The sequence below is a fragment of the Doryrhamphus excisus genome, linkage group LG18, assembly GCF_037039965.1.
Source record: "Doryrhamphus excisus strain RoL-2023G ecotype Guam linkage group LG18, RoL_Dexc_Guam_v1.1, whole genome shotgun sequence".
Lineage (NCBI taxonomy): Eukaryota > Metazoa > Chordata > Actinopteri > Syngnathiformes > Syngnathidae > Doryrhamphus > Doryrhamphus excisus.
This window is the reverse complement of record NC_136374.1, coordinates 8,277,768-8,349,856: the sequence shown is the minus strand read 5'-3', so window position 1 is coordinate 8,349,856 and position 72,089 is coordinate 8,277,768. Positions and strand designations below refer to the sequence as shown.

General features: G+C 41.1%; 3 protein-coding genes and 1 long non-coding RNA gene across 22 annotated transcripts in view; 3 read left to right on the top strand and 1 right to left on the bottom strand.

Annotated features, from left to right (window-relative positions):
* The window catches only part of LOC131106141 (inhibin beta B chain), a 2,712-nt gene extending 751 nt beyond the window's left edge, over positions 1–1,961 (bottom strand). Inside the window, exons 1-2 of the mRNA XM_058054944.2 lie at positions 1,540–1,961; positions 1–105 (exon numbers count right to left, since the gene is read on the bottom strand). The exon at positions 1–105 is cut by the window's left edge and continues 751 nt beyond it. Coding sequence (XP_057910927.2) covers positions 1–105; positions 1,540–1,873 — 439 coding nt within the window. The 5' untranslated portion in view covers positions 1,874–1,961. The remainder of the gene's footprint in view (positions 106–1,539) is intronic.
* Positions 1–2,861, top strand: part of LOC131106142 (uncharacterized) — a 17,045-nt gene extending 14,184 nt beyond the window's left edge. Inside the window, exons 5-6 of one of the 2 annotated variants that reach the window (XR_013630293.1) lie at positions 1–65; positions 1,607–2,861. The exon at positions 1–65 is cut by the window's left edge and continues 637 nt beyond it. This is a non-coding gene — a long non-coding RNA (uncharacterized LOC131106142). Of the gene's footprint in view, positions 66–314; positions 361–1,606 lie in introns of those variants that run through there. The other variant, XR_013630294.1, reaches the window with a different exon arrangement.
* An 11,370-nt stretch (positions 2,862–14,231) lies between these two features.
* r3hdm2 (R3H domain containing 2) lies at positions 14,232–54,194 on the top strand. 17 transcript variants are annotated; one of them, XM_078798365.1, is made up of 27 exons: positions 14,232–14,744; positions 29,572–29,734; positions 29,829–29,985; positions 30,080–30,306; positions 31,121–31,162; positions 31,662–31,748; positions 31,854–31,977; positions 35,425–35,503; positions 35,763–35,822; positions 36,099–36,239; positions 37,496–37,604; positions 38,126–38,221; positions 38,415–38,464; positions 38,841–38,894; positions 41,866–42,107; positions 42,872–43,041; positions 43,340–43,438; positions 44,330–44,623; positions 46,560–46,695; positions 46,945–47,102; positions 47,187–47,326; positions 48,377–48,477; positions 49,262–49,431; positions 49,518–49,647; positions 50,777–50,871; positions 51,006–51,090; positions 52,779–54,194. In XM_078798365.1, the coding sequence occupies exons 4-27, from the start codon at positions 30,148–30,150 to the stop codon at positions 53,150–53,152; spliced, it is 3,195 nt and encodes a 1,064-aa protein (XP_078654491.1). In that variant the 5' UTR covers positions 14,232–14,744; positions 29,572–29,734; positions 29,829–29,985; positions 30,080–30,147; the 3' UTR covers positions 53,153–54,194. The 17 variants fall into 17 exon arrangements, with proteins under 17 accessions (XP_078654491.1, XP_078654490.1, XP_078654494.1 ...); XM_078798364.1 differs by having other exon boundaries at positions 14,241–14,744; positions 49,518–49,662; XM_078798368.1 differs by having other exon boundaries at positions 14,244–14,744; positions 42,914–43,041; positions 49,518–49,662.
* A 2,138-nt stretch (positions 54,195–56,332) lies between these two features.
* On the top strand, positions 56,333–63,263 carry LOC131106192 (SH3 and cysteine-rich domain-containing protein 3-like). Of its 2 annotated transcripts, none has more exons than XM_058055032.2 (13): positions 56,333–56,415; positions 56,697–56,750; positions 56,871–56,949; positions 60,252–60,408; positions 60,487–60,584; positions 60,676–60,757; positions 60,829–60,926; positions 61,006–61,069; positions 62,473–62,531; positions 62,608–62,711; positions 62,789–62,840; positions 62,911–63,048; positions 63,128–63,263. In XM_058055032.2, exons 2-13 carry the CDS (start codon positions 56,734–56,736, stop codon positions 63,224–63,226), a joined length of 1,047 nt encoding a protein of 348 aa, XP_057911015.2. In that variant the 5' UTR covers positions 56,333–56,415; positions 56,697–56,733; the 3' UTR covers positions 63,227–63,263. The 2 variants fall into 2 exon arrangements, with proteins under 2 accessions (XP_057911015.2, XP_057911014.2); XM_058055031.2 differs by having other exon boundaries at positions 56,335–56,444.
* Positions 63,264–72,089: the final 8,826 nt, after the last annotated feature.

Below are 72,089 nucleotides of genomic sequence, written 5' to 3'. Positions count from 1 at the left end.
CATAGATCCAAAGAGATGACTGCAGCACTTGGACACTCTGGCCGGGTTCTTGCAGGAACTGGAAGGTAAGACGGAGGTGGGCCTTGTCCGTATGCTCTTTGTCATCTGCAAGTCAAACACAGTTTTAATACAACCATGTTCCATTTGTCTATGATGCTTTCTCATGATCTGAACATCTGTTGGTCTGGTACCATATAGTCGTCTTTCCATCTGTTGGTTACCCTGAATTTGATGCTAGCTACCTGTCCGTGTGTCTGTGATGCCTGTTGGCTACCGATCCATCCATCAAACCGTCCATCTGTCTGACCTTACAGTGCTCTGCCTGTCCATCTGTGTATGATACCATCTCGCCGTCTAACTACGATACCTTCAATCTGATTGTCTATCCATCCATCTACGACTCCTTCTCCCCGTCTGTCCGTTCGCCCAACATGCCCTCAGGTTCATCTGTCCATCTGTCTATGATGTCTTGTCTATTTACGATACCTTCAACCTGCCAACCTTGAACAAATGTTATACCAAAGATGCTCGTGCTATGACGCTATACCTTAATGAAGCCCTGAGCCCTTATAGTCTGGGTTGCCGCAGCTCAAGATTATCATTTTTTTTTTGGTGTGTGTTTCACGCCAGGCAACTTTGCATAGGTCAGTGAAGCTTACACTGGTGCTTTGACACAGGTTTCAGAAACTTAACTCTAACTCAAATTTGAGGAAATTCACCAAAATGCATATTTAAGGGTAAAAACACATGCCAAGTAAGAAAAATGCATACGTCCGCAAGAGAACATTCATCAGATCAAAAAAGTTGCGTTCACACTGTACTGAAATAATAACGGATACTTACAAATTATGTAAAATGATGTAATACATACGGCACACCTACGGTACATGTGGCAGACAGAACCATGTGACACGCCATACTATAGAAGAATGAACATGTGCATAAGTCCGTTATCTTCCACTTTCCTATTTCTACATGACAACAATGCTGACTGAGTAAATAAACACTACAACTCGAGCATTTGTTTATAGACATCAGAAAACGGCAAACAAACGCCAATAATTGAGACACACATTAAAAAGTATATTTTTAACACATTGCTGGCTTCTCTGACCTTAAGTCCAATACTGTATATGCCTCACACACTAATTTAACACATTTCAAGTATAAAGACATGCATGAACAGATAGATTTATTACAAAATATTGTCTAGTATAAGTTTTACTTTTGCTTTGAGTAACTCTACTATGGTGCGTTCGAGGACAGATGAAAAAGTGTGACATCTCAATACTTGGCGAAAAAACATAAAGACATACAATTGAGTGCAGAAATCTGCAACTATATGAGGTTGCAGATATCTATTGTATTCTTCTGTATTCCTATATGTTATAGTCTGTTATAGTGGGTGAGATATACTATTATGATCCTACACTTGAACCTAATTTTTTCCTCCACCCCAAACTTCAAGGCAATCAAAGCAGACGGAAAAGAAGGCTATATGATTCATCATCTTGTATCATGATCATTTACCACACTTACTTATATCGGCAAAGCTGACTATTTCATAGCCTTGCTGTCTGGATGGCACATTGTTGTTCATTTCCAGGGTACCATCTTGCCTGACGCGCCCTGAGTGCAGTTTGCGCAGCGCAGTGAGCAGCGCCACCCGCGGCACCGTCGGAGACATCCTGGGTCTCTCCTTCAGGTGCAGCTTGTCCAAAATTTGCTGCTTGGCCATCTCAACCATCAGCTTCTCCTCTGCGTCCTTCCCCAGGGAAGGACGAGGGCCGCAGGACGCGCAGCCTGGTGGGCTCCCTCTCACCCAGAGAACCTCCAGGAGCAACAAAAACAGAAATGAAGAGGACTGCGCCATCTCAGTTGAATAAAACAAGTCTTTGCGTCTCTGAGGAGTTTGGCTCACTTCGGGAAAGTTCTGCAGTGATGTTGCCAGCGTCCTGCTGGTGAAGATATCTGGTGGGGTAATCCACCAAAAGTGGTGACACGTTGGAGGGACGCACCAATGAGCGCACCGTGTGTGTGGAATGAACTTTACTGGCAACGCATCTGCAGACACGCACACTCGCATGGCGGGTGACTTGACTCACTCACACAATGACCCAAAAAACATGGGTAAGGGCGGACAAATACATGGGACACACGAAGGTCCGGTATGGGGATTGGAACCATCACTTCATGTCCATCAGAGTTGGATTTGGGTGTCCTTTCACCCAGTTTCAACATGCTGGACAAGTTCAAGTGTTCAAGTGTGCGTCCGTGCACCAAACACGTCACGTAAGGGAACTACAACCACCTTTCTACACATTCACTCATTAATAAATGAATGCACTCACCACATTAAAGTATATTATTGTAATATACCTCATGAAAACATTGATGCATGAGACAAATGTGATTGGCATACGTTATTTTTGCATGAATAATATGGTATAATAAGGCGAGGACAATTAAGACTGCGGTAGGCGACTGCCGACGTGTGGACATTTCATGCAACTGCAGCAACAATTTATTTGATCAGTGGGCCCATTTAATAATGAATTTGCATGTTTGCATTAATATGACTGTACAATAATATAGAGAAAATACACAATAAGACCAAATACAAATGATAGGTCATCACTATAATAAACGGCTATCCGACCTTTTTCCACTGACTCCCATAAACTGAAAAATGAAATGATATTTTGTAAAGCAACGTTCATTCATTCATTCATTTTCTACCGCTTTTTCCTCACAAGGGTCGCGGGGGTGCTGGAGCCTATGCCAGCTGTCTTGGGGCGAGAGACGGGGTACACCCTGGACTGGTCGCCAGCCAATCACAGGGCACATGTAGACAAACAACCATTCACACTAACATTCACCCTAATTTGGAGTCACCAATTAACCTAGCATGTTTTTGGAATGTGGGAGGAAACTGGAGTACCCGGAGAAAACCCTCGCTGTGAGGTCTGCGCGCTAACCACTTGACCGCCGTGCTGCCGCTGAGAAGTTATATTGGATTCAATTCTATTTATTTATATGGTGCCACTCCCATAAATGGAAACAGAATCAATTAAAACCACACATGCACTTGACGACAAAGGCAAGGAAAACTCTCTCTGGAGAAGAAACCTTGAACAGAAACTAGATTCTGTTTCGGGAAGCTGTGTGTCTGGACCAGTTGGGTAGAGTAGAGGGATAGATGGTATAGCTCAAGCCATAAAAGCTTTATCTCAGTCCAAGGAACATAGACAAGTGTCTATGATACATATCAGCGTATCAGGGGTCAGTTCTAACTATATGCTTTAGAAAAAAGGTGAGTTTTTAGTTCACTTTTAAATCAAGAAACGGTATCTTCTCTCGGGATTGAGTCGGAGAGATGGTTCCATAACAGAGCAGCCTGATAGCTAAATACTTTACCTCCCATTTGAGATCCTAGGAGTAGCAAGTAAGTCTAAATTCTTGGTTGATAGGGTACTTTGGTGTCTGACTGTGTAGCGTTTTATATGTAAGAAGGAGCAAGGATGAGGATTTTTTTTTTAGTTTTGATAAAAGTAAAAAGTTTGATGTCATTAAGACACATCTAGAGTTTGGACAGCTGTTTCATTGTAATTAAAGCAAGCTGATTAGTTTTGTTAGGTTGCATTGTCAATAAAGCTGTGTCATCTGCATAGCAACGGAAATTAATGGAGTGTTTTCTAATGATGTTGCCTAAGGAGGACATATAAAGGCTGAACAATACAGGTCGTGGCATAGATCTCTGTGGGATGCCATGGCTGACATTCACGTGTCTCGATTCTTTATTACCGATGGATACAAACGGCAGGTGATCTGACAAATTGGACTGAGACCATTTCATTGCAGTTCCTTTAATGCCAAAGCCATGTTCTAATCTCCGTATTGGAATTTGGTGGTCAAAAGCTGCTGTAAATGGTTAACGCGCAGACCTCACAGCTAGGACGACAAGGGTTCGATTCCACCCTCGGCCATCTAGTCATTTAGAATAATTTTCCAAATATTTCAACTTTCTTATTGTAATAAAAATATACACGATTTCCCCAAAATCTCAACTTTATTATTTGTTTGTTTCCTGTAAAATTACATTTTCTTAATATTTTGACGTTATTGTTGTAAAATTACTGCTGATTTTGGAAATTTTTTAACTTTTACGAGTGTGCTTCTTTTATTTTGAAGGCCTGATTTTATGGACTACACTGCAGGATGAGTTCCATCGATGTTACCCGGACCGGAAGTTGTACTTCTTCGGCATAACTGGAGAGCCATGAGGGCTGTAAAGAAAACTTGACTTGAGAGGATTTTAAAACTAAATATACATCTATATATCTATATATATCTTAAAAAAACAGAAAACTATTAAACGGCGGGTGCCGGCAAATTTATGAAGTTTCTTGTTGAAAACGGGAAGGTTTTACAGAGATTTGTTTTTATTGCTAGATGATTATTGTGATGGTGGTTAGTGTTGTGGTCCAGTGGGTGTTATTGTAGAAAATGAGCCCCCGCCTTTTGTCATCATAAAATTACTAAAATGAAGAATACCATTGAATAGTTAAATTATTAATTAATGAGTAATACCTGTTGATCCCAGTATAAGCAACTGTAGTGTATAATTGTCGTCCATTGTTTGTGTAAGAGCACCCCCTACAGGCCCGGAGTACGCCACTGCCTTCGGGGGGGAAAAAAGTGACGCCGATACAGTGTACACACTCTCTAGCCGGAGCTGAGGCGGTGGGGAGAATCGCCTTTCCTTTCCTTTACTTTCTATTCGTTTTTATAATTTACTCATTGGGCGTCAGACTTGTGTTTTACTATCAAGGAGCCAGTAAACCGTCATTAATGCTTACGCCGCTCTCTGCTCACCCGGCTCTATTTTGACAGTCGAGGGTGCAGTGAAGCACCAGCACCACCACCACCACCACCAGCACCACCAGCAGTAGCAGCAGCAGCAGCGCCAAGCAGCTAGCATTAGCTAGCATTAGCCCTGGTAAGTCTTACGAGGAGCTAGCTAACGACACCGCTAGCTAGCGCCTCAGCTGACAAGTGGTTATTCCGCGTTGTAGCAAAGACTCGCCTATGTACCTGGCGTGTTGTAGCTTCGGTTGTCAGCGTGTATGATTAAGTGTGAGTATCTGTTAGCTTGGTGTTATGCGTAAAGAAAAGGCTAGCTTGTATGCTAACGTTAACTCCATGATATGCGTGTGTGCGATGTTTGTGCGTGTGCATGTGGCTAATTATATGCGCTGGACGAGCTAGCTATTGTTAGCGTGTGGGCAAGCTAATATTTTTTTGCCATGTTCTGAAGCACACCACCATCTGTTCTCCACAGACTCCACAACCTGAAGGACTCCTCACACGGACCCTCCAGGGAAAAAAAGGTGAGGTTAAAGAGCACTGATCGATGCTACTGCTCCTTGGGTAGAGATTGAACGTGAAGCTCCATCTTTAAAGCCCCAAGGTTTTTTTTTTTATATCTGTCATGGGATGTTCAAATTGCATTGAACGACAATAATTCACATGGATTGGTGCTTGGTGTTATTTAGCAACCGCACAAAATAATACATATGACTTGATGGTATCACTTTTGATATTCTTTTAATGCACAATTTCTGCACCCCAATGTGCATCATTTGAGTCCCACCTTTTGTAAATGCCTGCTTGGCTAACAAGGATATGCAAACAGTACATCCAGGAATAGTTAGTCAGACCAACACAGACTCTTCAAGTTAGTTTTGTTTTTAGTGGTAATAATGGCTCTGCATGGTTTATGCAATGTCTTGTTGTCTGTAGCATCATAAGTGGAATACCTCCATATGTCTACTCCTCTCTTTTTTCCAAGTACAGGCATATTGCAACTTGTAACTTGTTACGCTATTGTAGCATACAATATTGTTTTTGTGGTGGTAACTCCCAACAGCCCTACCTCATGAAAACAGTACTTGTGAATGGATTGCCTCCTTTAAGTCACCCTCAAATTCCCTCCTGCCAGATTGACAATGACGTTTTCCTCTGATTTTGATCAACATTTACATTAGGCGACTGTTGTACTTACTAGATTAGATTCAGCTCCAGAACGCATCTCTCTTCAATTGCCGTTGTTCACCTGTGATGCAATCCAAGCTTAAGTATTAAATATGCTTCACACACTTATCAAACACATTAAAGTTAGAAATGTGAAAATATTCTTTACCAATGGTCACACTTTTCCAGAGACGTAACGTGGTTTTTGCATGATTATACCCAGGGCTCGACAATAACGATGTACCGATGGCCCGGGGCAAGTTAAAACAAAATTCGGGCAAGTAAATCTAATCAGTGATATTCCCGTCGGGCAAGTGCACTTTGGCATGCCATTCTGCCAAGAGTTTTTTTTAAAGCGGTTCTTGTTGGGTGTTGGTAAAACATGGACTGCGATTCCGGTGGTAATTTGCAAAGCAATCCTTGCAATGGACCAATCAGAATCGTTTATTTAGACCGCGGTCCGTAATCCACAGTCCGCGTTTTACCCACACCCGTTGTTCGCGATCAACCAATCAGCGATCGTTTGACTACGAAAACATCCATCATGGCGTCGCTGCCAACATCGTCTAAATCTGAAGGAAACAGCAAAAAGTGATGAACCTCTATTGTTGCATGGTTTTTATTTCCAAGGCAGCATGAAAAACAACTTACTGGCCTGTTGCAGACTTAACTAACTAGCTGGGCGCATGGCAACCGAACTTCTCCTTTTTTCCCTATCGTTCCTCTTCTTTGGTCCCAAAACGCCCGCTCCAAGACTGCGAGCTGAACATGACTGCCCCCCAGCGTCCATGCATGAAACTACAGCCCGGAATACAACACACACGCAACGCTACAGTATTATTTATTTTATTATTTTATTTATTTGAGATTCTCATGTGATGCCACAAAAGATTACATGATATCATTATGGCAGTCTTTTCATTTTACATGGGGCAAGTTCGGGCAAGTAGTTCTCACCTTAAGGATTCCCTATGGGCAAGTCATTTTGGTTTTTAATGTAGAGTCCTGATACCACTTATCTTCAACTCCTGTTTGGCGACATGAGTCACCATAGTGGACATACTATGTGTTTTATGTTAATTTAGATACACAACTTGTGTTTTGAGGACAGGCCCCAAGTATTATAATAATAACGAGAGACACTTCAGAGGTTGGCAGGTACCTCATGAACGTGATAGCCACTTGTAGCTTTCCCGTGGGACATAAAAGAGCAAAGCTAGCTGCTGCTAGAAAGGCAGTGACAGCCAGGCAAAATGTGTAAACAAAAATGCCAGCAAATTGAATGATTGAAATGTGAGATCACACACGCTGGCAAAAATAAGTTTATCCTGTGACAAGCTGGCGTCAATTGACTCCACATTTTACGGGCTAGTTTTCATTCTTACAATAATAAAGTGAACATCATTCTGGTCACACATGCGCGAGTGCCGACAGGGAAGACGGGGGAATTCCGGTTTATGCGTTTTAGAATGAAGTGCAGTGAAATATTATGATATTTTAAATTGTTTCCAAACTAATTGTGGTCAATATGTGTATAAATAAGAAGCTATGAAATGGTTTGAAAGTGTTGGGTCCTGATTTATTTATTTTTTTGCATGTTTGTCGCACTTGAATGTTTCAGATTATAAAACAAATGTAAGTATTACTCGATGACTGAACTGAACACAAAATATAGTTTGAAATTAAACTTTTTATTATTGAGGGAGAAAAAAAATCCAATCCTCAATGGCCCTGTGTGGAAAAAGTCATTGGCCCCTAAACATAACTGGTTGGCCAGTACAATTCATGGTTTGATTTATCACAACAAGCCTTCCAGGTCCTGCATCAGCAAAACAGCCTCAGACATCACACCACCACCACCGTATTTTACCTTTTGTATGATCTTTTATCTGAAATGTGGCATTACTTTTACGACAGATGTAATGGGACACACGCTGTCTTGGTTATCATGGCGAAATGGAGAATAGCCTAAATGTTGTTTTTGTCCAGCAGTGGTTTTTGTCTAGGAAGTCTGCCATGCAGGTCGTTTTTGCCCAGTGTCTTTCTTATGGTGAAGTCAAGAACACTGACCTTAACTGAGGCAAGTGAGGCCTGCAGTTCTTTGGATGTTGTTGTGGGGTCTTTTGTGACCTCTTGGATGGGTTTACAGATTGAGAGCTTAATTCTGTTCTTTCTTGGGGGGGGGGGGGTATGGGGTGGGGGTCAGGGAGCAGGATCACACAGGGCCATCTTGGTTTGGATTTTTATTCTCCCTTCTAATAAGAAAAAGTTTCATTTCTAAAATGCATTTTGTGTTCACTTTTGTTGCCATTGACTAATATTTACATTTGTTTAATCTGAAACATTTACATGATTGACAAACATAAAAAAATAAAATCGGGAAGGAGGCAAACACTTTTTCACACCACCATATGTAACTATATAGCACATATATCTAATCATACAATATATCACCAAACATTTTCAAGTTTACAATGCCACCGCCCCATTTTTAAGGTATGGCGACTTTTATTTTGTTAGTTCCATGTAGCGGAAACCCTGCACTTATGCGGCTGCGACTTCACATTTTGACACGAGCTGGAAATAGATGAAGAGGCGCTTGTGTCACACTAGGTGCGATCGCTGCACAGGCTGCTCGAGCTGTGATTCAAACATCTGCTGTGGGGAAAAACAGCATGTCTCTCTGATAGGAAAAAAACACACGAAATATTCATGAAATATCGTTGTGTTCTGGACAAGTTGTGTGACGCCCAGAGCAAAAAATAGTCTGGTTTGACGTGGCGGTTGTCTTGAAACTATTGTGTATAGTATCTGTAGTGTAAAGATATTGCTGGGTGTGATGTCTGTGACTGATGAATATGGTGTGACTGTGGATCTGAAACTGGTATGGTTGAGTGCAGTGTTCTCCATAGACACGTTTAATGGAGGTGACTCATTGAATCAACAGTGTGCTGCTGCTGCTGCTGTTGAAGGCCGTCTTAGAAATCCTTCTATCCTTCCCACCCGTCCACATATACTTACAGTGTTACTTATCCACATTCTTGTTGTATTGCAACCGGATTACTAAATAGTTGCATCCAGACGGGAATGGATCACTGAGTGAAAACGATGTAATACATAAGTCACACCTATGCATGGTGCTGTGAACAGACCCACTGAATGAACCACGTAACACCCCAACCATAGAAGAACGTATACGCATAAATCTGTCATCTTCTTTCAAAGGCTAATCTAGACTTGCGTACGAAAGGTGGAATTACTACTGCGAGTAATTATGCCGTGTAAGACGACAAAATATCAGGAGAACGTCGACTGTGATGAGTCATGCCAGTCGAAATATTCAGATATTATGTTGGCTTGTTGTGAAAGCTCACTTCTGGTCATGTGACCGACATCATCAAACCGGCCTTTTCAGAGTTTCCACTTCAAACGGCGCTTCAGGGCACCCAGAACACAGTTTGCTACCTGATGAGAAACTGAAACAGTGAAATACTTTGCTGTTTTAACACAGGTCATATAATATAATCACTTTTCCCACCAATTATTAACTCATTCACTGCCAGCCATTTTCAGAAAAGAGATTTTCCATACTGCCAGTTTTTGGGTATTTTTGCTGAACTTTCAAGACCAATAGAATATTGAGTTTTAGGACTACATAAACATTGAGGCGATGTAAAGAAACATTAGACTCTCTTCTTTCATCAGGAAAAAAAGTTTGTTTTCTGTTTGGGTCTGGTTTTGACCCAAAAAAAAGAGAAAATTTGCTTTTTCTACAGAGAAGCAAATTCAAGCAGAATGGTGAGTGATGTCCATATTTTTTGTTTTAGTGACATGTCAACCATCTGAACAGTTGTTTCAGTTGTTCACTTCTATGAAACAACAAAAACAACACACGAAAACAAGATTTTTATTACATTTATTCAAATTTACAACATCGCACAAAATCTTTATACATTTATTTATTGGTGACACACTGGCTAACTTTTCAAATGGGATGCATGTATTGCTACTAAATCGTCAATAAACTGTAATACCTGTGCTTCTGATTAAGGAGGATGTAGTCCAACTACATGTGCAGATATTTTTATGACACTCTTGTTTTGTTTACACAAACATGGCAAACGGTGCTCTTGTTTTGAAGAATGGTTACATAGGTTTTCCGTGTGTGTGGAGAATGTGTATTTACAGCTAACACGATCTACGTTTACAAATAAACATGCTTCTTGTATTTTTTCACTCACTCATATACTATACATTTATTTACTAACACTGTATAAGCAGTAGTAATAGAAATATATAGAAATCTTTGAAATGAGCCACCAAGCCTATGCTCATGTAATGTACTGTACATGTCCTATGAGTAATGTTTGCTCCTCCTGCCGGTTATTAATGATATCCGTCTCCTTGCATAATCTAAATGTAGAGAAATACTAGAAATAGTCACATAAAGTCCAAGACCACTGTGACCATTTCTTTTGCCAATTATCAACCACCACCTTGCATAATATACAATAAACAGAAGGACTACAAATCAGCCACAGACTTGTGATATTTATTAATGAATTGTCATGGTCAGACCCTTTCTTGCTCAATGATGGCTTGAACTCCAAAGTTGTACCATTTTTAGGGCAGAGCTTGGTGTGATGTGCGTGTGTATAGCTCGGCTGCCCCTCCCACCATCAAATATTTATACCAGTCAAAATGGTATGCATAACATGAAAGTGTTTTTTTTTCGTCATTTTAAAATGGCATTTCATAGTCTGATGTAATTGAAATAGGCAGGTCTTATCCAACAGGATAAGCCAGCGTGCTTCATCCAATGTCTGTGAATGTCTTGTTTGCAGCAGCAGCAGAAGAAGAGCGTCTTTTTCTAGTGAGATTTGAAGAGCTATTTATAGCTCTCTGCCAGAGCGCCATGCGTGGTGGTGGTGCTGTTGCTGTTGCTGCTGCTTCTCTCATCGCTTTGCTCTCTGATACTGTCTTTCTCCATCTTTACACCCATCTTCTCATCTTTTAACTCCATTTCTACTTTATTTTCTGTTACCCCTCCCCAAAAAAACCCCATCAGAAGAAGAGTTTCCACTCATATTCTTCATGGTTTGCTTACATGTAAATTATTGATCAGGTCAGAGGGGAGGTGGCGGGCTTTAAATCTCGCCTCCAGATTGGCTACAGTTTGTCTGACTGACTTCACAGTCATTGCTGCATAGCTCGAGGCTTATGATGCATAGTGTTCTGTAGAAACATACACTGGAACCTTTATGGCCCTATCTGTTCATAATTCAAAAAAGGTTTTGAAATGATGCAAATAAATTAATTGGTTCCAGGGTCAAACTGTGGCTTGATTAACAATGAACTAATTGATCGTGTGAAAATCTCTCTCTGAATTATCAATTGCCTTTAAAGGGAGAATCCCTCTGAATGTTCTGAACTCCTGCTTTGAACGCTGTACCTCCATCCTCGCATAGCTGACTACTTGTTGACTCCTCGATACTGAACAACAGCACCTCTTCTTGTAGCTGGGTTGTGTGCTGACATAAGACATGAACAATTATCTAATCAGTTCCCCACATTTGACATCATTTGTAAAAACACAATCCAGTCAGTGAATTCATAATCATAACTCTACCTGTTGTCACCTTTTTACAAAAAGCTTTATAAATTGTGCAGCCAACCTTTCAAGTATCATTTTCACAGTCAGGCATGTGTGAATAGAAGTTAACCTTAGGGGTCGAGACACATTTATGAATGGGGAAATGAATTGAATTGAAAACATAATGTAACTCTTGCATCATTTTGTGTGAGGTTTTTTTTTATGATATCGTGAGGAAAAGCGGTAGTGAATGAATGAATGAATGTAAATGATGCATGTAGAGATCGATCAACTTGTCCGGTGATGACGTTCACAGCTCTGGAACCATTTATCTTTGGCCACTGATCCTCATGTAGCTCCTCCCTTTTCTCCATCCCTTCTTTCTAAGCCTTTTCTTTTGCTGACCCGGGAATGACGTGCACTCGAAAGCAAAAGGAAGTCAGTTCAGTTGGAAGCATTAGACGGCATTAGCGCTGTCCACTTTATCCCAGTCATGTGGCCAAACTGGGTCTTTCCCACGGCGGTGCTGTGATTGTTCATTCGTTGCTATAGGTAAGGACAGCTGTCAAATATGCGTAATGGTCAGTGATTTGCATGAGTAATGTTAGCAGGTGATTGACAATGCTTGCCTTTAGAACTTTCCCTCTTATTTAGAAGTAATGGATTTATTTGGTTGGGCACGCCTGTCGGGCAAGTGAACTATGGCTATACATTATTAGCTCAATCTATTGCTTTTTTTTTTGTAGCCTCTGATGGTGTACTACCACCTGATGAAATGACCAGTAGAACACACATTGGACTACATTTTCTTCATAGACAACCGTAAATTCAGTAAATTGGAGAAAGACTTCTTTTTCCTAAATGTGCAAACGCGTATGTAACAACTTAATAATTCATGGCATGGCAAAGTGGAAATCACATTCCATCAATAGAACCAATGTTGTAGCAGCACTAAGGAGCAAACTGCTCAGCCAGCATTAATTATGCATTCATTTATAAATAATCGTAATTGTAATAATCGGCTTGATGCGGACTAGCTATTTTTAAAACACTGCTACTGTCACCTTTTGGAAAAACTACATCAGCAGGTTACATAGGTTCACAGCTATTTATATCAATATTGTTTTCCATGGATTTAGAGACCCTGGCGGTTCCTATCGACTACTAGAGATTCTGCATTTAATTAGAGGTGTTACCGCAGGAATGCAACTATTTGTGGCAGTGGGCGGGGTAAATCACACCACTGTTTAATTTGCATAATTGACCATGACACATTTCATATGACTGTGTTGAAGCTATGTCCATACGAATATGGGTATTTTAAAAACACATTTTTCTATGTGTTTTGACCACTCGTCCACATGCAATTGTACGTGTTCTTTTTTTTCGAAAGCTTTCGGAAAACCTCGGCATGAGTGCACATTTCTGTGTGGACAGGTAAAAGGGAGCTTTTTGGTTGATAGACTATCAAATGTTCAACATTATCATGTTTTTAAACAGCAGAACATGATGATATTGACTTGCCATTGTTTCATATTGTCCTATGGTAGATGTGCGTGGGGCTGCCTTATAACACACACAGGTGAGGGCTGATGGGGCTGATCCGATCCAATCTTGTTATTGTGTTCTGATACCAGTGTAATTCAGGAATTGGGCAATTGCATTCCAGCCTGTGTAAAGCCTCATGTGAAATAAGGATTGAATATGGAGAACCAACAATGATTGTAGAAAAATTAAAGGGGCTGGTGCGTGTCCTTTCTGCTGCTACCAAACAGCATGATTTTAGTTTTACTTAGGTTCTAGGACAATCTATTATCATCAAACCATCTTTTTAGTATGACCATTTCTTCTCTGACCTTTCTAATGATATCGTCTGTACTCCCTCCAGAACAAAAAGCAGTGGTATCATCCACAAATATTACCAGCTTTAAGTCTTTCGTGACTTTGGAGATATCGATGTACATGTTGAACAGTTTTGGTCCCAGTATTGACCCATGGGGAACTCCACACGTAATATATGAACTTGCAGATGTGTATTCTCCTAGCTTTACGTATTGCTTCCTTCCAAATGACCTGCCATTTGTTATTGTTGAAATGGAATCACTGAATATTCTGAACCTGTTTCTTACTGAGTAGAGTATTACTGATTGGATGCTACCAAATGCATCAATGCTGTATCTTGTATGCCAAATCAAAGCTGGTCTTTGATGTAACTTGTGCTAGCAACAGAAGCCCAAAGCAGACATCCCTCGAAATTGTACCTTATCCCAAGTTCTCTGCAGATGCTTCTTTTGATGATGAACTTTTGACTTCCTCCTCCGCCTCTTCTTCACCACCGTTGGCAGAGAAGGAGCTGCGGGGAGAAACATGCAAATATGTCGTCTTGAGGGATTAAGGCTTTCCCAGCTAATGAGTTTTTTTCATTAATTTTGCCTGCTATCTTCCCTTTCAAATCCTTTTAGTTACCCCCCCCCATTTGTTACAGCAGCTGTCAGTACTTAATACACGTTTTGTGTTGACCCAAGAGAAGTTCCCATCAGTCACAGAGACTGGATGTTTATTTTGACTACACTTTGTCTGCTGTAGGCTTTTCTTGCATATGGTACGAAACACCTAAATGTTGTCAAAAATATACCGTGACTGATTCATGCAGCCTCACAAACAGCTGGCCTTCTTGCAAGCCCTTAGTTTGGCTGTCACTGCAATTATATTGTTGCACAGAGAGGCCAAGAGAGCAAACAAGATACACCAGGAGGAAGAGCGAGCGAGCGAGCAAGCGAGCGAGAGAATCCACACAGAAAGGGAGGGCTTGCAAGAGAAGGGAGCGGTGCAAACTGAGCAGGATGGCATGAGAGTGGGAGCGAGGTGGCAAGCGAGCTAGGATTAATATGTGCGGGTGCATGTGTGAGCTTCATTCAGAAAAAGCGAGACGCTTCTCAACGTTAAACAAGCTGTAGTAAGGAGAAAAGTGGAATGACTATTTTACATGCTGCCAAGAATGGGATACATTCAGCTTTGCCGTTTTAGCCAACGGCAGGAGTTGCTTTTTGTGATGCTTTTATTGTGAAAAATCAGAGCTGACTTGTCTGGAGCTCCACCGAGATGACCTCTTCATGTAGTAAGTTTGTTCTTGTTTGGTACGTTGCTCTTTAATGGTGCTCTAAGCGTGGCATGCAATATGCTTTGTTCTCTGAAGTTCTGCAGGCTATTTATAGAGTTATGTAGAGTATCGGTGTCCTTATGCATGTAATGCGGTTCGCACATCAAGTTGTCAGAGTTTGAATTAATGGCTAACTGGCTTAAGTAAAAAGTTATATCCAGTTTGCAGTCTTGATGATTCCCTCCAATTTGCAGCTGAGGTAATGAGGAATTCCCTTCCACTGTTTCCCTGCGTGGGTGGAGGGGTGTGGAGGTGGTCTGGCTGCCGGGGGAGGAGAGTCACGGAGCAAGTAGGCACCGCTGCAACTCTGTCATACCGAGTAGCGAGGGGAGGGGTGTGTGCTAGCAAAGAGGGACAACCTAGTCGCTTACATAAGGCTGCATGTGGGAAGTCCTGTGTTAAGAGACCTTGACGCTTATCCACAATGATCATCTTAGCTGGGAGGCACAACGGCAGCGTGGGTTGTCATCATGACAGGTTAGGTGTGCAGCAGCAACAGCACACGCTCAAATCACATTTCATCTCCCTAAGACAATATACTTTCCAGTTTTGCATGAGAGGAAATGCAGGAGCAGTGAAATGAAGGGGTGGGGGCTGCATAGCAGTGAGAGAAGCACAACAGAAGAGCCCTCTTGAATAAAAAAAATGTGCTGCTACTATAAATAGAAAAGTGTCCTCATTGACTGTTTTCAGGTTGATGGGACCTGGCTAGGAGGACCTTCTCTGCACTGATGCCACTGATGGAAGTATTGAGACTAATTACGTCCTTGTAGAGCAGGGGGTGTTTTTTCCCATCGAGGCCCACACAAAGTGCGGGGTGGGGGGAATATTTTGCCTTTTGTTTTTTTTTTGTTGAACGTGTTAATGTAATGTAGGTTACATTATGCTATGCAGTGAAAAACAAAACAAAAAAAAAAAACAAATTTCTTTTAAAGGTGATAAATTAGCATTACCATGATACAGTGGCGGAGCCACAAATTTTTCATTGGGTTGGCCAAGGCAAGGCCATTATTCACATAGGGGTGGCAGTAACTTGATACCTGAAATGTCTCAGTAGCTCCGCCACTGGTGGGCTGGCTGGAAAATGACCAGTGGTGGCCATGGCCACGTAGCTCCGCCACTGGTGTGACATCTTGCAGCATTTAATTTCTGTTATTGGTGGGTCGGCAGCAAATGGTACCTGGGCCAGACTTCAAACTGTCCAGTTTTTTGTTTATTTTCACCACTCCACCCAGATCTGTGATTTGCTGGATGTAAAGGTGAAGTTGGATCACTGTTATTTCGATCAATCTAATGCTTGCAACTGATGATTTAAAAAATATATTTTTTATTGGATTTTTAAAACACACATTTTTTTCCTGCCTCTTGGAAGCAATCCATTTTTAAGAATGCTTGAATGGACGTTTTGCCTCCCCCAAATCGTAGCAATAATGATGAGGAAGAGGATTCTCTCCGACACCAAAATTAAAGTAGAGAAGAATAAACAATCAACTGATACAACACAACACAAGCACTGCAAATCAATTAAAACAAATAAAATCAAACAAATCAAACAAATAATGCAAATCAACGAGTCACTGGCACAGACTGTCACAAGGACAAGTGGATAAATCCAACACTTTGTGTGGAAATGTTCTTCCACATGCTCTATACGGTTTACATCACAACATATCACAAAGAATTTGAGAAGCTGAAATCAGGATATTGACAGTAAATGAAACATTAAATGAAAAGACTAATTGGTTACCAAAATAGTCGTTGATTAATTGGAGAATAGATGAATAATTGATTCATCCATTAATCTGTGCAGCTCTAAATCCATCATTATAATCAATTATATATGCCTGTTTCTCAAATCTTTGGTATTGGCACTCTGATTAAAGAAGTCGATTCCAGACACAGACTCCACCCCAATATGTCTATCAGCGACCGGCTAGAGCCCATGTGATCTCAACAGGTGTTTGCTATTGTGGTAACAAAGTAGCAAGGAGCAAGAATGATGTCAGACGTTGCACCTGAGTGCAATACTTTTCATGCACGAGATTCCCATGGCGGCACATACCTCGGGATGTTTAATATGAGTAAAACGTGAAGCTGCATCACACAGGAAACTCGGGACGGCAAAACGACATTGGCTTCAACAGAAAAGCGAGCCCCATCGATGGTGAGAAATGGATCATGGATGGGCGATCAAAACAACGTTCATAAAGTGTCCTCGGCTCCATGTACGTGTGCGCTGATTTTAAAGTTAATGTACACGTCATTGTACATCTAATAGTTCACTATGAGTGGAGCACAAAGCATGCCTTATGGGCACTTTATACATTGAGTTTGCTGTTATTGCTTAGCTGTTACCTACGTAATAGAATGGTAGTTCATTGTTGTAGTGTGTTAACATAATTGTTGGGTGTTGTATTGTTGTTTTGGTTTGCACCGTCGGTAAGTCGTTCGGTTTGACGAGCTGTCAGTTTGTACTATGTTAACAAGCAAGTTGTTGACCGCCTCCTGCAGGTTGAAGAGTGCCTTATTTAAGTAACCTGATTTACAATGCATCTACTGTACAGAGGTGTTGCAACAAACCATCCACACATTCATATTGTGTGCAAAAAAGAAAATGTGTCATATCCTTCTGTGGTGGGCCAAAATGTATGGCAAGCCTAGGCCGCCACAGATAAATGCCTTGAGCTCTGAGGATCCACTTGAAACTGAGCATGTTAAACTACCCTTACTGAAACTGAAAAATAATATCCATACAGATTGTCGTGGATTTATGAAACAATGAAAAGGTTTTGCATAATGTGGCCGTTTCTTACTGTATCCTGTTTATTTGTTTTGTAACTTTACACCGCTGTTTCCCAGGTACTTGGTGCTCTTGCAGCCTGCATACTAATTGCCAGTGCGTGGGAAAAAGGACCGAGCGCGAGACAGAGGATGTTCGAGAGGGAGAGGAAGTGTGGTGAAACAAAAATAATAGCAACCCCTGGAGTAACTATTGCTGTAATAGCCTTTAAGTCTCAGAAGGTTCATCTGGCGCCAGAAAGAGTGTCTCATACGAGGGTCATTCTGTTAGTGTTCACATTGCATCTTGCGAATTTTGTGTTATTTTGATGGTTTTGGTTTTGGTGAAACGACGCACATTATAAAAGTGACTTTCTGCAAGCACTGTCTCACTTGGATGACTGGCCGCTTGCTGGATTTTTGGGTTAGGCCTGCAATAGCTGGCAACGCTCAAGCCTCCATCTCTGTTTTGGCATGGCAGCCCCAGACTGCCAGCTGTTGTTAAATATGGTGCTGGTAAATGGATGTATTGGTGCACTTCATGGAAGACACTGGTCACCATCTGGAACCAGATGTTGGGCTCTCCGGTATTGTCATACACACAGAAAGTAGGAGTACATAATCTTTACATGATGAATGTGGACTTTTTACACCGTATTGACTAGTCCTGTAGATGCCAAAATTTGGAGAGGACTTGGCAGATGCTGCCAGTTAAATTTCATTGCGTTATTAATGCAATATGGGGGGGCTGGCTAAAGGTATTCAGTGTTTCCCACAGGACTGCAATCTATTTATGGAAGTGATTTCCAGGATGGGTTGGACAACGTCACCATTTAATTTGCAAAATTGGGCATACCTATCAACATTTGCATTTGACATAAGGGGAGGTTTTGAATTAACCACCTATAGTCACCTTTACACACCTATCAGCCAGTTATAGTGGACATAATAAAACTAAATAGGGCATTTAAGATGTAAGACTTGCTATCAATGTGTTTCCAAGGGGTGTGTGGCAGACAGGAAATGACATCGGGGTTCAGAGTTGAGTTTCATCTTGCCGTGTGTTATAGCTGTAATTGTAGCCTGTGTATTAAGAGATTTTATTGGGATTATTGTGCATGTTGTGAAATAATTCAGATCCACCATAAAAGTCTCGTTTTCCATTGATCACATCTGGTGCCGTACATTACAGTAACACTACTGACACCTAGTGACCAGTGTAGAATACTACAAATCAATATCTTTGAATATGTCTTCTGAATGCCTTATATCTGTATTTTGGCTCATTTAGCTGTTTTTATACCTGGAGACCGTTTCGTTTAGGTTGGAAATACCTAATATTAGCTTAAATATGCATAATCTTTGAGTCATAATAAGTCATATGCACCAGTGGACAGCATGATTTTCTTAAATGAATATGCTTTTGAAAAACCATGGGGGCAAAGGCATGAAATTTGAAGCACCTGCATATGGGAAATTTACATTGGCAATGACTGCACTGAAAGTAAACAGCAGACTTCAACAAAAGCTGGAAGTGGAAGTGATGCTTTTAAAATACAAAATAAAAAAAAATGGTGTGGACCATCACAAAAGAAGGTATGAGAAGTGTTTTTTATTGTTTAAAGGTCCCCTTAGTACTGTAAATATTTATTTTTTGAATATGTCTCATGTCCCACAATACAATATTGCAAGTGTGCTGTCCAAAACCTAGCCTTGATGTTGAAATATAGACTGTTTTTGTTTCTGTAGCTTTAATGGCAATGCACTGTTTGTCCATGTTTCTTGACAGATTGTGTGGCATTATGCTTTTGAGTAATAGGTCTGTATTGCAGCCACTTGTGCACCATAATGCATTGGTACATCCTGAAGCCGTTCTGTAGATTTGGCGTGGTGGCCTATGATATGGTGTTCTCGCTTTAAGAAATGGCGGTCTTATTCTATTTTCTTCATGGGTGCTAGGAGTTCATCCATCACATTCGGCTCCACAGCAGCATGTGCGCCAATGGTGGGAATTGACTGAGCCTCAATCGATCTGAAGTGTTGAGGAGTGGGCAGTTCACAACACTTGCAAGTGTGAATAATCATTTTGTTTTTCCAGCTCTGGGGATAAAAGTAACTGATGCATTTGGGGTATTTTCATGTGCAAGAATGAATGCCCATGCATGGTTGTTAAATTAAATTGTCTTTAATGGGCTGTAAATACGGCATGCACATTTGTACCCAAATGCATAATTAACATGCCCATCTTTAAAACTATATTCTAAAGCGTGGACCTATGTGAGAATTACCGTGGTAACCAGATCCTGTAATGTCAGCCAGGGATCAAACTCTTTCGCGACAAAGTGGCGGGCAAGGAGCAAATCAGTTTGTGTGAATGGGATGTATTTTAATTACTGTTGTGGGAACACAACTGTCAGCATTGTGGATGTGCACATTTTTAAATGCCTCATTGTGGATGAGTCCCATTCTGATCACTGTGTAAGCCCCATTAAGCCTGGGGGCTCTTCAAGCCACATTCGCTTGGCACATGTGCATTTGTTTAGTCTGTGCCTTTAACAACCCCCCCATGATAGTGTTTCTGTGCGTTAAATGAGTTTTAAACTGAATAGCCTTGAATAATGGCCTTGGAATATGGGGTGAAGGTGCGAGGGTGGGCGGGGGTCGTGAGATGATAAGGAGTGGAAAAAAAATATGGGGGTGTTGAGGTATACGGCTGGGTTTCTCTTGGTGACAGAGCTTGTTGCCATGGATCTGGTCCTCCCATTGGTGGAGGGCTCCTCCAATCACTTAACAGCACGGATTGTTTCATCATTGAGAAGTTTTTCTCTCTGTCTCTCTCTCTCTCTCTCTCTCTCTCTCTCTTCCTGTCTCATTTGTGAATCGCTGCTACTCCATCTTCCTCACCTCTTTACACTCGTCCAATCTCTCCAAAGTAAAAGTATATATATTATATATATGTTATGATTAGAAGATCTCAGAGGTAGAATGGTGTTTGGTACGACTGTGTTTAACATGTAAGGGGCACAAGTAACAATTTATTCCACCTCATGGTGGGTAATGGTTGTGGTTTTATTGGTTTCGGTCATGCCTAAGTTTACACTGAGAACACTTGCACGAATCAACAAGAAGTACCGAAAAATAGTAGGAAGAAACAGAGCTTATTTTAACGTACCCCTTCTCCATGTATCATCAATTCATGTAGTTTGTTCACTTCCTGTGTTTAAATGTCAGCATTTTCTGATAGGGAGAGAAAATGGCTAATAAAGTGATGAAAGTATTTTTAATAAATGACAAACACACTACAGCAACTTTTTTCACACTCTTTGAACCCTGCTGCAGAAACAATGGTGCAGCTAATTTACGGCTACGAGAACTACAATTCAATTCAGAAAGTTGTTTCCTTTAACAGGTGTATTTTTATATTTTTTTAAAGTGTGCTCCTCCTGTTTGACTCTTAGTCCACATCGTAGTTTGATTGAAACACGGTAACTCTGTAACATGGAGAAAGAGAATAGCATTTTATTTTATTTAGCACTTTGAATGCTAATGTGTATAATTGTGGTACACAACCTCTCTGAAAAACAAAGTCCACCAAGCAGGATGGTGGCTCTGTATTCATTTAGTGCTTTTCATTTGATGCTGTTCCAGTCATAGTTTTATACAACACATCATAAGTAGGATCAATCACATTGCTATAATGTTCGTGTGTTTTATCCAGATGTTGAAAATCTCCCCCTAGCTAGTTCCATGCTAAATCGGTAATACTAGCACAACACTGGACTTCAGCCACGGTCATCACATTGACAGCACGTCAATAGCAGCTGTATCTCCAATTTTAACTGACAGTTCAATGAAAAAATCAGCAGAGAAATGTAAAAAACACTGGTTAGTTGGGCCATTCTTATACCAAGGTAGCACTGTATATGACAATAAAAACAATACCTGTACTGCTCCAGTCGCTGACAGGCCATGTCAAAGTCAAACACAGCACCAGTAGATACAAATAACTTTGGTCTTGCTACAAGACAGCAGCAGCATAAAAACATCCATGGCACTGTTTTTTCGTGTTAGCCGCTACAATAACAATATTGCTGTAGCTTGGTTAATATACAAGTCAGTTATGTAAATGGTACATTGTTAGTGTTTTTTGTTAAGGCTTTAGTGTCAAAATGGATACCTCCTATGACGTCTGTTGTTAGCTTGCTAAACTAATTTTCTCTCGCACAGAAAAGGAACATAAATGTGTTCATGTTTCACATAAGGATTGTGAATGATGGGCAAAAGTAGTGCAGTTTTCCTTTAAGTTAAATTACAAATTAAAAGTATTACAAAGTACAGAAATATTTATAAAAGGTACTAATGTACAGTAAGGTGAGTAAATGCAAATAGTTACTTCCACTGCTGGTCATGATTGACATGCTTCATTTCTATATGTTCAGTAGTATAGTGCTTCAAAGTAAAGGATCTGAAATGGAAGTCAAATGGAGTCTTTATGGAGAACCTGTTATCTGTTTGCTGAGTTAGCTAGTGGAGACCAAACCTTGACAGGAGCAGAGTCCCCCATGACCCAGTGCATGCAGAATCCTATGGAAGAATGTTGCAGCAGGGACGGCTTTTATTTTTGTTTTCAGACGTTATATTTTTCTTGCATAATGCTGCTTGGTGCCTGTCCTCTGGCTGCTCTACAACTGAACGTACAGTACATTCAAACTAGCGAGAGCAACTGTGATAAGGACTTGGAGGGGAGGGGGGTATCTACAGCAAGGTAGGTAGGTAACAAGGAAAGGGAGAAAGGAGAGAATGAGTCATAGCTTGTCCCACAGGACCGAGGGGGCCGGCTTGTGTGGAGGAGGATGGCGTCAGCAGCAGGGGCTGACAGTTTAAGAAGACACTTTACAAAAAAAAAGAGGAAGAAAGGGAGAGAACACTTTAGTCGTGGGCAGACGGCGCAAGAGGCATCGACTTGCGGGGCGGAGGTGGAAGGGGCGGGGGAGAGAGGCAGGAAGGAAAGAAAAGGGGCATCCTCGTTGCACTGAGAGAAGGACAAGCGTAGGTGGTAGCTATGACGTAGATGGTTAAAGAGAAACCCTCTCTTCCGCTCCCATTGACCATGTATGTCCTTTGTGATTTCTTAACGTCTATAAATGGAATTGATCACTATCGGAAGTGTAATGTTGGCTGACTGTGCATGTCTGTGACGCTCTGACTGAGACTGCCAGCTTCCTCACACCCCTGGGAGATTGTGCAACCGATGCAAAGGGGAATCCTCTCTGACATAGACCAGCGTGGCGCCCGCACAGTCTGAACAAACTGCAAACGCTGCTGATATATGATACAGTATGTGGAAGCCACTGAGTTTGCACAAACCCGGGCTGTTACAACACACACATACACACACACGTGAGCCTTCACTCTGTGACGATATATGTAACCTTCCCGTCTTTTGTGATAGCGGCTTCTCTCTCTCTCTCTCTCTATCACTGATGTCAAATGGGCGAGGTGCACAGCTGAATACAGAGCAGATGAATTGGGTCAAGCAACCTGTGGACGTCCTACCCATTGCTGTATGTGGGTTTGTGCAGGCATGTGCATGTTTGCACACTCGTTCACCTTCACCTTTTATTCGCCATCTGCAAAGATAACACGGAGAAGTATTTGCATTTCAATGAGATCCATTTAATAAGAGCTTATTGATTAAGCAGAACTTATTAGGTACCAAATTGTACTCTTGCAATAATTACTGGGATAATTAGTAGTTTGGCTCACAGTGTTCACACTGTTTCATAAGGGCCCAAGCACCGAGTGAAAGAGATTTCCAGGCTCATACCAATAAGGTCATACTTCTCTACACCAATGCCCATAACCTTTTAAATCTGTTATTGTTTAAATTTTGATTTAACAAGCAGAACGTATTAGGTACCAAATTGTACTCTTGCAATAATTACTGGGATAATTTAGTAGTTTGGCTCACAGTGTTCACACTATTTCATAAGGGCCCAAGGACCGAGTGAAAGAGATTTCTAGGCTCATACCAATAAGGTCATACTTCTCTACACCAATGCCCATAACCTTTTAAATCTGTTATTGTTGAAATTTTGATTTAACTGCAGTTTGCACACCTGGAGGTAAGAACTGCTCAAAGATGGATTTGACAAACTACTGTAGCTTTTTCCTTAATCAAATGTCATGACATAACCACGATGAACATAACATGAAATAATAGTGGCAGCTCAGAAGTACAAACCGTGTCTCAAAAGGATTTAGTAATTTAACAAAAACGGTTAAACTATGGTAAAGGGCTGTTCATCTAGAGCAGTGATTTTCAACAACTGTGCCGCGGCACACAAGTGTGCCGTGAGGAATTATTCTATATCACTTTTTTTTAATTAACATGTATTAATAATTTTCTGCAAATATTATGTCATTGTCGCGTGTCATTGATGTAAAGACTGGCAGAGCAATGTAGCTGATTGCCTCGTTCCTTTAATAGACTTAGTGATGCACGTGAGAGGTAGTGGTGACATTTTATAACATTGTTGGTTAAATTAGTATGCGGATCAAAAGGATCTGCTGTGATGAGTCCGTAATCAGGAAAAAGCTGAAAGAAGCAAATAATGTTGGTTATTGGTGTGCCGCAAAATTTTTCCAATGTAAAAAACGTGCTGTGGCTCAAAAAAGGTTGAAAAACACTGATCTAGAGCCATGGTTCCATAATGAAATTACAGATCGTTTTGGCCCAGATGGACAAGGAGAAATTGTCAAGCATTTTAGGCTAAATTGTAGGCTGTGTGCCGGGGACGATGACAAACTGATGGTTGGTATAACGATTTGCAGGTCTCTACCAGAATTTGTCACAGTGTCACAATAGAAAATGACAGGAGATTGATAGCACTAATTTCCTACATTGGTGATGATACATCCTTGAAGATGCTTTGTGTGAAATGTTTTTCGCAGTGATTTTGAAAACTGAACCTCAATTAGACAAGTTCTAACACTGCAAACTATTTCTCAGTCCCTGACCCATCTTGACCTGCTAAATCTGATGAGTCCATACCACAAAAAATATGTGTACACTTTTGTTTGGAACAATACACATATCTACACGCATTTACACCGAGTAGCCCTGCCGGACAGTGCTATCGCTTTCACTCAGTGGCTCACGTGGATGCACAAGTTCAGTGTTTCATCCATGCCAAGCATCCTTTAGTGTGGTAACATGACCCACTGGGCAGGGCGGCTTGCCTCATGTGCCTCAGCTGGTTGCCTGTCATTAGGAAGTTTCCATTTTGAAGTCACCAGTGTTGCCTAGTGAGTGCCTGTGTGAAATGGGTCAGCGTATTTTTTCCTGCAATCTGACACGTGATGAAGAGGATTTTAGTGAGCCGAACATGAGTATACATTGCATTACATTGATTTACTAATCAAGGCCAAAAAAGCAACATTACAGTAAATTGCATTTGTACCTGATTTGCATTATTATGCCTTACATGAGGATGGGTTGGTAGATACTGAACATCCAGTTTCTCCTAATGCTCCTAAAGCGTTTGAGTGCCTTAGAAGTGAAAGGCCATTTACCATTTACTTAAATCACTTTACCTTAACTAAGGAAGCTTTGACAGGATTGACTGATTTCATGATTTACTACTGATTTAAGTGATGGTATTAAAAAGAACGCTCATTCACAAGTTGAAGGTGGGATTGAAAAGTGCAAAGGGTTTTCCAGAGACCTCAGTGGTATCACACCAGCTGCGCCAAGAGGGTGCCCGAATACAGGACACGTTTTTGTGATGTTCAGAGTGTCCCTAAATGCATCGTGCATTCTTGTAATGACAATGAGGAAGTACCGTTCTCAGGATGCGAGACATGTGTATGAGTTGGTGATACATACAGTATATGGTGTGAATTGTACTGCTGTTGTGTTCAGGATAGAATGAAAGGGTGTCAGACTCTGCACGACTAAGAGCCATGTTTGTTCTGGTGCACATGTGTTAATGACACTAAAAATGTTTACTAAAATAAATTGGTTACTGCCATTAACTTATTTTTGATAGCCCTAATATTTAAAAGCAATAAAAAATTCATTAATACATCAATTTTCTACCGCTTATCCTCACGAGGGTAGCAGGGGTGCTGGAGCCTATCCCAGCTGTCTTCGGGCGAGAGGCGGGATACACTCTGGACTGGTGGCCAGCCAATCACAGGGCACATATAGACAAACAACCATTCACACTCACATTCATACCTATGGACAATTTGGAGTCGCCAATTAACCTAGCATGTTTTTGGAATGTCTCCGGAGAAAACCCACTCATGAACGGGGAGAACATGGAAACTCCACACAGAGATGGCCGAGGGTGGACTCGAACTCGGGTCTCCTAGCTGTGAGGCCTGCACGCTAACCACTTCCACCTGGCAGCCACAATAAAAATTTAAATATTAGAATTCAAAATAAATACATTTGACATAAAATCAAAAGTGATAAACTTTTTTTTAGAATTTAGTCAATGAACAAAAATTCTATCCATGTTATTCTTGTACGTTTGTTTAACTCTGGCGCAATTAAAAAAATCTTCATAGTACAGAGCGCTATCGCAAATAGCCAGTTAAACAGGAAGCATGAAGAGGCTGCGGCAGTTAAAAATGCTTCTCAAGATCAGTCGCTGTATTTTTTGTCGAGAACCCCTCAACAACCCCTCAATCAGTTAGTTTTGTGCACTAGACCAACATATGGTGAAAAATTGCATTGCTACTCCAACAACAATCTGGAGCAAGGGGTAGGTTTACAAGAGGGTGTTAGCTGTGAACTTGTACAAGGATTGGGTCTGACATTTGTTAAGTCATTACTGTCCAATCGATGCAAATCTTGCCATCTTGATTCTGCAGGATCGTTTTGTTTTGTGCTTGGATGTAACAAAACTGAGTTGCATGGTGCATATCGGCTGAAAACAGACACTCGTATGTAAGTTTATATGCACTAAAAAAAGATTGCATTACATCGATTTGAAACCAAAGTGTTCACACCTTAATCCAATGGTGTCGCATTCATGGCATTTGTTGTTGCTGTCTACCATGAAATATCACCATAGCCACAAGTAATCGTACGACGAAAAGCTGTAAATTATTCCATAGTGGTGTTCGTTGTGGTACCGATTTGCTACTCTCTATACCAGAGGTAGGGAACCTATGGCTCGGGAGCCAGGTAGGGCTCTTTTGATGACTGTATCTGGCTCTCAAGCATTTCTTACCACAATAAAAATGTATTTTTGCTAACATTTTAAAGTAAACATCACAGAAATATCACAGAAATATTAAAAATCAACAACTTTTTTATGCATTTTAATTCGTCCATCTATTTTCTACTGCAATACGGCCGACGATATCCATCTTTCCTGATATTTTCCAGGTCAAACACCAAAACTCGATTATTACTGGGTAATGCGGTAGTCTACCTCGGTCATTGAGGTGTCAACATGTAAATATAAACTTTTCTCCTTTAGTCAAATAGTCACCTAGCTAAAGCTGCAGAACCAAGCCTTCTGGCAAAGATGGCCAAAAGAATGAAATATACTGAGTATGGTGCAAAATTATGCAGCAGCAGAAGTTGTATTAATGGCAACAAGTATTTGATTTATTATTAGACACTGCGCTGCTCACGAAAGTGTGCTGGCCACACCCCATTGGCGTGGGGTAGTGTGCCTGGTCTACACGATTAGAGCCCATTATATCTAAAACTGTTGGTCTTACATAAAAATGCACACATTTTATTGCATTCAATGTTTAAAAAAATGTATATGGCTCTCACAGATACACATTTTAAAATATCTGGCCTTCATGGCTCTCTTAGCCAAAAAGGTTCCCGACCCCTGCTCTATACCAACAAGTTCCTTTGTGTTGATGAGAAGTAATAGGTCAACTTGGAACAGCAATAAAGTTATTGTGCGTCTGTTATGCGAGGTGGACATTTGAGCTAGGATCAAATTAAAGGCTCAGCATGTATTTATTACCTATTGTTTAGGTAGTGGTCAGTGTTGAAAAGCCAGTCTTCCACGAGTCATTGCAGCCTCATCCACACTTCTTCCAAAATGGACAATACCATGCAACTGACACATAAGTAGTTTGGTATGTAAGCATGCCCGGAAGCTTACATTTTGCTCGCTGTGCCACCTCCCTTCACGGAGACAAAGCGACTACATGACTGACAAGAGGTCTCATTCATTGAATCATTGTTCTATGAAGCATCAAGGTGCTGAACCAATGCAAACAATTAACCCTCTTCCTGCCTCTTTGGAGGCAAGAGACGATCAAAACAGAAATGTATGCACAAGAAAATATATGGCTGCCGGCACATTAGCCACTTCATTTCATTTATTGTGTGATTTTAGTTTTTTTCTAGCTTTTTCCTTAATCAAATATCATAACATAACCACTATGAACATAACATGAAATAATAGTGGCAGATCAGAAGTACAAACCGTGGCTCAAACAGGTTTTCTAATGTAACAAAAACGGCATCTTAAACTATAGTAAATGAATAGTAATGGAATTTGTCACAGCGGCACACGCAGTGGCAATAGGAAATGAGTAATTAGTAATTAGAAATTAGTAATTTCTTGCCCCTACATTGGTGACGATACATTCTTGAAGATGCTTCGTATGAAATGTTTTTCGCAATGATTTTGAAAACTGAACCTCAATTAGACAAGTTCAAGGAGATACCTTTCCAAGACTGTGAACTATATCTAAATCTAAATCTGATGAGTCCATACCACAAAAAATATGTGTACAGTTTTGTTTGGAACAATACACATATCTACACACACACAAGAAAATATATGGCTGCCGGCACATTAGCCACTTCATTTCATTTATTGTGTTATTTTAATTTTTTTTCTAAATAAGAAATCTTACCACATTTTAATCTTGCAACACGCTTGACAGCAATGAGTTATTTACTAATACACTGGGATTTGTTCGCTATTTGATCTCATCTCTGAAAACGACTTGGTGTTAGGATGCGATGTTTCACACGCGGAGCTAATTTGTGTAAAATGCATTAATTTGTGTGGTCCACTGCGTGTTCCCCTCTTGATGCATGTGCTAAGAATCCACATACTTATTTTTGCTCATCATCCCCCCCCTTCGCCTGCTTGTCCTTCTCACCGGCGCTCGCTCACCACAAACGGCGGCAGTTGAGAATGACGTAGTCTCCCTGGCAACCCTGTGTGCCAGTAGCTGAGAGTGTGTTGCGGGAAGCAGCGGGGGGAGTGTTTGAGGAAGAGAACATGAAAGAGGATTGGGTGGGAGGAGGAGGGACGAGGTGAAGCCGGTTTATTCATAAGCACTCTATTTCTGCCTGTGAAAAATTCAGCCTGACGAATCCAGCCCTCCACCCCTTCCCTTGCCATTAACACAGTCTAGCACCGTGGACTGACACCAGTGCAGGACTTTGAATTTCATCTTGAAATCCTTATTTTTTTATTGCTTCTTTCATTTCAGTCGCTGAATATCAGGAAGGACTTGAATGAAGCTAAAGCATAAGCGGATATGTTGCAGGGCTTGCATAAGCAGCATGGGCTTTGTTGTGGGTGTCCTAGTCGATGCCTTGCTATATCATGCTGCTTATGACGCAGTTGCTGTAGCATTGCAAGGGTTCTCCCTGCTCTGGGAAACCCTGCCTGTTTTTTGCTTATCTCGACTATCCTGCAGCACACAGTGGGTTTATTGTCATATACATGCACGAAATCAGTTTGCGCTTGCATACGTTAATAAACCACAAGTGCCATTGTTGTGTTAGAGAGAGACCCAATTCCTACAGTGTGATGCCCACTGCTTAGAAACCTGCATTGAAAGTGGTCAAAGAGTGGACTATTCAGAAATGGTAGAATCTAAGCCCTTTGGTATTTTGTCCTCTGTGCTACAAGCAGCAGCAGAGATGAGTCATTCGCGTGTGAATCATGACGTCATGCTTGTCTTTCTCTTCTTCTTCCTCTTTTGCTTTGTTCTTTAGGGATCCTGAGTCCAAGTCCGACCATGTTACTGCACTGAGACCCGGGGAGAGAAGCGAGAGGCCCCAGAGGACCCCCTTTGCTGGCCTGTTGATGTGCCCTGTCCTCCTCCCTCTCTGACTGGCTGGTTGGCTAGCTGCTCCCTCTTCAGTTCACCTGCTTGCTGTAAATATATTTGCAGCTTCTTTTAAAATAGGTCTATTAATAAACAGCTTGTGAATTTTTTTTGAAACAATGACCTCTCTCTCTCTCTCTTCAGTCCAACCCTGAAGGCTAAGGCTGACTATGGACTGCACTTTGCCTCCTGCTGCAGTCCAACCCAGTACACTGCCTTAGTGGGTTCTTCACATCATCCTACTCTTGAGTGTTTCCCATCCACACTTAGTGTAAAACGTGCGATCTGATACCACCTGGAGGTAGATATCATACATGCATTATATACACACATTCTATGTGTTTATGCTGACTTCTAAGTTTGACCCCCCCCCCACCCCCCCCCCAAACATTCAGCAACTTCTGGGTCGTGCACCCAACCTCCCTTCCCCCCGTCTCCCACCCTCTCCCTCTCCCAGAAGAAGATGTCAGTCAGCCTGACAGCAGACATCCAGAAGGAGGGAGAGAGTGGGTCACTCATCGAGCCCTGCGGTCGAGGCAAGACCTCCCCTCAACCACAGGGCACCAAGGAAGGGACAGGAGAGGGTCTGGAGCTTGAGGATAGCACCCCGCAGGATGTACAGGTGAGGAGGAAGGAACATATTACAGCACACAAATCTTTCCAGTTGATTTGAGTATTACAGGTTATACATACACCAACTTCATCAATTTGTTCAGTAGTTTATCAGGAGTTATGTGGCCTTCCTTTCCTTCTCTAGAACAGTCCCTACCTTTCCACTCTTGTTTTACACACAAAACGCTCCACCCAAAGTAGACCTAGTGACATTCAAGCAAATGCGTAACATTAAAGCGCGAGACAAAACGACATAAATGTTAGCAACACGAGCTGAACTGCTAATGTGATACTCACATTTTAACATCTGCATCAAAACTAAATGATCAAACTGACAGTTCCCACTTCTGGAGCTGATTGATGGAACAGTTGCCAGAGCTCCAGATTTCACTTTTTAAGATGTGTAGTGAAGCCTATGGACATGTCAGAGGCAGTATGATGTCTATGAGAAAGAGGTTGCTTCTTCATGATAACACAAAACTGCAACTACAAAAGCACCTCATCTAAAAAAAAAAAAAAAAAATTCATATGATGAGCGACATGCATTTCACTTGGATCATCCTTAAGAAAGTCAATTTTGCATAATAGGGGACCTTTAATCCCAATCAAGTGCTTTACAAAACAATTGGAAGCTAACATGACATGAATTACTTTTATAAATATACACGTTTTCATTAACTTTTGTGGTTCTGTAATGAGTTTTAAGCCATTCCTCTTTTTCTCATCCAAAATCAATAGCTCACCACCAAAGGTTAATATCACAGAAGAATATTTTTCACGTTCACTGTGTAACCTTTCACTTAAAAGTCTCATATGCCTTGCAGAAACGCACTCCAAACCACAGTCATGGCAGGAAAAGGGCCAAGGTAAGCTATTCAAAATATGTGGTCCTGATTTTCTAAATCACAGATTAAAAATGTTCAAGCAGTGCCAGTGCCTAAGTGTATGACTAAAGAGTCGATGTATAACTATAATGTTTAAGGGTTTACTGTCGTAACATTGGCTGAATTGGATCACGCTGGTTTTGTTCTGAGTCCACATAATCTGCCTGCGGAAAGCATCCTAATGAGCTCTGTGGTATTTAGCCTCTCTGTGTTTGCTATCTGACGCTTAAGCCCCTCCTCCATTCCCCATAGAATTACTTTCTTTTTTGTTTTGAACAAGATTCATTAGATATTTATGCTGCGACACGCACACAAGATGTCCTGTTTTTCCCCGGAAACTCCCATATAGTGGCTTATTTACCCTTTAAAAAATGAAATTATATTGGTATCAGTAAGGAAGTGCTTGACTGACATTGGTAAAAAGTTAATATTAATTTCATTTTGATATTTTTTTTTGATATTTTTCTTCATGCTGTTTCAGTCAAATGCTAAACTGAAGTTGGTCAGGAGTCTGGCAGTATGTGAGGAATCGTCTGGTCTGTTCTCCAATGATGGCCCTCCAGAATCGGTACAGTTTCTTTCATGGTCTTATGTGAAATGCTGAGCACATCACCATCAATCTGTGTGTCATTTGTGGCAAATGAGAGCAGCGCAAAGTTGTTTTTTTATTCAGGATATCATACAGCTCCACATCAGCTGTCCATCAGACAAGGAAGAGGAGAAGTCCTCCAAGGATGAGTATGAAAATGAAGAAAAGGAGAAGAAGGACAAGACTCCACGGAAGATGTTGTCCCGGGGTAAGTTTCTGTTTGTAATAACATCAGATGATCTTTGTCTAGTGTTTTTGCAGGAGGACCTCAAAAGTATTAGATGTCGTATTAGTGTTGATTAATGTCGTATAGATGGTTGTTGACTAACATTTTTACAGTACATGAGATCCCCAGGTGGCATTCTCTGACTGTTACTGACAAAAAAACAGTGAATAATTGAGACGCCCATGAAAACGGCCGTTTCGACACTCTTAACACAAACCAACCAGAGTTCAAAAAACATTTTCTCCCTCACTTACAGTGCAACCAAAAATAAGACGTATGTTGAACACACAATATAACTACCACATGTAGTATGTGTGGATGGAAATAAATACTTACACACTAATATACATGCAAAAAATGCTAATTCATTATTCGCAAGCCATGTTGGGTAACCTGTCGGAAGTATACTTTGCAGGTTGTGAAATTAGCATAAAATAGTATTGTTTTGAATGTAGGCAATATGCCTTGAGGGTTATGAATTAGTATAAAATGCATGTACACTGACAATCGAAACTTTGAGACCATATTTTTCAACATTATTTTTATTTTGAAGGGTTAGGATATTGGCATACAGAACCAAAAATCTGAACGTTTCAAGAATAATTTCAATACAAATAACTTGGCAACTTCCAAACATAGTCACAATAGTAAATACCACGTTGATGCACAGTGGGGATGCTCATCCGGGTGTTGTTCCTGCCGGGTGTTTCCTGTGCTGTACGACTGGCATGGCGAGACCGGTTCTGCAAGTGTTGCAACCAGTTGTAGCGATCCTCTCGCCCTGGACGTGGTCTATTGTCAAGAGAGCGTGTTGTGGTATTTATGCAGGTTTATGATTATGGGTTGGAAACACATACGCCTGGTTATATCACTGTGCCTCAAACAGGCGTCCACCATACCCAATGCCGGAGACTTTGTCCATGTGATAGATGTGGCATGATTCCGTTCACTGGATTAACAATGCTGGCCTTTTATGCTGGCCTTTTATATAGGCTTCCAAAACCAACCGTTAAATGATGCAGACAACCACTGAGTATAACATAATATACAACATAACAACTCGTCATTGTTAGTTTGTATAAAATGTATATGCCAGTGTATGCATAGGTTATACAATAGCACATGTTAGGTTCATCCTGAAATGTATCTGAATTACCCTAACTTCTTGTGAGGTGTGTATATACAGTATACTCTACATACTTCACCCTCAAATAAAAAATAATGTATAAAAATAATCATCTATGGTAGGTCCTAAAACAGCAAACTCAATATGTTTTCATAATACAAAATAAGAATACTAGGGAAGGGAGCCATTCCGTAGCTTTCAGAAACTGTGACCCCCCCCAGAACAGCTGCCACACAGAACAGAGCAGATGCCACACAGATCCATACTAAAAAGTTTTAACATAGACTATTGATGTCAAGGTACAGTGAAGAAAATAAGTATTTGAACACCCTGCTATTTTGCTATTTCTCCCACTTAGAAATCATGGAGGGGTCTGAAATTTTCATCGTAGGTGCATGTCCACTGTGAGAGAGATAAACTAAAAAGAAAAATCCAGAAATCACAATGCATGATTTTTTAACAATTTATTTGTGTGATACAGCTGCAAATAAGTATTTGAACACCTGAGAAAATGAATGTTAATATTTGGTACAGTAGCCTTTGTTTGCTATTACAGAGGTCAAACGTTTCCTGTAGTTTTTCACCAGGTTTGCACACACTGCAGGAGGGATCTTGGCCCACTCCTCCACACAGATCTTCTCTAGATCAGTCAGGTTTCTGGGCTGTCGCTGAGAAACACGGAGTTTGAGCTCCCTCCAAAGATTTTCGATTGGGTTCAGGTCTGGAGACTGGCTGGGCCATGCTAGAACCTTGATATGCTTCTTACGGAGCCACTCCTTGGTTTTCCTGGCTGTGTGCTTCGGGTCGTTGTCGTGTTGGAAGACCCAGCCACGACCCATCTTCAATGCTCTGACAGAGGGAAGGAGGTTGTTCCCCAAAATCTCACAATACACGGCCCCAGTCATCCTCTCTTTAATGCAGTGCACTCGTCCTGTCCCATGTGCAGAAAAACACCCCCAAAGCATGATGCTACCACCCCCATGCTTCACAGTAGGGATGGTGTTCTTCGGATTGTACTCTTCATTCTTCTTCCTCCAAACACGCTTATTGGAATTATGACCAAAAAGTTCTATTTTGGTCTCATCTGACCATAAAACTTTCTCCCATGACTCCTCTGTATCATCCAAATGGTCATATGCAAACTTAAGACGGGCCTTGACATGTGCTGGTTTAAGCAGGGGAACCTTTCGTGCCATGCATGATTTCACATCATGACGTCTTAGTGTATTACCTACAGTAACCTTGGAAACGGTGGTCCCAGCTCTTTTCAGGTCATTGACCAAGTCCTGTCGTGTAGTTCTGGGCTGATTCCTCACCTTTCTTAGAATCATTGAGACCCCACGAGGTGATATCTTGCATGGGGCTCCACTCCGATTGAGATTGACCGTCATGTTTAGCTTCTTCCATTTTCTAATGATAGCTCCAACAGTGGACCTTTTTTCACCAAGCTGCTTGGTAATTGCTCCGTAGCCCTTTCCAGCCTTGTGGAGGTGTACAATTTTGTCTCTGGTGTCTTTGGACAGCTCTTTGGTCTTCGCCATGTTACAAGTTAAAGTCTTACTGATTGTATGGGGTGGACAGGTGTCTTTATGCAGCTAACGACCTCAAACAGGTGCATCTGATTCAGGATGATACATGGAGTGCAGGTGGACTTCTAATGGGCAGACTAACAGGTCTTTCAGGGTCAGAATTCTAGATGATACACAGGTGTTCAAATACTTATTTGCAGCTGTATCACACAAATAAATTGTTAAAAAATCATGCATTGTGATTTCTGGATTTTTCTTTTTAGTTTATCTCTCTCACAGTGGACATGCACCTACGATGAAAATTTCAGACCCCTCCATGATTTCTAAGTGGGAGAAATAGCAAAATAGCAGGGTGTTCAAATACTTATTTTCTTCACTGTAATTCCTCACAGTTTTTTATGTTCCTTTCCTTTGGCTCTAATTATCCACCTCTCCCTCATCCTTTCAGCAGAGACCCTCAGGCATCATTAGACTCTGAGAGCAGCACAGATCAAATGGCCTATCCTGCTGTCTAGTGTAGTGGAAAATAGTGGAAAACGATCCCTCGAATAGTGTGTCTGTTGGTGCGTGTGTGCATGTATATGTGTATGAGGGCACAGAACTGCAACAGCTTTACTTTTCCTGATGGTGGGATGCTGGCAGATGTGTTGTAGGCTTTTTAGCCATTATGATGAGCGGCAGTCTTGACTCCCCATCTCTTTTTTTTTTTTTTCCTCATCTGATTCTTCTGTCGTTGCATACACATTTGACTTTCCCTCTCTGTATCTGTGTCAGACTCCAGTCAAGAATACACTGACTCCACGGGTATCGACGTTCATGAGTTTCTGGTCAACACACTGAAGAACAATCCCAGGTGGGTAATTTATCAATTTACACATGCATTGGCAATACCATTGGATAATAATCCAAATTAGTTTATAAACTGCATGTCAAACTGCTTTTGAATAATTGAATTTTTGTTTTAGTCGCACATATGATGATGTGCAATTAACATTTTGACCATAAGAATGACAGGGAAAGTAGAAAAAAGTTCCCAGTCAATGAATGTGCATGCTCTGTAAACAACTGTAGCCACTGATCTTCCTCCCATGTCCCCCACTTTGGCCTACCAGGGATCGAATGATGCTGCTCAAACTAGAACAAGATATCCTGGAATTCATTAATGATGACAAGTAAGTCATGTTCTTCAAGTGCCTATTTCACATCCATTTGTATTTATTTATAGATCAGGCCGAGGTGATAAGGTTGCCAGTTAATAAGGAGCTGGTTTTATCTGTCTATGGTCTCTTGTTTGTTGGAGATGCTGCTTATCAATGCCAAATAGTCAGAGTAATTTGTCATGATAGTACAATAACAGATTGAAATCTCTTGCTATTTTTTAACACCTATTTTGTCAGATAAATCTTTTCCGTCCACTCGTCCAATTCTGTGCGTGTTTTATCTTGTAGCAACCAGTATAAGAAGTTCCCCCAGATGACTTCTTATCACCGTATGCTGCTGCACCGCGTGGCTGCCTACTTTGGCATGGATCACAATGTGGATCAGACGGGCAAGGCTGTCATTATCAACAAGACAGGCAACACGCGCATGTGAGTGTTTGGAAGCACTGCTGAGAAATACTAGAAATGATAACTTTCTACTGTACAGTAGATTTTCACTGGGGTTAAATTGTGGGACCACCAGCGAATGACATATGCCCATAAAAGTCCAAATCCAATCGCCCTCACGCTCTTATAAAGCAATTTAAAATATAAAATGTGTAGGTACTCATCTTTAATGGATGATAATGTAAGATGTGAACAGATGTTCATGTTGTAGGCACTCGGCTATGGTGCATTTAAGGACTGGCAAAGTGCGAAATATCATTGACTCTCAAGACAAGGAGTGAATGAGAGTTTTATACAGAAAAAGCTGCCGATTTTTGGAGAAAATTTATATTAACCTTATGGACCAAAAATCTGCAAATTTGAGCCATGAATGTTTAAATCCACTGTATATTGCCACTGTATTTATGTCTCAGGAACACTATTGTTTATAGCAGCATACAGCATATTTGTGACAAAATATGTCGTTGGTGGTGAAATACTGTTTTGTGACAGATTTTGCATACTTTTTTGGTAGTATAGTTTCTGTGGCCGATTTTTTTCCACTTTGTGCTTCGACTTTCTCGCCTTCACTTTATCATGCCTTTTCAAAAATGTATTTAATAAATAATGCAGTTTTGGTTATTAACTAAAACATGGGTATACTGTATTCAAGCACAATTTACGTGTTTTTACCCCTAAATTACATTTTTTGAAGGATTAAAAATGGCTAAATGAAGTAAAATAATAATATAAGGCATGCAGAAGACTCATTATGATATGTACTATGCTACACTGGTCACTAGGTGTCAGTACTGTTAACTGTAATTTTTGAGACACACAAGCACCAGTCTTGGTCAACTTTTATTGCAGTTCAATTCAACGCTTAACCTCAGAGGTCACGTCTTGTCCGCCCGTCCCTCAACTCCTTTAGTACTGCAGCGCATTTACAACAATACACATGCACACGAGTCTTATTTCTTAAATGGCTTATATTCTCTGGTTATGTTTACCATATTAGGTAATGCAAATGTACATTTGACTATAGAGGTCTAATGTTAAACATATTTCAGGTTTTCTATGCTCTAACTATGAAAATTTTCCATAATATATATATATATTCTTATATATACATAAGAAATCTTATTTGGCGGAAATTAACTTCTGGTTAACTGGAATAAATTAATCTTGAATGTATGGGGGTCAACTGTATACTGTACCTTGACAATCATGCCCATGGTGTGCACCTGCTTTTTTTGTAGCCCTGAGCAGAGGTTCTCAGAACACATCAAGGATGAGCGTAATGTCGACTTCCAGAAGAAGTTCATTCTCAAGAGAGATGATGCCAGCATGGACAAGGATGATAATCAGGTATGTTGTACAAGTGCACAATCTACAGCATGTTATATCTTCTAAAGGTATAATAATATAGAAACGAGTGAACACACAGCCATCGTCTATCAAATCGGGACAGCGATTTGTCTAATTTGGGCGCCTTATCATGGCCATGCAGCAGACTTTCGTCAGGGGAGGGGAATCATGCTCTGCTTAACAATGTCAGAGTACATGTTGGAGTTTATTTTTATGTCAAAGAACCATAGCTCCCTAGTGCCAGCAGCAGTCATGCAGTCCCAGACTGTGATACTGCCACCATTTTTGACTGTAGAAAAGATACCATTATCTCGCTACTACTTGTGTTGCCAGCTATTTAGACAATGGTGGCTGTGTTGACTTTAACTACTGTCTTGCCTGTTATATTTATTTAAACAAAGAAATATGCATGTTTAAATTTGCTTTCCAGTCTCCAGATGTTTTTTTTGGCATACTGTATAACATATACATATAAATGTGTTAATTATGCTTTGTACGACCCCACCTACCCCCCACGTCAGATCCGTGTGCCGCTGCAGGATGGGCGGCGTAGCAAGTCCATCGAAGAACGAGAGGAGGAATATCAGCGGGTACGGGACCGAATCTTTGCCCGAGAAGTAAGTTTTGGATCTGGGTTTAAAAACAACCTGGTTCTACCAGATATGACTTCATTATTTACATTTATTAACATCGTCTCGGCAGTGTGTCGAAACATCAGCTAGTTTTGAAAGATATGTGAAATACTTACTGTAAAAATGTCCATATTGGGCCATAAGTGCCTCTGTGAATGAAGTCTGTCATAATGTGCAGGTGTCCTTTTTCTTACAGTCCTCTCAGAATGGATACATCAATGACAACAGGTAAGATGATGCAGTGCTACTTGTTTTTTTTTGTGTCATGATAGCGGTAGCTTTCACCAATAAGTCATATCACCTGAACCTAGTTTTGTATGTATAACCAGTATAATGACTTCTGTGAACATATGTAGCTTATTGTAAACTGTCCTAAAAATATTTTGGAATAATTGTGGAAAATTTCTTGAAGTACTTTATTCCAAAGCACCCTGGTCATATTAGTATATTAGGCAGAGAAAGTGGTTGTGAAGGTTGCCTTGTTTGCATTTTTTCCTTCATTCCTCCTTTTCCAGGATCACAAGTCATGCCTACCCCCACCCCCCACCCCCCCATTGTCACGTCTTGTAACCCCAGCGTTTTCTCCCAATATTAACCCCAACAGACTTTCCACTGAAGGCTACTGCTCTAGCTCTCAAAAGAGGAGGCAAATCTTTAGGTATTTGGGGTGCTGTTGACCTTTCTTGCGTGTGTGTTGCCATGCCCATATTTGAAAGTGGATTAGTGATGATAGTGGTGACTTGTGGTCTCTGCTTGGCATAGTCCGCTGATTGATGGATTGATGGATTGGCTATCCCACCCAACTGCACCGTGGGGCTCCCATGGCCCATGCATGGCTGCTTTGTGGTTTCACTGAGAAGTGACTGGTGTACTTACCTTTCTACCTACCATTCACCCACCCATTGTATAAAGTTGTTGCATTCCTCCACAGCAACATGTTTGTTATGTGGTTGACCTATCCTTGTAGTTTTCGTAAGCATGTCACACATTGCCATATGATTGTCGGCAGATTTTAGAGGTAAACTGGAACTAAGAACCAAAAAAGCAGCACCTGCCAGACCAAGCAAACATTGTTTCTGTTGAATCGAGTCTTTCAGTTTGACTTGACGTTTGTTAATCAGCATCACTATATTTTTATAGTAAAATATCAAGGGAATCTTTTCATTTACCGGTACTTAGACATAGACTTTCTTTATTGTCATTGCACAATAACACAGCAGTGAAGTTGCCAACGAAATGTTGTTGCCTTAATTTCTCATGTGTAAGAGACACTTTCTATGTTGTCTCTGCCAGTTGCATATTGCAATGTAATGTATGTTATTGCCTCTTAATATATAGATTATCACTGTGGGTTGTGGTCACAATGCTTTGAAAGACATCCTAGCATACACGTAATATGTTTTCAAGGACTCACAGGCAACTACAGTATTTCACAAGTCCCGCTCATGCCCTTTAAAAACATTATGGGGTCAAACGTTGCGGTTTAATATTTGTCAGACGAATAACGATGCAGGCACCACAGTAGGAGAGCCTGTTTTTGACACAATTCAGGTGTAGAAGAGTTATCTTGCACACAAAAATACATATTAGCCATGAGGCACACATAATATTGTGTTGCAGGGCTATATATGTAGACATTGTACATACCAAATGAAAGATTACACTCTCATTTTTCATCAGGGAAAAAATATTTGTTTCTACCCTTTTCTGTTTTTTTTGTAATTAGCAGTACAACATAGCAAAAATTTCAGCAAAGGGAGGAAAACAGCTTTTTGTGAAAAGATACATTGCAAGCATAACTTTCACTTTGACACACATTTAGCCATAAATGTTTAGCCAAAATATATACTGCAATCTACACCACAACATAAACACAAAAAAGGTTGTCTCACATGAAAATAACAGTTAATTTTAATTAATCTTTTAATAGTACACCATGAACTATTTACAATTTTCACATTTGGAACTGAATTGTGTGTATGCAAACATTTGCGTGTGAATGTATTGAAATTTCCCCTCAATGCAATCTCGTCAACGCTACAAGACCCCATGACTTTTCACTTCCTGGTTGCCCAGTGCCCAGAGATTATAGAGAACTACACACCTCCACACAGAGATACGAACCCAGACCTCCGAACCCAGATCTCCTAACTGTTTGGCCAACATGCTAACCACTAGTCCACTGTGCAGCCCGGTCGCAAATTCTGAATTGTACAATACTGAAGTGTACAATACTTTAAATTATTTGTTGTGGTATTGTCAAAAATATCTGCCAGCCTTTCAGGGGTCCTGTTCTCTCGCTAGCTTTTCACCCTGATGATGTTAGTAGGTGCATTGGTGCTTGTGTTTTTAGTAGTTGCTGGATGGCGGTTATAGGAATTGCTCCTAATGTTTTGCTCACCTGCTATGCTGTAAAACAACATTAATCATGCAACACTTGTTTAGATAGAACCAGAAGATGGTATCATGTGATCCCCAACAGATTTCCTCCAACTCACCCTGCATCTCATCCTATGTCTGCGGAGAATGCAGTAAACACGGGGATTAGCCCGTGCAGAAAATGGCAGTGAACACATCTTTGCTTAAAATAGGTTGTGGAGAAAGAGCGGGAGCGAGAGAGATAGAGAGAGAGAAGACTCAGAATAGATCCTCCATTAATTACAGTCTGTGGAATATTTCCCAGCTCCAGAGCTGTCTACACGCAGTCGTATATAGCATATACATATAGCATATAACACCACGGCCTGCTGTGTAGCTCCCACATAAATTCTTTTTTAATTTGCCTTTTAAAGCATCACTTTTTTAACCTCGGTGAGCTAGGCCTGTGTGCACCTGCTCTCCATCGGGAACGTCCATAAACACTGGCGTTCACTTGTGATGGAGGGCTTTCCCAGGGTGGCGCTTCCGCTTACAGTGTGATCATTGGTTTTCTTGACAGCTGCCCTCATCTGTGGTGACAGCATCATCGCAACACCAAACCACAAAGCCAACCACTATGTGTGTGCTTGGGTGTGTGGTACAACAGCATAGTCCTTAAAAAACATGTACTAGTGGTAGCAAATGACTATTTTTGTGTCTGAATGTGATACATCTTGTATTAAGTGTCTGTGTGTTCTTGTCTTGTCTGCAGTGCAACAGTCCTGATGTGCATGCTCTGATTTTCTTGTGTTCATGTATCTTATTTGTAAACCGCATCATGTTCAGCCAATTGTGTGTTTTATTTTTCCCGGTGTACTCTCATCCTGTTGTTTGGAGCATCTTTTCCCTCCTGCATGTGCTCCTCTGGATGGGTTTATTTGTCTGAGCGAGTCAGAGAGAATGTGTTTGTCTTTTAAATCTTAATTCTTGTTTAGTGGCTTGTTGCCTGATTGTGCTAATACTGTATACATTTGTGTTGAGAGTCCCCTACTGTCTACCATTGTTGATATACTGTTGTTGAGAATTGGTCGTCCGTGCTCTTACAAAGCCTTCCATCCTCCTTTGTTTCTTCAACTCTTATCTACTACACCTCTGACTTGCAATCAACTTTACCTACATTTATTTCTTGTATATTCCACCTCATTATTCCACGTTTATATTCTACCCACCCCGTGATTTCATCTCTCCCCTCCGCATCTGTCTCCTGTCAGAGGGAACCGCGAGAGCTCCAGCCGGGCGTCAAGCAGTCGTCAGAGCAGCACGGACAGCGACATGAAATGCTTGGAGCCGCGGCCATGGAGCAGCACCGACTCGGATAGTTCCAACCGCACTCTGCGGCCTCCCGTCACCAAGGCCAGCAGCTTCTCTGGCATCTCCATTCTCACTCGAGGGGACAGTCTTGGTAGCAACAAAGGCTCGCAGGGAAGCTGCAAAGGCTCTCGATCCGGTAAGGGTAAGGAGGACTTTGTGTATGGGAAGGGAGAAACATTTTAAGTATTAGTAGTATTCCTGCTTGAATGATGCTGGTTTCAGCAAGCCATATATTGGTTTATACAGATGAAATAAATATCAGGTGCTCAGTAGTATTTCAAATTGGGGGAGAGGATGGAAAGATGGCGTGCAAGTCGTAGATACATGGTGTTGGAACTGAGCATTTCTGTTGATGTGGTAAGCTCAGAATAAAGTTGGAAAAAGAGTGTCAGACTCTGTACCTCTTCTAGGATGCTCCAATTATAATGTGCCACATTTCACTGTGGGTAATGGTTGCGCTGTTGTAACATTTTAAATTGTAATTACAGTATTTTATGGACTTTCACACTTTTTTTTCATAGGTTGGCTGTTCCTGCCACTTATACTCCAGAGCGACTTATAAATGGAAAAAAATATACACTGTTTGAGTGTCTTGGTGGGTGGAGGCGGGCTCTGTAGCATACACACAGAGTGCAGAAGAGTGTAATGTAGGAGAAATTCAGTTAGTAGATGGCAATACAGCCCTAGTAATAAATTACATTGCCTGTTACTTGACCTTTAACACTGTTCCCCCAACATTGGTCAAGTCCATGACTGTGGGTTTTCATTTGTGACATTATAAAAACAACTTAACTTCAAAACTGCACCCATTCTCTTTAAAATTGGAGTACATGTATGAAAATGAACATGAATCACAAAATGGCTGAAATGTCCAATTGTGTGGGTGTACTCTTCTTACATCACTAGGCCTGCACCTAGTCAGTCCTGATGTGTGTTCCCCACCTGTAGCCTCCCAGTCCAGCCGTAGCCTGCTTCCCTGCCCGACGCAGCAGCCGCAGCAACCCCAGGCTCTGCCTCAGACTGCCCTGCTGCCAACCCCGCAACAACACCCCATGGGTAACCACATCATTGCTCAGGTAAGAGTCAGTTTCCTTGTCAAGATGCAGAAACGATATGCCTGTGTGACGGTGTTTGCTTTGAAGCTAATTCTGGTCATGTAAAGAATTGTTTGCAGACGTGATTACTAAAAGTGATTTCCATTGCAATCCATTTGGTCATTAACAACTTTTCCTCTGTGATCTGACCCACATTTTCTCCATTGTATTTATGTATCTTTATTTCCTTCTTTCTGCCTGTATCTGACACCCTCCCTCTTGCTGTGCTCTTTTTCTTCCCCCTACCCGCCCCTTTTTCTGGTGGTGTATGTGCCTGTAGCCGGTAGCATCTCTGCAGCCCTCTCAGCCTGTCTCCTACTCCAGCCCCTCCTGCCCCCAGGTTCTCCTGCCAGTTTCTCCTCCTCAGCAGTACACAATGGTACTGACACAGAGTTTGTGGCGTCATCATTGTTTTTGTTTGGTTTTCACTGACAAAAGTTGCAATTAACCAATGCTGCATTCATCCCGACACTCATACTTCACTCTTTTAAAAGATATAAGTATTATTAGTCGTAGTTCTGTCTTCCTTGCACAGATGTTTTCTTGCTCATCGTTTCTTACAAACTAAGTTAATTACTGTAAATCAGTGGTTCCCAAACTTTTCAGTCGTGTACCCCTTCACAAATCTAATTGGAAGTCATGTTCCTCCTACTCCGACACTTTACATAAAAACATAAACCACACAATGAAACATATTTGATATATGAAATGTATTATGGCATATTGAAAAGCATGTCTCATTTTTCAATTGCATGCATAGGCTACTAATTTAAAACAGGGTTATAAAGGGGTAAGATATCGCCTGGTTTGTCTTGTTTGGTGAATTCATAACAAGCTGTGGTAAGATGTGAATTATGATCACTATGCTTTGCTGTGCTTTGGTCTACAACAACATGGAAATCATCAGGACAATGGAACTGTCAGTTTCATTTCACAGCAGAGTCATTGACATTGTGATGACAAGGTCCCTTTATTTTTTAGAGTAGTATGTATTGGGTAGTAGGAGCATGATACTGATACTTGATACCAATCCCAACTATCGGTTCGGACCATTCCTATTTCATATTATAGTACAGTTAGAAACACCATAGTATGGCAAGAGAAACACATGAGTTTCACGCCGACAGCTGAACATTTTCAAATGCACGCAGAAGTACATGAAGCTTTATGTTTGGCCTCATAGCTGTAAAGATGTAATGAAGCAGGTTAATTCTTAATTGCATCAAGGTAAGTTACATGGTGCAAGTAATGCCTATCCATTTCCCCACAGGGAGAAGAACTGGCACCCCAGTTCAGCCAAATGACGCTGAGTCGTCAAGGCTCCAGTGAGAACCCCGAGCCTGCCCCCTTGTATCAGGCTACTCCAACGGTCCTGTCCCAGCATCCCCCTCCCCAGACCAGCTACATCATGGCAACCACCGGCCAGCCCTTGCCTCCGCCGTCTGGCTACCAACCGGCCACAGGGCATCCCCATCCTCCACCGCCGCCGCCGCCACCTCCGTCTCAGACAGTCATGCAGGCACCTCCTCCACAAGGCTACATGCAGCCCCCTCCCCCCCAGCAGGTAAGTTGCTTCTCATGGAAACATCAGTTGCATACAATGCATATAACTGACATGGGGTATTTTCTCATCTTTCTCATGTTGTGTGTCACCTTTGCCATGTATCAGTCAGGCAGGGTGAAAACTAAATCATCCAAATTGTCGCATAAATTTGTGCTTGTGTGTTACGCAACAATAACCCGTGCTAGCCTCATTCGAACCTGCTATAAATGTTGTTCTGCCGTCAACATTCCAGACACCTAGAGACCATTGTTGGATACTGTGGATCATCACAAAGTCTTTGAATACGTCTTATGTCTTATTTGTATTTTACTTAATTTAGCTTTATCTTTGAAAATGCTTAATTTAAACAAATACGTGAATTTGCTTCAGTAGGCATATTTTTGGAACATTAACTAATTCGCCACCAACCCGAACGCCTGATCCCCAATACAGTTACACTTTTTTTTGCCCATAGAGGCAAAAAAGAGGTGATGATGCAACTTCACAATAGACGAGATCATGTTAGTGCAGTTTTAAGCGGTAAAAACGGCCACAAGGTGGCAGAAGTGCATTTTATTAGAGCTTGTTTTGCATCTTTCCCATGTAATAAACATGGGAACCATGAGGATATTTGAAGGGAAATTTGTAAAAAGTATTGAACAGTATTATATAAACCTTAGTCTAGAATGGTTGGAAGATGATTCATAAAATAAGTGACTCATAGATGATTTAAAATTTTTATGTAATGAGCTTTGTGAAGAAACCCCCTGGATGAATTTGGATAGAAGGGATTTTCAGGATTAGAATTTACGAACTGTTTTGATGTGTATTCTTTGGAAAGAAAAAAAATTATTGTGCTCAAACCTAATCAAAGCAATGTGAGTAAAGATACTGTAACCTATTAGCATGTAGTATCTGCAATTCTCTTACTCTACCCGCACAGCTAAGCAATCGTCGACCACAATCGTCCTATAGGATAGTGGCTGTGTGTGTGTGAGTAAATATGTATATCCCTCATTCAAGCTTTTTCCGCTTGAATCCATGAAATTGTGTTTATGGTCTATTGAGGCAATCAGTCTGATATGATAAGATGAAGTTAAGGAGTCAAGATCATTAGTTTTATTTAACTGCAGTCTCTGTTAGTGAGGGTTTGAAAATTGTTTTGTGTGCAAGTGTCTTATCGAAAGTAGTCTTATAGTATTTTCTAGAGTCGTTCCCACTGCATGATCTGGTTACCTATGAGAGTCTTGCTGTGCTGTTCAATATGTGGGCAGTCTCCAGTGTAACGGGGTGCAGATATCGACAGTTGCATCCACAGCAAAGGCTACAGAAGGCAAATCGATCCTCTTTTGCACTTCCTTTTGGATGTCTACTTGTTAAAAGTGTGTATGCTACTTTTAGCTCTGTTGTATAAGACGTGTGGCTCAACATTCACTAAGTTGCTCATTTATCGACACATATTCACAATTGAACTACTGTAAACCCACACATTTTAGTTTTTTCATTCATGGGAAAACTCCAACTTTTTGTGCTTATAAGCTTCCTAATTGGTAGAAAATTATCTAATATGCCCTTCATTGTTAAAGATGTACAAAATGTAATGTAAAAATGAGAAGCTTCAACTTGCTTGAGGAGGGGGTCTCACAAACCAGATCAACGCAAATGCGTACCTCACTCACAGTGCAACCAAAAATCACAAACATGTAGAACACACAATATAACTTCATTTTGTTGTACAGTTCATATCCCATATTACATATTCCTAGCTTATACACTAATATACAAGCAAGACAATACTATTTTAGACCAATTTATAACCCGCAAGGCACCCTGGGAAGCCTATGCTTTCACGTCCCCAACCTAGCATGCCACTTGGGGTATAAAATCCGATATAATAGTATTAAATATAGCATATATTTATTGGCCTTGACACATTTTGGGTTTGTTTTCTTTCCAGATCCAAGTTTCCTACTACCCCGCTAGTCAGTATCCCAGTTCAGGCCAGCAGTACCGTGTGGCCCAGCCCATGTCCCACCAGGTGTCTTACCCTGCTCAGCGTACACAGCCCATGCCTCAGCCCGCACAGCAGTCAGGTCTGTACATGATTGAATGTGCCATGTAACTGTATGTCTTGTATCGGAATGGATTAAATGAGGAACAGGCTTGTCATTTCCTGTCAGTGGAGGTTGCTTGTGTTTTGATAGACTATTGACAAACACACCGAACTGTGCTTTGAACACTGAACTCTGAAGTTTTGCCAGTTACACGTGGCTCTTGGTCAGTTTGACCTTCATCCACGGTTGTTGCCTGGCAGACAAATAATTCACCCCCTCCTTCATCAGGTCTACAGACCATGATACCCAGCCAACAGCCAAGCTACCAGGGCATCATGGGGGTGCAGCAGCCGCAAAATCCAGCTCTGCTCAATACCCAGAGAGCTGGCATGGGAGGGCAGATGCAAAGTATCATGGTTCAATATCCACAGATGCCATCCTATCAGGTGCGGAATTAAGTCTGGTGCCTTTGTGTCACCTACAGGGTATATCAATTTACAGTATATCTTCTAAGTATACTCCTTGTTCAGGTGCCAGTGGGTAATGAGAATCAGCAAGTGGTGCAGCAGCAGTACCAGCAGCAGGTGATGGTGCCGGTCAGCCAGTCGGTTCAGGGCCCCATGCCTGTTTACTACAGTGTTATTACACCCACCCAGCAGAATAGCACAAGGTATGTAGTCATTGAAGTCCTCTGCTATACAGTCGCACTTTGAATTTTGCAGTTTTGTTCTTTTTTCAAAAATATATTCATTCTTTTATCATTGCTGTTTCGTGGTTGACTACAGCCAATTATTAGCAACAAAAACATGCACATGTAAGCACATTTTGTGTTTTTGGCCTGAATTAAGTATTCTCAAGCATCATTCATTCATTTTCTACCGCTTTTTCCTCACGAGGGTCGCGGGGGTGCTGGAGCCTATCCCAGCTGTCTTCAGGCGAGAGGCGGGGTACACCCTGGACTGGTCGCCAGCTAATCACAGGGCACATATAGACAAACAACCATTCACACTCACGTTCATACCTATGGACAATTTGGAATCGCCAATTAACCTAGCGGGAAACCGGAGTACCCGGAGAAAACCCACGCATGCACGGGGCAAACATGCAAACTCCACACAGAGTGGCCGAGGGTGGAATTGAACCCTGATCTCCTAGCTGTGAGGACATGTCCCAACCATCTCAGTCTGGCCTCTCTGACTTTATCTCCAAGACTTCTAACATGTAATGTCCCAATGAGAACCTCTGCATCATCATCCCCCGCTTCCTCCAGTTCTGCAAAGCAGGAATCCTGCTTTGTGAAAATTAACTTATCACGGTCCGGAAACAATTAACCACAATAAAGAGGCATTAACTGGATATGTAAAGACAACAAGGGACAGACCATGGAGTGTTGTTTTCAGCGACAGTGCCTCCTGCTGGACAAGAAGCTAATTTAGCTTGAGATTGAATGCCAGGCCCTGAATGAGAGAATGAAAAATTCTCATCTGAAATAGCTGTAAGGTGGTGTCATTAGCTGCCATACCACCGCTTTGTTTTATCGGAAATGCTTTGGTTTATCATCCGAGTCATGTAGTAATCTCCTTCAGTCGTGCTTATGAATAAGTTGCAGTGTTATCTGTCTACTGGACTTAAGAATGATGCCATAACAATCATGCTTGATTTTTTTTTATGTACTACATATTCATAAGAATGCATGGTGATTGCATTGTTCTTTTTGCAGCCCATCAGTAGGATACCTGCAGCCCCCCAGCTCTGAACAGTATCAAATCACGCCATCACCGTCCCCATGCAACCCTCAACAGTTGCAACAGCAGTATTCAGGTGAGGATCCCACCACCCCCCACCCACCTCATCAGCTGTTGTGTCATCTGTGAAATCAATGCTTTTACTTAAGGCAAACATCACAAACACTGCAAATACATTTAATGGAGGAAGTTCATACAAGGACACTAACTATGCAATGTTTGTAACTAGATAATAAATAAAGAACCTAAAAAACACCAATGACCTATGAACACATTTGGCAATGAATTGCTTCTCGGGTTCACCTCTGCTCTAGTTATACAGTATCAAAGTGAGGACACCCCTGCCACACATCCTTTTTTGTTGGCCCTTGGCATACTGAAAAAATCAATTAATGAAATTTAGATATTATACTACTTTGCTTTGACACCAATAACACAAGTCTAAGATGTATTCTTTAGAAAGCTTAGCAAATACTGACCTACAGTACATTGGATTGTTTTAGTATTTGTCACGTACAAAATGTATCATAGTGCTCTCCATTTCTTTCTATTTTTTTTGGATGTGACCCTCACTGGAAAACGTTTTGGACAACCCTGCTGTAGATGTTCATGTGCAACTCTGTGTAATATTGTGTTTCCCATGAATTGAGCTGAGGTACATATTTTGAATTGGAAAAATCTCTCACCACACCACCAACCGAAAATGATTGAATTACTGTATGCACCCTATATGTCTGCCTGTCACTATACTTAGATCGATAAACAAAATTCATTATTTGTAGTAAATAATCAAAGCATTTAAATTATTAGAATGGCTCTAGTCACATATGAGATAACTATGCAGCTATCAATGTCACCAGGAGTCCCACCTCCTGGCCCTGGAGTCATGGTCATGCAGCTCAGCGTCCCCAATGGACCACAGCCTTCCCAGAATCCTCCGCTGGTCCAGTGGAACCCATGCAAGTACTACAGCATAGAGCAGAGACCCGGAAAGGCTGGCGATCTCTACAAACCCGACAACACTCCGCAGGTACGCCAATAAGCGCAATAAGCAATATAGTTTTACTATCAACATGACCTCTTATGCAACTTCTTCTATTGTCTCCTTTTCTGCAGGCCAGCACCCAGCTGACGAGTCCTCTGGCCTCGCCCACCCAGTCTCCCACACCGTCTCCCTCTGGCAGCGTCAACAGTGTCTGTCCGGGCCTGGGACCATTACCCCTCATTCCCCAGTTTCCACGGCCAGGTGGGACAGCTCAAGGTGTGAACAGCATATGAACATATGACACATACTTATGCGGTTAGGGTTTAATTCATTTTGAATATGCATACCGGTACACTGGTGTACATCACATAGTATGATTAGCAAATCCGGTGTAGTACGGTGAAGTCATTATATTACATTTATTGAAACTCCATGAGGCTTATTTGTGTATTAAATGGCTCATTTATTTTCTCTGATTATATCTACTATATTGGCTTATAAGTATGTAAAGGAGACTATAGCGGTGTTATTTCATGTCTAGAGAGCTCCAATATTAAGAAGGTCGTAAACGTGTTGTATGAAAATATTTGATTCCCAATTAAGGAATCCTACTTTGTGAAAATTCACTTTTCAATTTAACATTACTTTGAAAATTACAATGAAAAAATATCTGTGGTGGTGGGAGACAAGGAAAACAGACACGCATGCACATGACAATATAATGAGGCCAGCAGAATTATCCAGTTCATTTTAATTTTTTTGTGTGTTAATTTATTTATATTTTATTGTAGACATAGACTTTCTTTATTGTCATTGCACAATAACACAGCAGTGAAATTGCCAACGAAATGTCGTTGCCTGGCTCCTGTGTAATAAGAAATAATAAATAATAATGTGGAGAATTAATAGATTAGATCAAATATGAACAATGTACAGCATAAACAGTCATTTGTACAAATAATTTAGAATAAATAACAATAATTTTTATAGTTTTGGTTGTGCGTGTGGGCAGGTAGAGGGGCTTATTTGGCTTTGTGTCTCAGGCTTTGTGACCGATGAGACAGTTTTTTTTCGGAACAAAAAAATCTCATGTTTTAATAATCTCAGATCTTGCGACACCCCTACCATTAAAACATGAAATTTTAATATGTACATGCTCTTTCCCCTATTTAAACCACTTTCCAAAGCAATGACTAAGCCATTAGCCTGTCATGTCGCCATGCTTGACCTCATTGGGTCACATGACTGGCATCATGCCTTGTTTAAACATTCCGTACCAGCACATGGGTTAGCTCATCTGTTAGACATGCACACGGCTACAATTCCCATGCAAACACACCCCTTTTAAGGACTGGAGTCTTAATGCTACACTTTTCTTGTTTGTGTTTAGGTGACGGCCGCTACTCTTTATTGGGACAGCCTCTCCAGTACAGTCTGTGCCCTCCTCCCCTTATGCATGGCCAGTCTTCATACACCTCCCATCAGGTCAGAAGACCCGCTACTTTGTCTTCATTTTGTTCTTGGCATTGTTTCCTCTTGCCACAAGCTCTCATGTAATGGTATATGTCGCCATCTAGTGTCGTAACTGTAATATTACAGTCATACTCTTACATGTGCAGGGCCAAGGAGTGATGAAACACAGTGCACGAGGGAAGAAACAAACACTTAAATCTGCATCCACTGATCTCGGCACCACAGATGTTGGTGAGTTTGAAAATAGGAGTGATGTTTAATTTTTATTTGTTTAAAAATAAGTTTCATTAGTTTTCAGTCCATAACATCCCTAGGCTGCTGAGCCCATTGCTTAAAAGTCTCATATGATTGTGTTTTTCAACAAGTTTAAATAAGTCTTACCAGTCCCATAATAGTGTGTTAGTGTGCAAGATCTGACCTTGATGCTGAAATTTAGGCTTTTAAAAGTGGTTTTAGTCGGCCCAACTGGAAACACTGTAGCTTTCATGCTAATCAGCAGTATTTGGCCATATACCTGTCTCCAAGAAGTTCTACTGCGCAAAAAAACTCGAACGTACAAAGGCACAAACCAGGGCGCAACAAGAATTCCCACCCCTGCCCGTCGCCTTTCTCTGCTGGGAATGCCAAAATGGAATAAAATGGAATAAGGTCCCTCTTGATTGGATTGGTTTCCATAACCCTTGCTGTGCATTGAGGTGAGTTTGATTATATTTAGCCGGAACTTCTCAACCTCGCACACCAGCTTAGCCTCCTTCCCTGCCAAGGAGGTGACATTCCACGTCCCAAGAGTTAGCTTCTGAGGATTCAGACGATCGGACCCCCAAGCCCCTTTGGCCCCTCCCCTGAGTGGTGAGCTCATTGGACATCGTGCCCCTCTTCCAGGCATGGCTCCAGAAGGGAGCCCCAGTGACCCGTGAACAGGAAAGGGAAATGTAGTCCAAAGTTTGCTTTCGTCATATGGGTCTTTTGAGGTACACTTAGTCTGATCTCTCACTTAAGACCTGTTAGTCATGGGTGACCTTACTAGGGGCATAAAAGCCCTGGACAACTTAGCTCCTAGGATCATTGGGACACGCAAACTCCTCCATCACGATAAGGTGGTAGCTCAGGGAGGAGCCGGTACAAAATGTATCATAAATTCTTGCAAATTGTCAACTGTTTTAAGTATTTTGGTCAGGAGTGTATAAGATCAGATTATTACCATGATCGATTGTGGAAATAAAACATGACAAAGAGCAGAACAGATCCTCAGGGATAGTTAATGAACAAGAACCACCAGGTTCAGGAACAGCTTTTTCCCAACAGCTGTCTCCTTGTTGAACTCTGCCCCCCACTTCACTTCATTGCACTACTTCATTGCACTATTGTACATATTACTGTTATATCTTGTTGCATTCATAGATCATACTGTTTATAATTTATATAATCTGCAATAGCCATACTCTAGTCACTTATATCCCTGTATATATCCACACTGTATTATAGTCACTTCATTGCAATACTGTACATATTACTGTTATTATATTGTCACATCCATACTGTGCATACTGTTTATAATCTGTATAATCTGCAATAGCCATATTATAGTCATTTATATCACTGTATATATCCTCACTGTATTATAGTCACAGTCTGTTATAGTTTGTACATAGATCTGTCCATTTACAGCTCTATTCTATTTCTACATTTACTTACTACTAAGGTACTAAGGTAAAATTGCACTTCTGGTTGGATGCTAACTGCATTTTGTTGCCCTGTACAAGTGACATGAGCAATAACAATTAAACAATTAGTTTAATCTAATCTAATTCTCTACTAATAATGTTGTCACTAATATTGTTCGCCATTTTAGACTTAGCATAATGTAGTCAAGTCTGCTAACGCAATATTCATCTTTGGCCTCCTCCCCTTTGTCTCAGTGGTGAGTCGAGTACTTGAAGTAACGGACCTGCCAGAAGGGATTTCTCGTCCAGAAGCTGAAAAGCTCTTCAACCAACTGTCCATGTGTGGCGCAAAGATCCAGTGGCTGAAGGAGCCTCAGGGAGGCCGAGCGGGAGGTTGCGGTCCCCCAGGGGCGGGCGCGGAGGGCGGCCCCATGGCCTGCATGGGAGCGGTGAAGGGCGACGGCAACGACCCGGCTCACCTGTACACGGTGGTGGCCGTGTTCCCCAGCACCATGGCTGCCCAGAGTGCTTCCTTCAAACTGAACAACAGCTCAACTGGCCTCTTCAAACTGAGGGCCGCCAAAAAGAACTACGACCTGCGTGTGCTGGAGAGAGCCAGCTCTCAGTGAGAACAGGAGCTGGAGTATGTGGACCACACACACACATGGACTCTGGACAGAGTGGCGGAAAAGGACGTAGGACTGTGGAAGGGAGGGGCTGCTCTTTGTGTACAATTACCAAGAAAAAACTTGATAAGTAAAAGGTGTCAAATGTATAAAAGGGAAGAAGGTGTGAATCATCAGGTGGTCGGTGTTTGCTTTCAAATATGATTTTGTCGTTGGTTTTTAATTCCTCGTTTCCTTTTGTTTTGTATTTATATAGCAGAAGAGCACACAAGCATGTGTTTCACCTGAAATTTGTGCTGCCGTGGTAATGAAACACACAACCCCACTCACATACACACGCAGGCAACAGGGTCACGTAGCACAGAAACAAGTGAAAACACACACACACACTGGACAGTCCACCTCGGTCAAACCTTTTCCTCTTTGTCCTCCTGCCGACCTCCGACCCGCACCTTCTTTGCATTTTTTCTCTTCGAGTGCCGACCATCCTGCCCGTGTCACAGATTTCTACATTTTTGGTACGCACAGTTCTGCATTCTCTCTCTGACCACGTCTCTTTCATGCTGCTCCTCTGTGGCTCTCCTGCACTCTCTACTCTACTGCTTTCTGTTTGCCTTACTGCTGTTGTGGGGTTCCGTATCGCGCTCTTCTTTTCGCTGATGTTTCTTTTTGGGGGGGGAGGGAGGGAGTTCAATATATTTATATAAGTGATGTAAGGAATAAAGAACTCTATATATTCAGTGATTTTTTTTTCTTTCTTCCTCCCCGAGTGAAATTTTGGCCTTTTTTTTTTTGGTCCTTTTCTTCTTCCCTTTTTCATCCCCGCCCCATAGCCTCACTTCTCCCGCAACAGCCCACCCCAACTCCCGCCCCAACTCTCTCCCTTCCCCTGTGTTTGCGTTTTTTTGTTGACAGCTGTGCAGAAAGTATCAGAAAATGTAGTTGAAGTGCACAATGATTGCATATGTCTACTGTAAATTTTATTTAATCTGTTATTTTTTTTGTTTGTTTTTAAAAATATAAAAGTTGGAAAAATCTAAGAAAACGTTTTTGTTGTCTTGTGTGTTAATTGTTTGATTTACAGTACAAATGTTGTGGATTGTTGCTTCTTCTGGTGTGCTACCCTGTCTCCTGGTATCTCCTCCAGGCTTTTGACACAGTGCAGTGAATACGCAGGCAAGGAGGAGCTGCGCTAAACAATCGTTTTGAGTCCAATATTGTGGATAGGAACATCGAGGTAAAAGGTGACAACTAACTTGCTCGTTGGCATTGCTTCCTAATTGGACAGGTTGACATGCTGACATTGTGTCAGAAAATGTAATTGCACTGTACACTGATTGTGTACAACTACTGCAAATGTTATTGAGCCTGTTTTATGTGATTTGCTGAAATGTAGATTAGTGTGCTGGCCAGTCTTCTGGTATCTCCTCCAGCCTTTTGTCACTGATGTGGAAGGACACAGCAACAGTTTTCAAAAGGGGATGTCCTCTCCTGGAAGAACTACGCTACCTAATCGCCTCATGATGCTAATATAGTGATGAAGACACCGGAGAGACAGAGGGAAAAAAGGTAAAATTAACTTGATACACTCCTCATGACAATGTTAAATTCACTTGAAAAATGTACATTTTGCACTGTTGGATCTTTAAGGAGGTTCTAGAGCATCAAAATGCAAAACGAAGACATAGGAGTGACAGGATTTATTGCAAATAAGCATTAAAATGAAATTGACTGTATATCAGTTGATCAAAAGTTTGGACTTTTAACAAATTTAACAAAAATGTGTATCCAATTTTAATTTTCTGTCAGATATTTACACTCTTCCTACTTTCTCATTTTGGTTTCTCCTTGTGGTTGGATTGTTGAGCTGCATCAGCAAGGCCTCGTGCTGTCATTGCTGCTGAGGTTGGACACAATAAGACAGTCTTTTGAAACTTCAGGGTTGTGGAACAAAAAAGGCATTTGATATTCATTCATTTTTTACCGCTTATTCTCACGAGGGTCAAGGGTACAGGGTACACCCTGGACTGGTCGCCAGCCAAGCACAGGGCACATATAGACAAACAACCATTCACACTCACATTCATACCTATGGACAATTTGGAGTGGCCAATTAACCTAGCATGTTTTTGGAATGTGGGAGGAAACCCACACATGCACGGGGAGAACATACAAACTCCACACAGAGATACAGAGATGGCGAAGGTGGAATTGAACTTCGGTCTCCTAGCTGTGAGGTGTGCGCGCTAACCGGCTGGCAATTAAGATGTGACCCAAAAACCAAACATTTGAATCCTGATGGCTTCCTGTGTTTCTTCAATGGATCAAGTTGTGCAGGGGCGTCAAACGGCAGATGGCTATGTGGAGATATTGCAGAGGACATCCCTCATGACTGAAGGCCCTCGTCTGTGAGGTATTGACTGGCTTTTTCAACAGTACAACGCAGCAGTTTACAATACCCACCTGACAAAGGACTTCTTTCAGAGGACTAAGCCGACTCTTTTGGACCATCCTGTGTGTTCCCCTGAGCTAAATCCAGTTGGACATTAACATTTGTTTATGAAAAAGGACATCAGTTCCAAGTAGTGGATGCCATCCGCAAAGCCACCTTCACTGAGTCATTTTTTGGACATTTTACTTCAATTTTAGGGTTGTTTTTTTTTTTAGCTGTGCTCTTAATCTGAAAGCAGCCTGTTTCACTTTAGGGCGGAATGCAATAATGACTTACTCAAAAACAGTTTTTGTTTCATTTCCATTTCTTTTTACAACTTTTATATCTACTAGAATCTCCTTAAGATGCAACAGTGCAATTTTTTTTAACTAGTCTTAAAATTTTAACAAGGAATGTATTTGTCAATGCTTCTTCCTGCACTGTAATGGATATGATTTTCATTTTATACTGAGCAGTTGAAGCTCTACTGTCGTGGCATCTTGATTTTTGAATATTTCCATTTAATACAGCAACATTGCGTTTCCGTAATCCACCACCATGATCATCTTCTAACATTAGTCTTTCTGGGACCAACAACCAGGAGCGCTGGGAGAGCCTTTCAGCTTTTAAAGTGCTCAGCTGTCCCAACCACTCATACATAGGCTGTGTGTGTGTGTGTGTGTGTGTGTGTGTGTGTGTGTGTGTGTGTGAGTGGGGCTGGGCTTGCATTTATTTCTCTTCCCAGTCTCCCACCTGTTGGAGCCTCATTTGGAAAGCTGGAGCATGGAAAAATCAGGAAGAAAGAAGAATCTCTGAGCAGAACCTCAATTTTATGGTCTGTTTCGACATTACTCTACAGAAAAGGTGTGTTTGTGTGTGTGTGTGTGTGTGTGCACTGCTTGTATGTTTGGTGTTTTTCCCCCCAATGTACCACACTTGAAGCAACTTGTGTAGGGGAAACATGATTTTAGTCTTCCTTCAAAATGATGAAGTTGCCTCAGAAGTTTCGAGTCAACCTGACTTCACATGTTGACTTCATTTTGTTTGATGACCATCCTGAAACCTTGAGTTCCATATATTGTGTGATCTTGTGTGATCCTGATTTTACGTCTGCAGTGACGTCATCCCAGATTCCCAGGTAGAACCCCAAACCATGGCCTACTATGACTCGTAAGTTGAACACCAGTACTGTAAAGGACTGTAGATACTACACACGGCAAATGAAAATAAGCAGTGGGATTCTCGGAATATCGTTTTCACTATGATGCTTTTGCTATGTGATGATGACAGGCTGGATGACAAGGACTCTGTGGATATTCATGACAACCCCCCTCTACCAGATAATGTGGTGAAAGAGGAAGACAACACGGTAAGACCTCGCATCTAATGATGGATCAGAGTCAAAGAAGAAAATATTCATTTATTTATTCATGTCACTAGTCAAGAATACTATTAATAACAGATATGAAAAATATATAACATTGAAAATTATTTTATATTTTTTAATTAAAGAAATCCAACATTCATTCATTCATTTTCTACCGCTTATCCTCCGCTTATCCCTGCTTATGGGATAGTGCTGGAGCCTATCCCAGCTCTCTTCGGGTGAGAGGCGGGGTACACCCTGGACTGGTTGCCAGCCAATCACAGGGCACATATAGACAAACAACCATTCACACTCACATTCATACCTATGGACAATTTGGAGTCGCCAATTAACCTAGCATGTTTTTGGAATGTGGGAGGAAACCGGAGTACCTGGAGAAAACCCACGCATGCACGGGGAGAACATGCAAACTCCACACAGAGATGGCCGAGGGTGGAATTGAACCCTGGTCTCCTAGCTGTGAGGTCTGCGTGCTCACCACTCAACCGCCGTGCCGCCCGAATACTATTAACAGATATGAAAAATATATAACATTGAAAATTGGCATATCATTATTATTTTATAATTAAAGAAATCCAACATTCATTCATTCATTTTCTACCGCTTTTCCTCACGAGGGGTGCTGGAGCCTATCCCATCTGTCTTCAGGCAAGAGGCGGGGTACACCCTGGACTGGTGGCCAGCCAATCACAGGGCACATATAGACAAACAACCATTCACACTCACATTCATACCTATGGACAATTTGGAGTCGCCAATTAACCTAGCATGTTTTTGGAATGTGGGAGGAAACCGGAGTACCCGGGGAAAACCCACGCGTGCACCGGGAGAACATGGAAACTCCACATAGAGAGGGCATAGGGTGGAATTGAACTTGGGTCTCCTAGCTGTGAGGTCTGCGCGCTAACCACTCAATCGCCGTGCAGCCCGACATGTATAAAATAAAGTCACATATAATATCAATTGTATCTGTTTCCCTTATGAGAAACAACAGAAAATTGAAGGAATCTCGCAAGGTGACCATTTTGTTTTTTTGTAGAGAGGGTCATCGTGTTTTGAGGTTACGGAACATGATCAATATTATCAATAGTAATGCGTGTGGGGGGAGGACATACGTAGTGGTGCATCACCCTACTTTTTTTTTTTTTTTTTTTTAACTTTTTATTGTGTGAGGCAGAAAGTAGGGACATGCAGAATAACACTAGCCAAGTGCTTGGTCCAAACGACCCCAACCAAAATGTACCAGATCAGTGAGTTAAGAGTTGTGGTTTCATGGTTCTTTATAACCAACGTCATTGTTATTAGTATCCTGACCTTTTTTTGCTTAGCGGCTGATTGTTTAACTCCAATATGATAACAATAGAGAGTATGGAGTGATTTTTGATCCAGAATGGGATGTGATTTCCGGCTCATTTTATTGTCCATTACCATATTACCCTGTCAATGTCTACTCTATTTGTTTTTGTGTCTGACTGTCATGTATACTATTGCCAAAAAACATTTTAGTTTTACTGAGGTCCAAGGATAGTCTGTTTTTTGTAAAAGCATTGTTTTCATGTGTTCATTTCTACTCATTGATTTTATTAGCTCTTGTGTGCTTTCTGCAGTTGTGTCATCTGCAAATAATACAAAGTCTCTATGACTTTACAGATATCCTTTATATACTGTATGCAGTGAAGAGTTATGGTCCCAATATCGATCCCTGGGGTAATCCACAAAATATTTATAGGCATGCAGATGTATATTCTCCTAGCTTCACATTTTGAAAATGAGGTAGGAATCAAAACAGTCAATTACCTTATTCATTTATTTAGTATAAAACTGAAAAAAACTGAAAACTGAGCGTCACATGCCCAACATTTATTTTGAACACACTGATAGTGGTGAGTGATGTCACCTATTGTTCCCAGCCGCTGACTTTTCCCCAGCGAGAGAGGATTGTGAAGAGGGCAAAGGTGGACTAGTGGATGGAATGCTGGCAGCTGGCTTAGAGTCAGTGAGTGATGGCGCCATAATGTGCGAACTGTCTGCAGTTTTACCATTGATTGGTGTGTTAATCCACAGATTTCCAAAGCACAGCACACCTCTAACCCTGTCAATAAGGGAGAGTTGGGGATGCTCTACTGTGTGTGTGTGTCCGGAACTATATTTGGGAGTCGTGTAGTAAAGCTTTGCCATTTGGGGACTGTATTTGTGGGGTGGCAGTCAAAAGAAATCCAAATAAATCTGTAGAGTTTACGTTTTAATAGATTATACTTGCAATATTATCTGACATAGTGTAACATCCACACAAAGTCTGAGACTATCTAACTTTACTCTGACCTGAACACATCAACACCAGTGCGATTCCAACACCATACAGTTTGTATCTGTATTGCTCGGAATAACACTTCCTCATTCTCCACAAGGTGAATTCATGGATACTCTCAACAACACAACAAATTTATGTCTAAAATAGACAGAAAGACAAAGTAACACTGAAAGTAAGTCATTGTTAACATAAAACATAATCATGAAACTCACTTATTGATTCAAATATTACAGATATATATATATACATCAACAAACAACTCCACGATTGTCACCTTTCCTGGTCGGAGCAGGACTTGAATGCACACTGACCAGGCACTGTTTACATGATGATGCATTTAAGTAAACTGTGTAACTTTCAACTTTTCAGTAATATCAGGAAATATACCCAAAACATGAATTCATTTTAAATTAAGTGATTTTAAGTGATTATTGCTCATCCCTCGTTTAACACGTTTAATTTAATTGGTTCCAGACTCCACTGTGATGAAGTAGAATTCCTTCTTTATAAATGAAATATTTTTGTAGTCGGAAAATAGACATAAACAAGATTTTTAACGGGCTGCACGGTGGTCTAGTAGTTAGCGTGCAGACCTCACAGCTAGGAGACCAGGGTTCAATTCCACCCTCGGCCATCTCTGTGTGGAGTTTGCATGTTTTCCCTGGTTTTCTCCGGGTACTCCGGTTTCCTCCCACATTCCAAAAACATGCTAGGTTAATTGGTGACTCCAAATTGTCCATAGGTATGAATGTGAGTGTGAATGGTTGTTTGTCTATATGTGCCCTGTGATTGGCTGGCGACCAGTCCAGGATGTACCCCGCCTCTCGCCCGAAGACAGCTGGGATAGGCTCCAGCACCCTCCGCAACCCTCGTGAGGAAAAGCGGTAGAAAATGAATGAATGAATGTTTGGTGGTCCTCATACGGCCCGCAAAGACACCTATTGATGACAATTGCTTGCCTGATGTCCTGTAGGTATATTTCATCTATGACGAGGAGGTCGAAGAAGAGGAGCGAGATGAGCCGCCTCCCCCGGAATCCATCAAACCGGTCAACGACCGACCTCACAAGTTCAAAGATCACTACTGCAAGAAGCCCAAGTTCTGTGACGTCTGCGCGCGCATGATAGTCTGTACGGGTTGTTTTCATGTACAAACTTGTCTTTGAACGTCTCTGCCGCTGCGCTCATGTTTACTTCTTTGCCGCTCAGTGAACAACAAGTTTGCGCTGCGCTGCAAGAACTGCAAGACCAGCATCCACCACCAGTGTCAGTCCTACGTGGAGTTCCAGAGGTGCTTTGGCAAAATTGTGAGGGATTTTTTTTTCTTAATTTTTATGAAGCTACTTCTGCTGTCATTGAGAAGCGTTATATGCTTGTTGTCCTCTGTCTTTCTGTCAGCCTCCAGGTTTTAGGAGAGCATACAGTTCTCCTCTTTACAGCAGCCAGCAGAATGCCACCATGTCTCAGCTGTTGCCCTTCTGTGAGTACACCTTAGTATGCATACACATCTTTTATAAAAGTTCTGCCGCTTGCATGATTTCATGTTGTCAGCACAATCCAATCGTACCGACCCCGTGTTTGAGACGCTGCGCATCGGCGTCAACATGGCCAACAAGGAGCGTAAAAAAGGCTCCGAGGACAAAAAGAATGTGAGTGTATTACTATTACGAGTGTACTCTTACTAAACCGATACATGATTGTGATGTTTTCCTGTACTAATTTATTCAGATGATCATGATGATGGAGGAAGATGAATCCCAGCCCAAAGTGGAGGACGGCAGCAATGAAGGACGTGAGTACTGGTTCGTGTACAGTAAACACAACCAATCAACTCTTCTCTCTTACTTTTCTACCTTTCTATCTTCTTAAAATATTGTCTCGGGCTAGTTTGGAAAGACATCCTCCTCTTCTCCTCCCAGACCTCCTTGTAACAGTACACAGAATCCATAACCCTTCTGGCATTCATTAGCATTAAGTCATTATTATATATATATTATATCCCACCAAAATATTTTAACCCACTGTGGCCTGCAAGTAACAAAGTTTATGGTAATGGTAATGGTTTTATTTCATTTGAACATGCATCAGATAACAATTGAATGCATCACATAATCAGTTCACAGTTCCACATGTCCAAAAGGAGTAGGAAGAAGCAAAGCTTATTAAATCCTACCCCTCCATCTGGTACTTTTACAATCAGTAACTGTTACATTTGTTCACTTCCTGCTTTCCTAATATAGTTTAAGTTTTTTTATTTTTATTTTTTTTTGTCACGTACTGAAGTACGAGGTGATATGACCATCCAATGACATAATGGGTACCATAGTAAGTGTCAATATAGTGATACAGTAAACCTCGGATATATCGGACTCGGATATATACAGTCCCGTTCCAATTTCCCTCACATATATCGGATGGCCGCATCGTGTCTTTCTCCTGGCTCCAGATTTAGGACAAATATAAAAGTGAGTGACGTCAATAATACTAGCACAGCAGTGAATGAGATCTTAACCTCACTATTGGAAATAACGTAGGCCTGACGGGCGTAACAGGGCCTAGCTTAATTAACAATTTGTTATGCTCAGAGTCCAATAAAGTTAAATTCTCATTACCTTACGTCTCTTTTCATTGCCCAGTACAGGTACATTGGAAACATAGTCAAGGAAGTGCCTTTTTATAACGGATAAAATCCGATTTACGCATATACCGGATATAAATCCGATATATGCGTAAAACGGACATTTTCCGGTATACGCATATAACGGATTTCGCTTATATCGGACAAAACCAGTGGGAACAATTGAATCCGATATATCCGAGGTTTACTGTATATATAGCACATCATGACTGATTCAAGACTCTTCATCCTTGTATTTAGCAAACATCAACTGCTTGTATTGTTTCTTGAATTTGCTCATTGTTGTGCATTGTTTGAGGTCCTTACTCAATTCATTGATTAATATGAAAATATGCATGTTGGCGTTAGGGGGCAATAATAAAAAGTTGAATTTAAAAACTGCAGTCACACACTGCAATGAAGAACTTCACGGTGTCTCCTTCCTTCAATATGTATGGCATTTTGTTATGTATGTATGTTATTTTTAATTGTATTTTATTGATTTAATTCAGAAAAATATTCTATTTTAGTAAGAATGTTATTTTCTTTTTTTCATGGTTCGTTTTTCTGTGTTTTAGCGACCTCAGAGGGAGACAGGCGTGGAGGAGGCGGAGATAAAGCTCCAGCAGATGACAAGGTCATTAAGGTCATTTCTTGGCAAGCAGTAATAAATATGTAAAGATGATTGCTCTCATGCTATGTGTCTTATGCAGAGTAAAAAACCTCAGCCAGGGAAGATTGGTGTGTTCAGCCAGTCTCATTACTACCTGGCTTTGTACCGCTTTAAGGCCATCGAGAAGGATGACCTGGATGTACAGTAAGATACCACACCTTTTGTTTTTTTATGTTTTGGGAAAAAAAAAGTCACATGTACTGTACTGTATGTTTGCCAAGTGCTGGCGACCGCATCACAGTGATCGATGACTCCAACGAGGAGTGGTGGCGGGTGAGTACGCTTCTCCTCTGTGATGGTCATGAAGGCCAACCCTTAGTCTAACCTTTATTTCTGTGGTCAGGGGAAGATCGGCGAGAGGACAGGCTTCATCCCCGCCAACTACATCATCAGAGTACGTGCCGGAGAGCGAGTCTACAAGGTGACGCGTTCCTTTGTTGGCAACAGAGAGATGGGACAAATTACTCTGAAGAAAGACCAGGTCCACACAAACACACTTAACGAGACTTTTTACTATTATTCTGTTATTTATTTATTTATTCCTTGCCATTTTCTGTCAGATTGTGGTGAAGAAAGGCGAGGAGTTAAACGGCTACCTGAAAGTCAGCACAGGACGCAAGCTGGGCTTCTTCCCTGCCAACTTACTCCAGGAGATATGAGTACACCCCCGCCCACCTCACATAAGATAAGATATGCCTTTATAGCAGCAAGAGTACAGAATCAGTTAAGCAGTACAAAATACACAATATAGAAAAATAATATGATACATACATGATATGACACATGATACATGCTATCACTTTAAGGGCTAATTCCACTTATTAGGATGAAACTACACTTGAAACTGACCATCATTAAGCAGACCAATGACAATGTCACACTGAAAATAAAAATATGATGATATTAGACTACATGGCTGCATAACTCGAGAATCCGAAATGTGATGATTAGCCTCTAAAACAGAAGCATTAATAGATATTTGTTGGGGAATTATGTAAAGTATTATAATGGTATTTATGTGGTGTGATTAGCAACAGGAAGTGCTGTGTAAAGTCATGAGGAATGAGGGGAATGGGGAGGGGGGGCACTAGGGGGTACACACACGCACATATCTTTCCTATTATGTGTCCTGCCTGGCTTCTCTTTGGCCGTGCGGCCATGTTTGGATCCAGATGATGAGTTTCTGAAGGAAGATCAGGCGTCAGCTGTCGTGTGATTGGAGCACACATAACCCCTTCAGATACGGGTCACTTCCTCTTGGGAAACAGCCGCCGCTCTCTACGAGACGATGGGAGGATATCACAACCGTGTCATGTTGTCCTGGCGACCTCCTGACCCCAGCCCAAAAAAAATCAGAGCGGCCGACAGGAGAAGGGATCCCTAAACATGAGCACCTTTACCTGTGAGGGGCGGACACTAAAGGTCATACCGTTTTCATCTTGATGACTTTGAACTTTGAATGCATTTTTCTTTTTTTTGTGCCATAAAAGGAGCAGCCGCCATAAATATGAGGTACAAATTGGGATGAGATTAACATTTCTGCAGAAATAAAGATGTAGGTTGATAAAAAGAAGTCAGAAAAATATGTATGGTTATGAAAACAGACTATAAATGCAATAGAATTTTACCAGAAGAAAATCACTGTATTTCAATCATTGAATTTTACAGGAAATGCTTTTTTTCTTTTACAAGAAAATGAAAACATTTAAAAAATTACAAAAACAAATATGAGAAAGGAAATAATTTGAAATATTTAAACATATATATATATTTTTTCAAAAATATTTTGAAAAGAAATTTCAAATAAAATACAACTTAAAATAATGAATAAAAACAATGAAAATATTTAATGTTACTAGAATTTAAAAAATAATCACTGTAGTGTAAAAGAAAAAAATATTTTACAAGAAAATATAAGGAAAATGTAATTTTACAGGAAAAACATTTTACAGAATGTGAAAAAAATATTTTGCAAGACTGAAAAAAATAGAAACTATAATTTTTGCATGTTAAAATCCATTTACTATTCATTTAGAAATTTTAAAAAACAACAGAAAAGGCCTCTTTTGGAAAAAAAAATGAATTTATTATACAAGTAACTATTAAATCGCACATAATACAATATATCATCAAAATTGGTTAACATTTTTGCATATAAATACGCTCAGGAAAGACAGGTTGGTATGCAATGCTCTTCTCTACCGGCAGAGGTCGCTGCTGCGCCATATCTAACTGACATGATGACTTGACCAACGTAGGGACGTCCCTGGGATGAAAGACCCTTTTAATCCCATCATTTCTAAACAAATAGCAATTGGCATTGTTTGCTTCATCTACCAATCTACTCTAAGTACTTTTTAAAAATTTTAAATGTTGCACAACCACTTGGAGGTTGAAACGATCATAAACGTCTGTCTACTTTACCCATCTGAAAAGTGACAGCAGGGTGAATAATGTATGTATGTTGAAGTTCAAGCTGAAGTTCCTGTTCTATGGTTAACATCACACTTTTCCTCTGTCATTACCGGTACACTGCACACACACATTTGCAAAATAGGGGGGGGGGGGTAAATGGCTGCAGAGAAGCCTGCAGGGTTGGAACCAATTAGGCCAAGAGAGACACCCCTCCCCTCGATCCCCCCCACCCCACCTGCACTAGCGAGGCACCCCAGGGGGGCTGCCCGGTGACAAGATGAGGGATCATCATCATTACTATTATTTATTTGCTAACTCTGGGGCCAATGCTAATAGTGTTCACCAATTACAGTCTGTGCTTTTAGAGCCAGGCAGGATGCTCCAGGAGAAAGTGTGGGGCGGTGGGGGGTGCGGGGTGCGGGGTGTGGGTATCAATGCATGCATAGATTTGGAAACGCCTGATAATCAATGATGCAGGCCGATTTTAAGCCCAGTGGCTCATCAATTATATGTGGCAGCAGTTACATATGGTGCATGAATATCCTGGAATTGTTATTCAATTTAGTCTCTTATTGCTCAAAACTGAAATTAATTGATTTCTACATAATACTCCTGGTATGTGATGTCAAAATTAAACAATTTAGTTGTCTCTATGCTATTCAAAATGATTCCCAGTTATGGTCATGCTTCATTAGATTTGATAATGATGAAATTGTAGATCATTTTTATAGTATTTTGTTTTGAAAGTACCCAGCCTTCCCACAATGCTTTGAGATACAGGAACAGGAAGTGCTGATACAAATGCTATTGCTAGCTAGCTATAAAGCTGCCTAGCCTGTCAATTGTTTATACTGTATGTACAGTAAGCAGTCACATTTAAAAATAAGGACTTTATTGACTCAACTGATTATTTAACAGTCTATTATTAACTCATTCAATCCCAGACATTGAATACCCGACATTTTTGGTGATTTTGACTGATTTTCAAAGGCACACAGAATATTGTCTTCTCGGTGTATACAGGCATGGTATGTACCAAAAGAAACATTACACTCTAATTAAAAAAAATTAAAAAAATATATCAGTTCTCAACAAAAAAGGGAGGAAAAACAGCTTTTAGTGAAGCATAACTTTAATTTTGACACAAATGTAGCCATATATATTTGGCCAAAGTATACAAGCAACTATGCCACAACATAAACAACACGAAAATAACAATTTATTTACAAGTATAACACCATGAACTACTTACAATGTGTGTGTACGTGTGTGCAAATGTGTGTGAGTGCATTGAAATTTCATGTAGCGTGTATTTCTATGGAAAAGATGCCGGCCGAGTTTTTATAAAATGTACTCCTACCAACTTGTGGCCATTTTTACAACTGCACCAAATGTGCTCTCTTTCATTGTGGAGTTCAGTCATCACCTCTTTTTTGCCTCTAGTGCAAAAAAACATATAAATATCTTAAATATTCATTTTCACCGAATGTTTTTCTGTGGTTTCGCACCATTTACAGAAAATAATATATTAAAAGTAATCAAAAAATTGTATTAAATGTACAAGTAACTACTAGCATTAATAATTAATTAAAATAATGACATAAAATTAAGCATTTAATTGAGAGACAGTAACACAAACCAACAAAAACCATCTGCACATGTAGAACATACAATGTAACTGCACCACTTATATACAAGCAAAATTAGATTAATTTCTAACCCACAAGGCATGCTAGGTAACTTCCTGTTGGGGAAGTGTTCACACGGGCTTCCCAGTAAGCTTCCCACCAATCCACAGTATTTCTATTTCCTGTTTTTTCAAAGTATGACAAATTCAGAGGTTGACAGGCATCTAAAACTCTAAAATAAAAATAGTACAAAAAAGAGAAGAATAAATGATGAAATGAAACCTTGGAGTTATTTATCCAGTGACATGATGCTATTTCAGCAACGGGATCAATGTGCACATTCTTTGTCTCCACACAAGGGCGGTTTGCATTGTGTGTGTGTGTGTGTGTGTGTTGTGTAGCGTATGGTTAGTCCATAAGTCATGATGCTCTCCATTGAGAAGACACCTTAGGGCCCACATCAGACCCGGCCAGACTCCATCACAGCCTACGCAAAATCGATAATCCCTGGAAGATAGTTGGCGGGAGGAGGGAAAAATGGAGGGAATGTGGCTGCAGGAAAAAAAAGTAAGAAAAGCGGGAACACGGCCAGGATGTGAAGATGAACGATGAGGCCTGCTCTTCCCACAAAGTCCCAAAAGCGTCCTTGCTGACTGTGTCTTTATCAAAGGAGGAGAACTGGAGAGAACCAGCAAAAGCACCAATGACGGAAACGTGACTAACAACATGGAAGCAGTCAGCGCTTTCACTCATTGTAGCGTCAACATATCTACTTCTGACTTTAGAGAGTCATTCTTCAGAGACCAAAAACAAGACCACTACTGCTAAGGGTGTCCGTGATGAGGTTTTCAGGTGCCGAGGTCCAAGATGGGATTTTCCTTGTTAGCCCTCAAACAAGAAGAATAAAATCCTCATGTTATGATAAATAAGATTATTTTCTTTCACTTGGACCACCCAATTTAATAATATAACATAATGAACGATAATACCATTTAATACATTCATAAGATTCATGCTCATGTGTGTTGCAGTAAATGTGTTCTGTTGCTACGGGAGCGAGTGAGTGACAGACAGGAAGTGAGTAGATTTTGAGATTGTAGCCCATGTTGGGGGATTATTGTACCTGAAGTAACAGCCGGTTGATCAATTCTGGTGCTTGTGTGTCTCACCCACTATTATAGTAACATTACTGACACCTAGTGACCAGTGTATGATATTACATACACACTTACATATGTTTTGGATAGCTGTGTTTTTTGTAACCCAGAGTTCTTCTGATGTCAGTGTGATCCAGACTGCCTTATATGGGCTGCAGACTCAATAAACGCGGATCTATGTAACTGGAAGTCCTCGGGAGCATTTGGGATCTCTTGGATGAGTCATTGCTGAGCTCTTGGGGTCATTTTGGTTGGGCATCCTAAAAAAGGATGTCATGATTTGTAGTTTGATGATTCTGCTTATTTCAAAATTAGCGTCCTTTGTGGTTCTTATTTTTGCACTAGCAGATTTCTGGTCACTAGTTTGTGAGTGACTGGAAGAAAAGCTCTGACTCATTCATACCTACGGACAATTTGGAATCGCCAATTAACCTAGCATGTTTTTGGAATGTGGGAGGAAACCGGAGTACCCGGATGCATGGTGAGAACATGCAAACTCCACACAGAGATGGCCGAGGGTGGAATTGAACCCTGGTCTCCTAGCTGTGAGGTCTGCGCCGTACCACTCGACCTATTGTGGAATAGTGTTTAAAAAAACATTATTCTGCTTTTGGGCGGCACGGCGGTTGAGTGGTTAGCGCGCAGACCTCACAGCTAGGAGACCAGGGTTCAATTCCACCCTCGGCCATCTCTGTGTGGAGTTTGCATGTTCTCCGCGTGCATGTGTGGGTTTTCTCCGGGTACTCCAGTTTCCTCCCACATTCCAAAAACATGCTAGGTTAATTGGTGACTCCAAATTGTCCATAGGTATGAATGTGAGTGTGAATGGTTGTTTGTCTACTATATGTGCCCTGTGATTGGCTGGCCACCAGTCTAGGGTGTACAAAGACAGCTGGGATAGGCTCCAGCACCTATAGCAGAATAGCATCCGTTTACGAAGGAATTTTGGAATTTTTTACGGTGTTCCTGCAAAGCGGTTATCAGTGAAAGTATCACTGCAAAGAACAAAACTCGAGGTGGGCATACATCTTATATCACTCGGATACTCGAATGTAAGCATCCATCAGCAACACGTGTAAAAATGATGGAAAATATAGCGATTTGACTTAAGGAAATACTTTCATGTATGAAGACTTTGAGGTGATTTTCCTTGCTAACTCCCTCCAAGACTTGTTTTTGTTTGGATTCTCTAGGAGTTAATAAGTCAACGCTAGATCTCTATTGATTTCTAAACAATGTGCGAGCAGCTGTGGGCAACATTGGAATAAAAGATGATCCTGTGTCGTCTTTTCGCCCTGGTTTTCCTGACGCTCGTATTCTTGCTTCTTCTCTCCTTCTGCATCCCTGGTGCTCCTACAGCCCCCCCCCCCCCCCTCTTTGTGATTTGCTGTTGTTTTTGAGTGATGAGCAGCTGATGGCGAGCACCGGCCGATGACGGATGGATGTGACAAGCAGATGCTTTTGCGTGTCTTCTCTTTAATCACACAAAGTCAGTCGGCCATGAAGCGCCAGCTCCGTCTTGTCAAAGCAACACAAAGTGGAGACAAATTTGTCACGCTCGCCTGCCACACATTCCCATACAGCACGTGTGTGTATGTGTGTGTTTAGGTATTTGTTAGGAGGAATGGATGATGGGGGGGGTAGTATTGTTTTCCATTAATGCTGACTACTGCCTGCTTGCTTGCCAGGATGTCAAACTTTTAATTTGAAATGTGAAAATGGAGCGAAATTCACGGTTGTGTGTAGCGTGTCATGTTTTTGTGTATCTATCTACATAAATACCACCTAAGATTTAATGAGACATTTGATCCATATTGCTGCCGCTCACGCTCTGCAAGCTTTCAATACGTTGAAGGTCGCACTTTAGCCTAAACGTGAATGAGTTGACTTTTCAGCGTAGGAGAATTTATCGACGGGCGCTTCTGTCCACTTGAGTCCATGAACAACAAAACACACCACACCCACTAGGACCTAGTTTCCCTAAGTGGGGTACGTGAATAAAAGTGAAAAGCAATTAGTGCCTAACACAGTCAATTACAAGTACGCCTGAACGCCTCACGGTGCAAAGACAACAGAGCAGAAAGGAAGGGAGTGAGAAGTTGTTCATTGTTCTGTGTGCATCATGTGAAATAATAAGTTACGGATGATGCATTTTGCACGATCGTAATGTCTCGTCATCGCGTCATCGTGATGACTCGTCACGCTCTGTGATTGGCCAGTCACACACACAGCGACCGCCAACCAGAGGAGCCGTGCAAGAATTGGCACATGTAAAAACATTCTCATGATGGCTTGTTGTTGTTTTTTTCCATCATTTGGCTGACGTTGGAAAACTTTGCTTGTGGTATTGAACGCGGTGCTTTTGAACAAACTGAGCTGCTAAAAAAATATTCAATGATGACACAGATCATTAAAAAATAATGTAATAATAGTCATACAGATCACTTCCACAAATACATACAAGCACACTGAATAATAAACAATAAATATAGTAACTTCTGACCAACACACGTCAATTTTAGACTTAATGGACCGATTTAAGCCCCACCCATTTTTGGTTTGACTACAACCACTTCCGGTTTATACCCCGCCCACTCCAAATACAGCTACAGACACAAGTTTGTGCATTAATTTTGAATATTTAATTCATATCGGTGTTGATCCCCACATGGTACAGCAATAAAAACCTATCACTTGTCAGTATTTTGGTACTTTGGATACTGCTTTATCATGATTGTGGAACTTTAATTTTCAGTTTGTTATGAAATGAATATGCAGACTTGAATCAAAGTCATCATAAATCGACAAAAGAAGTAAAGCATCAAACTGGAATAAAAGATATATAGGACGATTACTTATCTATATATCAGAGCTCATGTCAAATTTGCAATGAGACAAGACAGTAAAGAAAAGGGTAAAATTGATTTAAGAAAAATAAATAATAAAAGTCATAACTCTGGTCAACATTAAAAACTGCCACTTTCCTGAGACGGTGTAGGCGCTGGTTTCCATTTTAACCGAATGCCTCATAATTAGCTTCATAGTTCAGCTGAATGGCTCACTTCATCCGGTCCACAATCTCCCACTGGATAGAGACTGAGGGCTTGAATATTCGCAGAACAGGTGAGGCGCACATGCCCAGCATTCCCGGACAGTTTTCCTTCATCCCACACTAGTTTGGTCTAATCAGCATAACGGAAGTATTCAGTTTGTGCAACTGCCCAGTGCCCCGCCTATGCCATGCCAACGGGGTGTGGCCAACGCACTCTGTAAATTTTGTGAGTGGCGCAATGCAACGTAGTCCGGCGCACCCACGCCTCCGTCACTCCCACCGCGAAAATAGCAAAGAGAAATTAGATCCTCTGGTCTTACAGTTGATATAAGGGCAACTAAGGGTTAGCAACAATGTGGCTTCTTTCCATAACTGAGGTGTGAGTTCTTGTTATAAATATTTTGGTTAAAATATAATTTGTCAAGTACTAATTTTAGCTAACATTCCTGGAGTGGAAACCAAGCCATGCGGTCTCTTCCTGCTCCTTTGAGCAAATGTGAAGGTCATGCACTTAATAAATAGATAAATAATAAATAAACTTTACCGTTAGCATCAGTGAAATAATGACACTTGCAATGTAACAACATGGTGTAAATAATAAAGAGCATGAAAAGCTATTCAAGTGTGTATATTAATGTTTATGCCACCTGATGAAATTAAAAAATACACTTCATTGAACATCTCTGACGTGCCGTGAAAACAATGTTGGAAGAGCAAACATCCTGATAGGATTGTTTTTGGTTTCATGTTGGAAATAACTTTCTTTATGCTGCATTGCTTCTCGGACAAGCTATGCTATGGCCTCCTCTAATTAAAATATGTCTGAATATTCACCATCCATCCATCCGAGGTCGGGGAATGGGGGCAGGCCAAATTGTGTCTGTTGTGAGATCATTCAAACCTGCAATAAAAGCCTGTTGTTCAGGCCATCAAATCTGGTGCTTGTGTGTCTCAGCCAATATTTCATTAACATTACTGAGAGCTAGTCCCCAGTGTAGAAATATAGGTTATCACATGGTTTGTCTGGTATCAGCTGATACTGGCACGCGGGGGCATGATACTGGGCCCTGATACCAGACAAACCATGTGATGATCTTATTAATTCACTCATGTCTAAAGGCAAATACACACATGGCATGATGTCGGTACACTATGGGACTGTCTTAACACTTTATGGACTTGGTGCTGTCTTGCTAGATGCTACCATGCTAATTCTTAGCATGTTAGCATTTTAGCTAATTTACTCATTTATGAAGCCGAATACACCCAT

Excerpts from the sequence above, each read along its gene's own strand:
- r3hdm2 (XM_078798364.1), top strand. The coding sequence starts at position 30,148 with ATGTCAGTCAGCCTGACAGCAGACATCCAGAAGGAGGGAGAGAGTGGG. Across the intron at positions 35,504-35,762 it reads ACACTGAAGAACAATCCCAG|GGATCGAATGATGCTGCTCA; the intron begins GTGGGTAATTTA and ends TTGGCCTACCAG. Across the intron at positions 49,663-50,776 it reads GCCAGGTGGGACAGCTCAAG|GTGACGGCCGCTACTCTTTA; the intron begins GTGTGAACAGCA and ends GTTTGTGTTTAG.
- LOC131106192 (XM_058055031.2), top strand. The coding sequence starts at position 56,413 with ATGGTCTGTTTCGACATTACTCTACAGAAAAG. Across the intron at positions 60,409-60,486 it reads CTGCGCGCGCATGATAGTCT|TGAACAACAAGTTTGCGCTG; the intron begins GTACGGGTTGTT and ends TTTGCCGCTCAG. Across the intron at positions 62,841-62,910 it reads CCAACGAGGAGTGGTGGCGG|GGGAAGATCGGCGAGAGGAC; the intron begins GTGAGTACGCTT and ends TTCTGTGGTCAG.